At 38.4% G+C, this 72,089-nt stretch overlaps 2 protein-coding genes across 3 annotated transcripts; both read right to left on the bottom strand.

Moving 5' to 3' along the window:
* Nucleotides 1-12,452: 12,452 nt before the first annotated feature.
* zc2hc1a.S (zinc finger, C2HC-type containing 1A S homeolog) lies at nt 12,453-46,879 on the bottom strand. Of its 2 annotated transcripts, XM_018268777.2 has the most exons (10): nt 46,675-46,879; nt 43,523-43,575; nt 37,988-38,104; nt 35,437-35,578; nt 33,336-33,484; nt 27,951-28,047; nt 25,767-25,875; nt 21,126-21,245; nt 13,437-13,538; nt 12,453-12,810 (listed from the first exon to the last, which is right to left on the bottom strand). In XM_018268777.2, exons 1-10 carry the CDS (start codon nt 46,688-46,690, stop codon nt 12,624-12,626), a joined length of 1,092 nt encoding a protein of 363 aa, XP_018124266.1. In that variant the 5' UTR covers nt 46,691-46,879; the 3' UTR covers nt 12,453-12,623.
* Nucleotides 46,880-60,440: 13,561 nt separating this feature from the next.
* pkia.S (protein kinase (cAMP-dependent, catalytic) inhibitor alpha S homeolog) lies at nt 60,441-71,786 on the bottom strand. The gene is made up of 4 exons (XM_018223817.2): nt 71,614-71,786; nt 67,530-67,672; nt 64,867-65,044; nt 60,441-61,533 (listed from the first exon to the last, which is right to left on the bottom strand). The coding sequence occupies exons 3-4, from the start codon at nt 65,015-65,017 to the stop codon at nt 61,454-61,456; spliced, it is 231 nt and encodes a 76-aa protein (XP_018079306.1). The 5' UTR covers nt 65,018-65,044; nt 67,530-67,672; nt 71,614-71,786; the 3' UTR covers nt 60,441-61,453.
* Between the last annotated feature and the right edge of the window lie 303 nt (nt 71,787-72,089).

The following is a 72,089-nucleotide window of genomic DNA, read 5'->3' as shown; positions in this document are numbered from 1 at the left end:
ATTGCTGTGTAGGCGCCATCTCAGGTCATTTTGCCTGCCCATGTGCTTTCAGAAAGAGCCAGCACTTTAGGATGTAACCGCTTTCTGACAGGCTGTTGTTTCTCTTACTCAATGTAACTGAATGTGTTGCAGTGGGACCTGGATTTTGCTATTTACTATTGAGATCTACCAGGCAGCTGTTATCTTGTGTTAAGAAGCTGTTATCTGGTTACCTTCCCATTGTTAGGCTGCTGGGGAGGGGGGGAGGGGTGATACCACTCTAACTTGCAGTACAGCAGTAAAGAGTGACTGATGTAATCAGAGCACAAGTCACATGACTGGGGGCAGCTGGGAAACGGACAATATGTCTAGCCCCATGTTAGATTTCAAAATTAAATATAAATTGCTCTTTTGAGAAACAGATTCAGTGCAGAATTCTGCTGAAGCAGCACTATTAAAAGAGTTTGAATTTTACAGTGATATTCTGAGACAATTTGCAATTGGTTTTCATTTTTTTATTACCTGTGGTTTTTGAGTTATTCAGCAGCTCTCCAGTTTGCGGCTCCAGCAATATGGTTGCTAGAGCCCAAACTACCCTAGCAACCATGAATTGATTTGAATAAGAGACTGGAATTTGAATAGGAGAGGGTCTGGATAGAAAGATTAGTAATAAAAAGTAGCGGTAACAATACATTTGTAGACTCACAGAGTATTTGTTTTTTTTACAGGGGTCAGTGACCCCCATTTGAAAGCTGGAAAGAGTCCAAAGAAGAAGGCAAATAATTCAAAAACTATAGAAGATAAATAATAAAGACCAAAAGAAAAGTTGCTTAGAAATGACCATTTTATAACAAGTGGTGAACCACCTTTAACTGATGCGTTTTGAAAATGCCCTATTTTAACTGGAACAGCCATCTGAACTTTTAGGACCAAGTCTCTAAGGAGCAATGGGGAGCTGGGTTCCTTCCTGGTTTTTCCCAGCCAGCAGCAACCCAACTGCCTATCACTTCTTTGTGAGTCAGGCCATGCCTCTGTAGTGACAATAGATGTGACATTCTATAAAGCAAATAGTGTGATCCTGAAGAAGTCAGATCTGAGCGTGACATACCAGGAATTTATAAAGACTGTCAGTATCCCCCTAATACAGGGCTTGGGTTGGGTGAATCTGTATTTGTAAAGAACGACTATTTACTTTTCTAAACCTGCATAAAAGTCAGAACTACCGAAGGGTTTTATTTGTTCTCTGTAAACTTGTTGAACTTGTTTTGTTCATTTCAGATAACAAGGTTATGTCAATCCTTAAAGGGGAAATATACATCTGCGTTCAGCAACAAACACAATAAATAGGATTAATAAAGGATTATATTCAGCCTGTTGTTTTGATGGGGTGGTGCGGGTGCTATGGATACTTTGTCAGAATGATTGTTTTCGACAAAAGAAGTGCGTTAGCATGTATAACAACAATTTCCTTGAAACCCATCACAATATATATAATTTAGAATGAGAACACAGCTTGTCCAATGGCCGTCCATGTACTGAAGTTCTCATGAATGTAGAATGGGAATTGTGCTGGACAACCAGATGGACACACGAGTCTGTAGGGGCTATAATAAATGGCACCCTGATAGATTCCTGGTTGTTAGTCGACAAGTCAGGGTCTAAAGACTTTATATGCTCAAGCAACAGGATTTAAATGGGATCTGACTCCTTTGCTGGAGGAGTAGCATTGAGAATCCTCCACAAGGGCAAGAAGAAGACATTTCACTGCACTGCCACCATCTGATGATCCTGCAGGCTGGTCTTCATTTGGTCTGGGAGTATTGGCTGTTGTGATGGCGGCAATGGTGTAAACTCCTCCACAGCCAGGGAAGTGACACAAATACTTCCACTACATTTACAAGCAGGTACACAATTCTTATGAGGGCCCTAAGAACATAAGAACACATGTACAGCAAACAGAGGCATAGTTGTAGCTTTATGCTGAATATAGATAGGTATTTCTCCTTTAAGGACAGATTCTCTTATTTTTTTGTTGTTACATTTACAGTATCTGATGTTGCACTGTGAATTCGCGGATTATTTATTCCATGTATCTTTTACATTGTGTGTATAAAAACGATGATAAGCTTTTTACTGAATTGTGCTCTACACATAGACACAGATCCAATATTCTGCAGTATAGTTCTACCACTTCTAATATCTCTCCGGAATGATTGTTCTGTAAGCATACAATTTCTATGGCTGCTACTTGCTTTGTACAATTTACAATAAAACATGAAAAATGAAACATTCCGACTATACTCAAGATTTGTGTTATTCATTCCAGCACAGGAGGATGGCAAACCCAATGAAGCAACATTGAGCTGCTATACAATAAGGATGCAGCCCAACCTTGTGATTTCACCAATGCCCAGGTTTTTTTTTTTTTTGCAGGATTTAGATTTTTCCACATTATATCCTATAACTTATATCCTATAACTTATATCCTATAACTTTAGACCACTGTTCAACTAAAGTTGGCAATTTGCTATTTTATTATATGCAAATTGTATCTGCATTTCACTGTAAGGTGGCCACATTATAAGCATCTGCTTAGGGTTCCCGTGGTGCATCTTCTGCACATGCGCGCTGCATGTGCAGGCATCGACAGTTTTAACGGTAGGAGGGGGCCCCGGGACTGCCAGGAGGGTCCTTGTTTTGCAGCCCCAATGGGCTCCTTAGGATCTAGTCTGACCTCAACTACTCTCCTTGTTGGATCCAGAAAGCTGCTCACTAAATACCTGCCTCTACCTCTCACTCCTAGAGCGACTATTACACCAACTTCTGACTTTAAATAAAACTTTCCCTAACTTGGGGCCTGATACTGTCCAGACCCACTCCTGTACCCACATCCCTGCAAGGTGTGATCCAGGAAGAGAGCAATGAGCACATGTGTGCTCTCCCTTTAAAACCTTTAAACACTGCCATCTACGGGGCAAACCTTGAACTACTATGGACCCAGGAAAAGGGACATAGCTGCCTGGGTGAATCAAAGGACCACTTAGGTGTCCAAATACAGGGGAAACTGCCTGAGTAAATATATCCAAAACTTTAGAGTCTCTAGCCAACCGGAAACCATACTATACTAGGCCTAGTGAACTCTAATGACCCAGAATGTATAGCAAATGTGAATGTAATTGAACCCCTGGGTAACATAATGTGATCTCATTTAGTGTTTGGTGCAAAAAACAAATTTACACTGGGGCAACAAGCTAATTTTGTGCCTTGAGGGCTGCCATTCAGACCATAGGTTGGAGCATTATGTTTTTTGCTAAAAACACAGTACAGAAATGGTTGTCAATTAAAATTATATTAAATTGTTAACGTTCACAGTTTATTTCCTTAAGAAGAAAATGTAGAAGCACTAAGAACCTCCCCATGTGGCTTAATATAGAAGTAAAGAAGTTCATAGGCAAGAAGAGAAAGGTACTTATAGTAAAAACTTTGTGGGAAGCTGCATTTAATGCTTATAAAGAAAGAAAGGAAATGAGGAGCACATTGCGGTAGAGGCTACGTCTAACCCAACCAAGCAAAATGTTTTTAAAGCACATTAATAGTAAAAAGACAGGGGTTGACAGTGTGGCTCCTTTAAATAATGGTACCAGCATGGTTGTAAAAAATACTAAAAAGGCAAATATGCAAACTCAGTTATTTTCTTCAGTGTATACTTTAGAGAAGTCAGAGTTCCAAGTGAATGTGAATGGTGCCTGTACCATCTTACGTTTCAGCAACTACCAAAGAAACTGTGATGTTTTAAGGAACTGCTGGTACCCAATTAATTTGTGAAGTCAAGTTTTGTGTGTGAAATAAGTGTGGGTAACCATTCCTCCAACAGCAACACAAAGGCCTACATATGAGGAAAGAGTCCATGTAACGTGCTCTACCAGGAATTGCAACTGCCCGCCAGCCTGGGTAAGACCTTTTTTCTTTTTTGCTTAACCTTAAACTAATGTTTCCTCTTAAACACTGTCATTTTTACCAGGAGTTTTTACCCAAGTGTTAATTTGCCTTTAATCTGTCCAGTAATACAGTATGTTTAGCACCTATATGATTTTATATTGTATTGTTCCATACACAAAAATTGACTAAGTAGTGAATAGACATTTATGGGTTGATCTCAGTCAGTGTCTGTTCGTACTGAATTCATGCACAGTTTTTCTGGGAGAGTTAGGGGCAGATGTATTAAGGGTCGAATATCGAGGGTTAATTAACCATTGATATTCGACTGGGGAACTAAAATCCTTCGACTTCGAATATCGAAAGGATTTTGCGCGTTCGATCGAACGATTCGAAGAATTTTAATCCATCGATCGAAGGATTATCCTTTGACCAAAAAAAGATAGCCAAGCATATGGGGACCTTCCCCATAGGCTAACATTGACTTCAGTAGCTTTTAGGTGGTGAACTAGGGGGTCAAAGTTTTTTCTTAAAGAGACAGTACTTCGACTATCGAATGGTCGAATAGTCGAACGATTTTTAGTTCGAATCATTCCATTCGAAGTCGAAGGTCGAAGTAGCCCATTCGATGGTCGAAGTAGCCAAAAAAACTTCAAAATTCGAAGTATTTTTTCTTCTATTCCTTCACTCGAACTTAGTGAATGGGCCCCATAATGTTACAGTTTCTGTTAATCTTTTATCAGAGCCAATGAAACAGATTTCTAATTCCCAGTGTCTAACTGAAGCACAAAAGTCCCACCAGAGTGCTATTGCTTCATTGTGAGAAAAATACTAGTCTGCCCATCCTAAAGAGATTTATTGTTCATATTTGTTTTAGGAATTTGTTAGGTTTTGCTCTCCCTGTACATTGCAAATTCTTCCTGAGACACTCACCTTGGATTCTTTTACTTAAGTATTACAATACATTTTGTATGTGTCTTCTCCTTGACCCCGCCATAGACAATTGTTCCTGTCATTCACAAAATAATCTGGAAAAGGTAGTAATGAGTTAATGCTCTGTGCTCCAGAAATGGGGAAGGGGAAGGGGGAAGGGCCCACCCCATCCAGACCAAGGCAAACTGGGACACCGAGTTCCCAAGTCATATAAGACAGGACACATAACACTTTTTTTCTGTTGTACCTCTAGGGTATTTTGCCCAGTCCGACCCTGGGGTTTGTAGAGATAGTGAGGCCTATATAGGTTACATTTATGCTGTTTAAAGATATACTTTTTGGAGACTTACGATGATTTTTGGGAATATTCCTATTTAATGGGTGATCATAAACCTTGCTGTATTTATGTGCAATGTACATTCGGAATAGGTGTTTTGGGTTGGAGAGACAAACTAAAGTGGGTGTCATTAGCTTTACAGATACAAATATAGACGTGTGACAGTGGAAAGCACTACAGCACTTCATTGGCAACAGGTAACAGTTACTTAATAGGTTCAAAAAACCCTTTTCGTTCAATCATTGTTTTGGTCCTTTGGTTCATGACATTCATGATATTATATTGGTGTCCAGGGCAGCCATAATAGGACCCTAAAACTCACTTAAACTAGCCTTAAACACTGGACCTGGCTAACTTTGCCCAAACATTTGAGGACCTAGTCCCAATGTGGGTGTAACATATACTCAACCCTTATTGATCTGGCCATTGGGATGCCAACTATGTTGATAAAAGTGTATAATGAAGCAGTAGCATTTTTACTGAACCAGTTGTAGAGTGTAGAACTAGCTAGACCACGGATGACTAAAGATCCCTGTACTCTGTATTCAGAAGCCTTTTATAATACCTCATTTTGCCAGAGCAATTCTGCCTATTCTGTCTCTTTTGCTAAAGTATCTTGGTGCATTTCCTTTTATCACTGATCATTAGTTTTATTTTAAGTTTGGTATTTGATTCTAATTACCTTTCATTTTGTACTCTGCTTACCTTGCCTGCAGGATCATGTCTTTGCTGCCCCTCTAACCCCTTGGAGCCATCACGTACTGTCAGAGATTGACATTTCAAATTGTAACAGGTCCCTCTTACCTGGGGTTGCCACCTTTTTACTTTGAGTAAAACGGGTGTCACTGGGGGTGGGATGGATGACAGGGAGTGACGTTGGAGGGGCAGATCGGATGATGTTCTGAGTGGGACAGATGGCGGGGGGGGGGGGGGACAGAACTTCCGAAAACAGGGCTGTCTGGGTGAAATCCTGACAGGTGGCAACTGTACTCTTACCCAATCCCTAGGGTTCCCTCTGGGTAGTGGGTATCATACGTTATATTTACACCCATTGCACAGATATGTTGCTTTTAATTAACGTTATCAGATTAACTTAGTACCACCAGCCATATACTTTATTGTGAATGAACATTATGTTTCACTGTGGAAGCGGTACAGCGTATTGTACAAACAGTTTAACAACCTTAACCAGAATGGAAAGTATCAAAATGCATATATTAATCAGAACCAAAGTGCATTGCATTAAACATGTATAATATACAATAAAGACATCTGTTAAATAAATAATAAAATCCATTTTGATTTTGGCCAAGTTGTGAAATTATAAAAAATAGGGATACTGGCGACTAAACCAAAATTAAAACAACTAGTGTTTAGGCCAAAGTTACAACAAGCAAACAAATTCTTTAGCTGGTATGTGGGTAATTTAAACACACACACACACAAGATAAAAACAATGATTATATGACAGTATATGCCTTTTATAATGGGTTATGTGCACACAACAGGTCAACAAATGGCAAATTTTTAATTTTGGGAACATTGAGCAAAGATTTTGTTAAAATCAAGTCTTTTTTCATTATAAAGTGCCCTTTAGTGTGACATTAAGAAATCACTTCCAGCATTTAGAATTTTGAAAAATGGGACAAGAAGAAAAGCAACAAGTCACCTGCACGCTCCCAGCATTGCTGAACTTAGACAATGGAAACAAGAGAAGCTGTAAGGACAAATAAAATACTTTCCTTAGAATAAACATTTTCATCATTTGCCCACGCATCCAGGAATTAGTCAATCTGCTGTCACCGAAATCAAGACCACATGACCTATGATATAGGAACACTATATATTTATATGTATGTATTACTTATGGTTCCCCTAAGGTCACTAATATAAAATCAGCATATCCTTATGTAAAGATAACACAGAATGTTTCTGCCAGATGGTCTGATAGTAACTTTAGGACAAGTACCAGAGGGCAGTGTTCTCTGTGACCTCATTCTATAAGTTGTGGGACACTGTACAGTCTGGTGCCTACGGTATCGCAAAACCAAAATACACTGACTAGTACCCAGGACCATTACAAGTAGACCATTACCAGTAGCTCCAGTGAATCACAGCAGCTCAATGATGTTCATAGTCAACTCCATCAGATGGGCATCGTATGGGCAATTCTGATATTGAGATTTTGAAGAAGGTGTCTCCTGAAACAGGTGTTGGTCACTCAAATACAATACAATAAACTGGAATGGTGCAAAAGCGAATATACGCCCTACCAAAGTGTATTGGGGGTTCAATAATACAAGCAAAAATTATGAGGGGGAGAGAATATACTCACAGTTCACCCCAGTCTATGGGTGCATGTGTATAGAACAATAAACAAAGTTGAGTTTTTTTCCAAAGAGTCAGCCAAAAAAAGTAGTTAAAATTCAAAAGCATTTATTGTATTGACTTACCTGGAACCATGGCTGCACATGTGCAGTAGAACTAAAAGCCGAAATATAACTAAAAAGTCAGCTAATTCGTTCAACTGCGCATGCGTTTGCCCTGGGAAATTTGAAGCAAGAAGAAGCCGGGAGAGGCTCGTTCCGTGGTGCTCACTGGTATAACCCCAGTTTTGTGCGGATAGGGCCCGGCCCGGAGTTTTAGGTAAGTAAATACAATCACTTGGGGGTGCCAAACATTTGGCACCCCCACGTGCAAGATGACTTTCTATCTCCTTTAAAGGTACTTGCATCAAAGAGTACTTCTTATATTTCCGTATAGTTGAGCTAAGCCCCGCTCAGTCCTTCCAGCATCCAGATTGAATCGATCAGACCTGCACATACTGATGCGGGGGACCCTAGAATCACCCAAGCTGTATATAGAGAAGAAGCACACTGATTTGTACTGGCTTAAGCCTTTGTCACATTTTATTGCAGAAGTTGTAGCACAAGTTTTTGGGACCAACCCCTTCTTCCGCTGCAATATGGTATTGTACCTGAGGAAGGGGTTGGTCCCACGAAAAGTTACAACTTCTGCAACAAAATGTGACAAAGGCTTAAGCCAGCGTCTTCCCTACATACAGCTTGGATGTTATTTGACTTGGAGCCAGTTAGGGAATTGAATGCATTCTATAAACAAGTAAGTGGTGTGCGGCAGATAACAGTTTCACTGCTGGACCCTAGAGTCACCACCACCTCAGAACCAGGTGGTAGCTCCAGGGTTCCAATTGACGCAGCACAATTGTACTGAAAGAACAGGTTGCATGCTGGCCACCAGCATAATTATGTCCATTAGCACAACTGTGTTAATCTGAACCCTTTGGCTGCAACTGCATCAGACACAATCCCTTCTTTTGACCACACCAACGTGGGAATTCTGGGAAAAATGCTCCATTGTGGGAAAAAAAAACCAACAAGCCTATTGTGCTTGAAAATGCACTTTTGCCATTGCACTTGCAGTTGTAAATGACCGAATTCAGATGTGTGCATAAAGAATGACATGGAAAAAAGTGAACCCTCTTTCCAATCTGATGTTCCGCATAACTAACAATGAAGTACAGTAGTGCGCAACAAATCAAATATTATTGGAAATAATTTCACAAAATGCTACTTACTGTATATAAATCTCACATAAGTAATGTCCCTGCTAATAATAAAAGAAATCAAATATATATACATACATATAAACCCTGTTTCTCAAAATGTTTTCTAACTTCTAAAAAATTTCATTTCGAATTTGTCAGACTTTAAAAAAAAAATAAAAAAAGGAAAAAGTTACAGCATTGGCACCTGAGAAAAAACATGAATAAAAAGAGTTTTCCTGTGCCATTGGGAGGAATAGGCAGGAAAGGGAGAAAAAGCTTAAAGTAAATAAAGTTGGGGTTAATCACGCAAGTACACAAAATGTTCAAGGTTTGGTTTATGACAGTGCAGTTATATCAGTGCAGAAGTGATATTGACCTTTTTTTTACTGATAACTCACCGTATATTCCCGTAAAGTCTAATTTCAACAACATGGCTGGCTCAGTTCCGTGCATTCTCAGAGTGTTATTATACCTTAGTGCTGTTACCATGCAGATAAACAAAGCTGACATTTTAAGGCAGAGTTGTTATGTGAGGCATGCCCTTTCCCTGATCTCAATTAGAAGCAAATACAGTCATATGAAAAAAGTTTGGGAACCCCTCTCAGCCTGCAAAATAATTTACTCCATTTTTAACAAAAAAGATAACAGTGGTATGTCTTTCATTTCCCAGGAATATCTGAGTACTGTGGTTTCTTAACAAAGATTTTTTGTGAAGCCGTATTCAGTTGTATGTAATTAAATCAAATTTTGCTAATTTGAATGCATGTAACTGCTCATTACTGATTACTGGCAACACCAAATTAGTTGGATTAGCTTGTTAAGCCTTGAACTTCATAGGCAGGTGTGTCCAATCATGAGAAAAGGTATTTAAGGTGGCCAATTGCAAGTTGTGCTTCTGTTTGACTCTCCTCTGAAGAGTGACAGCATGGGATCCTCAAAGAACTGAAAACAAAGATTGTTCAGTATCATGGTTAAGGGGAAAGCTACAAAAAGCTATCTCAGAGGTTTAAACTGTCCGTTTCAACTGTAAGGAATGTAATCAGGAAATGGAAGGTCACAGGCACAGTTGCTGTAAAATCCAGGTCTGGCAGGCCGAGAAAAATACAGGAGCGTCATATGTGGAGGATTGTGAGAAAGGTTACAGACAACCCAAAGATCACCTCCAAAGACCTGCAAGAACATTTTGCTGCAGATGGTGTATCTGTACATCGTTCTACAATTTAGTGCAATTTGCACAAAGAACATCTGTATGGCAGGGTGATGAGAAAGAAGCCTTTCCGCACTCACGTCACAAACAGAGTCGCTTGTTGTATGCAAAAGCTCATTTAGACAAGCCACAGTTATTTTGGAACATAGTGCTTTGACGATGAGGAGACAAAAATGTAGTTATTTGGTCATAACAAAAAGCGCTTTACATGGTGGAAGAAGAACACTGCATTCCAAGAACAACTCCTGCTACCTACTGTCAAATTAGGTTCCATCATGCTGTGGGGCTGTGTGGCTAATTCAGGGACTGGGGCCCTTGTTAAAGTCGAGGGTCGAATGAATTCAACCCAATATCAACAAATTCTTCAGGATAATGTTCAAGCATCAGTCACAAAGTTGAAGTTACGCAGGGGTTGAATATTCCAACAAAATAATGACCCTAAACACACTTTGAAATCTACAAAGGCATTTATGCAGAGGGAGAAGTACAATATTCTGGAATGGCCAACGGAGTCCCCCGATTCGATTCGAAAATCTATGGGATGATTTGAAGCAGGCTGTCCATGCTCGGCAGCCATCAAATTTAACTGAACTGGAGAGATTTTGTATGGACTAATGGTCAAAAATACCACCATCCAGAAACTCATCAAAGGCTATAGGAGGTGTCTAGAGGTTGTTACATTTGCAAAAGGAGGCTCAACTGAGTATTGATGAAATATCTCTGTTGGGGTGCCCAAATTTATGCACCTGTCTAATTTTGTTATGATGCTCATTATATTTTCTGTTAATCCAATAAACTTTATGTCACTGCTGAAATACTACTGTTTCCATAAGGCATGTTTCATATTAAAAGGAAGTTGCTACTTTGAAAGCTCAGCCAATGATAAACAAAAGTTTAGATTATTAAGAGGGGTTCCCAAACTTTTTCATATGACTGAATATTCTCATCTGGCTCAATTTACTCTCACGTATAACAGGCATATGCAACCCGGGGCTCTTCAGCTGCTATACAACTGATCTACTACTATAAAGCCCAGTACTATAGTCAATTAAGGGATGATGTGCACCTGTGTATTCAGCAAATAAAGCTTGTGCTGGCTCACCGTTCTGCAATGATTACATGGAGCTACCTGAACACCTGTGTCATAGATTCTATATTTCTAAGCTACATGTTATTCAGTGCTGGACTGCAAACTGCCAACTCACAATCCCACAATGGGTAAAAAGCATGTATATTTTTGTTATTTCTTTCCGTACACTGTGCTGAAGAGTGAAACTGAAAGCACTTTTATTTTACATGAGATCTTATCTCCTCTGTTTTACAGTGTAATGTGTATTTTATCAGCTATAGCAGAAAAACTCTGTATTATGAATAAATGCTTATCTGAGGGGCAGGGAGCAGACAGTTTGATTTACACAGTATTGTTCTTGAATTCAACACGGACACATTCCAGGCTTTAATAGGCTGGATGACAAATATAAAAGAATGGACCAGCCTATCACGTTTTCCCCCCCAAGCTGGATGCCACTCCTGAGACGTTGGGTCTCAAAAAAGCTGGGAAAAGCTGTGCCCCTGGCTAAACATAGAGAGCAGTGGTGAGTTGGGTGGCATTTTTCAAAAGTAAATTGGTGCAGAATCCTTTTAAACCATACTGACCCGTCACTGTCATAATTCCAGGGTGTGGGATGGGTAGGTTAAAAAAAAACAGCCCATGACCCACAGCATGAATGTATATAGCATCTATCTACCCATATAAATATAAGGAATATATATATATATATATATATATATATATATATATATATATATATATATATATATATAAGTTCAGAAAGTACCTGCACTTTAACCCTCTCAGTTCGTAGTGGGTGCCCGGTCAAACGGTATTATGCAACTTTTCAAGATGGACCAGCACTCCAGTTTGTTCAATCAAACGTGAATATTTATTTGAATAGGACACGAGAGTGACTATTCAAATAAATATTCACGTTTGATTGAACAAACTGGAGTGCTGGTCCATCTTGAAAAGTTATATATATATATATATATATATATATATATATATATATATATATATATATATATATATATATATATATATATATATATATATATATATATATATATATATATATATATATATATATATATATAATACACAAAAGCCATGAATATCCTGTAAATTATATCCTTATAAACGGTGAGTAGTGATGTCATCAGTTATAAACGGTGAGTAGTGATGTCATTTCTGTCACATGACTCACTAAAATTTGTGTATTATAATAAATAAAGTACCCCCAGTTGTAAAATATGAGGGTATTAGAAGTTACCTCGGAGTTCCATGACCTGTATAAAAACACTCGGCCTTCGGCCTCGTGTTTTTATATGGTCATGAAACTCCTCGGTAACTAATAATATCCTTATATTTTACAAGAGGGGGTACTTTATTCACTATATATATATATACACATAAATTAAAAGATAGTCAGAAGACATTGAAAATACAAGCCCTATTTATTTGCCTCATGCTGAACAAAGGTGGATATTGTCCCTAAGTTGAGGCTTGATGTGCACCAGAGCTGAGCGAACTCTTATAACTTCCTCTGATAATAGATTTATGTCGTGATAATGTGCAGTTATCAATATGCAGAGTTATTTGACCATTCTCAGAGAACCATTCTTCTTACTCCACACTCACAGCAGAACTTTGCCCACTCCACTGGGTACTTGGTGCCACACTCGTGGCAGAACTTTGTCAACTGGCCTGACATATTGTTGTCAGCTGCTCTGATGTGGCCATCATTTAAAGGCTTTGAGTAGTCACTGGAGTCATACCCCATTGCCGCTTCAGGCCTGAGGAAATAAAGAAGTCACTTAGCATCATTATATTATTATTATTTATATTCAGAGACAAAACAAGGGATTGTACAGAAATTTTGTTGTTTACAGTTTTTTAGTTTATGGGTTTTCCCCTTTTTTTAGAGATAGTTGAGTGACTCCCAATAATGGAACAACAACAACCCTGCTGGCAGCCCTACAAGGTAAAGCAATAAGCTGAACTCAACACATTAATCTGAATGCAAACTCTGCAAAAAAACCTTTTTTAATATGTCCATGTGCTTTGGCCACCAGCAACACACACCAGCCAACACATTGCCTGTGGCCAGACCAAGCAGGACCTGGAAGGTGAAGATGAGAAAGGAGATGGCTAGAGCTTAGGTACAGAGCAACTGAATACACTACTAGAAGTTTTCACAAGGCTATATTTTCTGAAAAAAAGTTATCCGTTCCCTTTAGCCCCTTACCTTTCAATGAAACAGCAGAGTAAATGGTGCTTTGTGAAAAGTTATTTTTACTGGGTGGCCTTTAACCCAGAAATCTAGCTACTATCTCATTGGCAGCCTTCCAGTTTGATTGCCAATTAACATACTGTAGCACCTATGTAATGCATTTATACTTTTATAATAAAATAAAACTACCTTGCATTGTTTTCAGCATTGTAAGTTTTCCTTTTGTTGAATGAAGTGCCTGATGAAGGATTTTTAACCAAACTCGGAGGTGTTCTAGCTTTCAGTGCTCCTCTAAAATGAAACAAAGTGTCATTTATATATCAGTACAGTACACACTGAGAATGCATATCATGAAACAGATACATCAATGCACTGAACAAATCTTAAATAGAAAGTAAAGTTGCATTCTACTTCCTGTTTGTCTGAATGGGTGCCACCACCCGGGGCTGGTGCTCCTGTTTGCTGAAAACCACACATGCACATAGTGCCAGCCAGTTATATTGAGGAGACAGAAGAAAATGGCAACATGGTGCTCCTACAGTAGTACTCGAGGCCAGTGCAAGTGCCCCCCTCTATGCTAAACAATAAGGTTGTGCCTAACAATTTGCCATCCCCAGTGATTATACCTCTCTTGCCCCTATATGTAATAAAAGGCACTACTTTTGCCCAGGGGCAGTAACACATAGCAACCGATAAGATATTTGCTTTTAAACAGTTGACCGGTAAATTCTACCTGCTGATTGGCAGCTATGGGTTACTGCTCCTGGGCAAACTTAATGCCTTTTATTACATACCCCCTGCTCTTTTAAACAGCAACCTTATATCTGTAAACATCAACTATTATAGAAAAAGACAACCATTAAGTTTTAATGCTTTCTTAATGTGTTCTGACAGCTGTCTGGTGCAAAACAGTGGCAGGCAAAATGCTGCAGTCGTCACTTGTAAAAGGCAAATGTTATTAATATTGAAAGGTTAAATAAAAATAAAAGCAAATATTAGATTGTTGTGGGTAACTGCATTGGTACAAGGTAACATCAATGTTTGTAAAACAGGTGAAGGAACTATGAAGAGAAGTAGACCTAAATAGAATTGTTCAGTGTACAGAATAGATAGACTGTGCAAAATAAAAAATCTTTTTAATATAGTTAGTTAGCCAAAAATGTAATGTATAAAGGCTGGAGTGGCTGGATGTCTAACATAATAGCCAGAACACTACTTCCTGCTTTTCAGCTCTCTTGGTTTCCACTGATTGTTCCCCAGTCAGTAACCAATCAGAGACTTGAGGGGGGGCACATGGGTCATATCTGTTGCTTTTGAATCTGAGCCGAATGCTGAGGATCAATTACAAACTCACTGAACAGTTATGTCCCATGTGGCCCCCTTCAAGTTGCTGACTAATTCAGAGTTAGAGAGCTGAAAAGCAAGTAGCTGTTTCTGTTCTGTTAGACACCAGTCACTCCAGCCTTTATACATAAAATTTTTGGCTAACTAACTATATTAGAAACATTTTTTATTTTGCACAGTCTGTCTATTTACCCAGTTTTTATTTTTACACTGAACTGTTCCTAAGTGATCCTAGAGACCTGATTCAAGTCTGGACTGGAATTCAAAACAGGCCCTGGCACTTCAAGTACACAGAGGCCCAACCAGCCCCCAACCAGCATCCCTTCCTATTGTCAGAACAGTTTGCCAGTCTGGGCCTGTCCTGATTTGAGACCCAATGATAAATTGTTGTGACAAATCACTTCTGTTGCCCCAGTGCTTATAATGGCTGTGTTGATTGCTGTAAAGTGTTTGGAGTCCTATGGGAGAAAAAGTGCTCCATAAATAAACTAGGGATCATGTTGAACAATAGGGAATAGGCCAACATGCCACAGAGTTCCTTCAGTACACAATTGTTTTTCACTTCTGTATCAGATCATAATCGGCTGTTGGGACGATTTTGTTGAAACTATATGATCCTTTGCACCCCATCAATGTGACGATAAGTAGGTGGTTTTGTTGTGCTTAAACTGGTTTCTGACCGGCCATCTTAAAAAATCAATGACCTTGCTTTTAAATTTGCTGTAAGGAAGCAATAGTGTATTTGTGAACTGTAAACCATGGCAGGAGGGTATGTCCAGGCAAGGAGATATATTTTCCTATGGCATTACAAATACATACAATCGGGGAAGAAAAGATAAGAGATACAATATATCAGAGCAGCTCTATTCAGCTTTGCCAGATACCATACAGATGATGTAGACATCCATGTCCATTTCACACTAAGTGCAGATTTATTAAGGTTTGAATGGTAAATTTGAATTTTCCAATTTTTGTGTCAAAATTTACAAATTTGAATTTAAAAGCACCAACTCAAGTGTAAATTCGAATGTGAGATTTATCTCACCTTGACCATGGAAACAGTTCTAATTCAAATATTCGCCACCTAAGACCTGCTGAGTTAATGTACAAGTCAATGGAAGAGGACCATCTGAATATGTTAATAGCCTTCCTGACAGTCAAGTTTTTTTTTCAGAGGAAAACTAGATTCAAATTTGATTCCAATTTTCGGTTTGGGACTATTCAATCGAATATTAGACATTTAAGCTTTTCCATAAATAACCTCCCATCCGAGTTGTGAGTACATTAGAATTTGTTAGAGTAAAAAAAAAAATTCACATAAATTCTTAATTCAACCTTTGATAAATAACCCCCTAGGTTTTCCAAGATACTGCCATCAGTCTCCACTAAACATTGTGAGACTACAGGAATAATGGGCATGATGAATCTAATCCCACTAATAACAAATTTTCCTTTAATTTGGATCTTCATACCTTTAGTCTATTAGAAAATCATGAAAACATTAATTAAACCAATAGGCTAGTTTTGCTTCCAATAAGGATTAATTATATTTTAGTTGGGATCAAGTACAAGCAACTGTTTTATTACAACAGAGAAAAAGGAAATTGTTTTTAAACTTTAAATTTGGATTATTTGGATAATATGGAGTCTATGGGAGATGACAATTCTTGAATTCAGAGCTTTCTGGATAATGGGTTTTCGGATAACAGATCCCGTACCTGTACATGCAGTTCAGAGCTAAGCACTCACAATGGCCTAACAAAGTTTTTTTGTTGCTCCTGAGAAGTATTCATATTAAGACCCTTTAAAAATAGGAAAATGAATTTCCTATTTCATTGTCTAGAAAAAATAAATTCAAGCATGTTATAAAAATTAATGTTTGTGCCTAATTATAAACAATTGACAATTGTTTTAATGTCATTTGTTCTCTAAACCTAAAAATGTTGTACCGGTCATAAACATGCTATAAAAGTAATAAAGTTTCACTAAATAAAACTATATTGTTATTGCATTATAACTCACTTTTACATTTATTTGTACAGCTTTGTCGTTTTTCTACCGCACTACAGTTTCAGATTGTATATGTTATTGAAATAGTTTACTTTTGTTATGAAAAATTTGAAATCTTTTGTTCATTCTGAATTAACGAATTCAAAAAAAACAAAAAAAAAAAACAATATTCTCTTTATGAAAAAGACAGCATGGCTTTAAGGCAAGATGTAGGAGAATAAAAGGAAAACTGAAGAGAAAACATGCTCAGAATCAGATCCTTTATTTGGCAATATTTGGAAATATTTTGACAATATTTGCTCCACTGTGCCAGTGTCTAGTATATACAAACAGTATCTGTTTAGTATACGGATCACTGGCCTTTATCCAAAAACCAGGGTAGAGTTATGGCCTGTTGAAGGCTGAACAAGCATGCATCTCATAAGCTTTACCCCAGTACAGTTACAAAATGATATATATCCTACCTGTATCTTGGCTTTCTAAATAGTGATGCAAAATTATTCAGATTTTTCAAATTCTTTACATCTGGAACATTGTTTTTGAGACATATTTTTCTTTACTAGTTAACCTAGCCGATGAAGGTATATTGTCCATCATTTTACTGATTTATTCATTTGTGTAGCCATATTTAGGCTTTGAGGATTGTGTTGTTGCTTGCAAAGTTATAGTATTTATAGGTTATAATATGGAAACTGGCTGGGTGAGCAGCATGGGGTCCTAGGTTCAATTCCATCCACAGCACTGTTTTGTTCATGGGTTCTCTATGTTCTCTCAGTTTCCTCCCACACTCCAAAACATATATTCAATTTAATTAGCTCCTAATTATATAATTGCCCACAGAGTGTGTGAATGTAATAGGGACCTTAAATACACAGGTGCAGGGATGTCGCACCTCCCATGCTTGATAAAGATTGGAGTGCCACTCGAAACGTTGCTGTACTGCCATGCAAATATTTGCAAATATTAAAGGCGGTTTTATTGAAAAAATTTGGAGTGCTGTTAATGGATATATACAGGGCCGCCATCAGGGGGGGACAGGGGGGACATGCGTACCGGGCCCGGGCATGAAGGGGGGCCTGGCAGCGCTGCATTTTTTGAAGATCCGGGCCCCCCTTATGAGCGCCTGAGCCGTACGTCTTGCCTCTTGTGTTGCCGAATGCGGAAGTGCCGAAAAGCCGAAGCCGATGCGCAGAAAAGACCCGAAGTCACGGAAAAAGCCAGAGTCCCGAAGTCACGAAGTGCCGAAAAGACCCGAAGTCACGAAAACAGCTGAAGCCGAAGTCCTGAAGCAGCGCAAAGACCCGAAGTCACGAAAACAGCCGAAATTGAAGTCCTGAAGCGATGAAAAGACCCGAAGTCACGAAAGGAGGCGAAGTTGAAGTACTGAAGCCATGAGTTCAATCCTACTGAACACCAGTTTGTGTGGTTTTTTTTTTTTAATACCCTGGCCACCAATGTATTATTTTAATATTCTATAGGCCCCTGCCACCAATCTTTTTTTTAAAACATTTTTTTTGGGGCCCCAATTTTTTTTTTAACTCGTAAGGGGCCCCTTGCCACCATTGTTTTTTTTTGTTTTTTTTAAAAAAAAAAACAAAATTAAATTTTTTTTGGCGGCCCCATTTTTTTTTAACTTGTAAGGGGGCCCCTGCCACCAGTTTTTTTTTTTTTCAAAAAAAATTTTTTTTTTTTTCACATTTTTTTTGGGGCCCCAATTTGTTTTTAACTTATAAGGGGGCCCCTGCCACCAATGGTTTTTTAGCGCTGATGTCTGTGTGGTCTTTTAACTGCGATGTGGAGTGGGCGGGATATGGAGTGGAGCTTGGTCGTCAGTGTGGGCGGGGCCCAGGGGGCACTAAAAATTTTGTTGTACGGGGCCCCGTGATTTCTAATGGCGGCCCTGGATATATATGTCGCACCTCCCATCCAGATGTAGAAGATCATAATTGACCAGGTGTTCCAAGGACTGGGGCAGACAGAGTCGGGCAAAAAAATAAGACAGGTATGGGATCCAGTTCCAAATTACAGAAAGGACTTTTTCCATAGACTCCATTTTATCCAAATTATCCAGATTTTTAAAAATGATTTCCTTTTTCTCTGTAATAATAAAACACTTGATCCCAACTAAGATATAATGGGGCAAATTTACTAAAGGGTGAACTGGCTAACGCTAGCCAAAATTCGCCAGCGTGATGCCATTTTGCCACTTCGCCGATTTATTAACGGGTGCTGGCATAAATTCGCTAGCGAAGTGGACCTACTCTAGCACTACTTCGCACCCTTACGCCAGGCAAAGGGACGTAACTACGTTAATTCATTAAGTTGAGGATTTTGTGAACGTTACCTCTTGCGGCAGACATTTGATAACATATGGCACCTAAACTATACTGTGGGCACACGTGTAGGGCATTAGAACCCATTTATTAAGGTTCCATGGCCTTGTGCAGTGTAATGTAGTTGCTGCTGCATATACGGCCATTGTACTTTAACTGCACGCCGTGTGCAAATGTGCCATGGCAAGCATAACTTCGAAATCGCTGATCGTAATATCGCTAGCGCAACTTGTGCGCAACTTCAGATATTCGTGAATTTGCGCAGCCTTGGCAAATCTATGCCTGGCGAAGTGAGCCAACGCTGGCGCAACTTCGGAGGTAAGTGAATTTGCCCCAATGAATACTTATTGGTAGCAGAGCCAGCCTATTTGGTTTGTTTAATGTTCACATGATTTTCTAGTAAACTTAAAGTACAAAGATCCAAATTACGGAAAGGTCAGTTATCTGGAAAGACCTACTATTGACCTTAATACAGTGGAGCTTGAAAGTTTGTGAACCCTTCTGAATTTACAATATTACGGCATTACCTAAAACTAGGCATGCCTTCGGTTTGATGCTGTGGATTGATCTGTTTTTTACGCAAGTCCTAAAACTCGACAAACTGCCATATTTATGAGATGAGTCTACATTACTTGTTCATTTTGATGATGAAAATAAATTAACATACGTCTATTTGTGTGTGGCAAAAGTATGTGAGCCTCTAAGATTCACAGTTCATTTGAAAGGGAAACTAGTCTTAAAGGAACAGTAACATCAAAAAAATAAATGTTTTAAAGTAATACAAATATAATGCAGTGTTGCCCTGCACTGGTAAAACTGGTGTGTTTGCTTCAGTTTATATAAACAAGCTGCTGTGTAGCAATGGGGCAGCCAAAGGATCCATTTTCACATTAGGATAATAAGACAGCTTTAGGCTAGGGCCACACGGGACGATTCAGGGAGATTGGTCGCCTGGTGACTAATCGCCGCGTCTTTGAGGCGACTAATCTCCCTGAATGGCTTGCTGGTATCTCGCACCTGCTAGCGCTAAAGTCGCCTGCGCCTATTCACACGCGGCGATACGTTTTTCAAAGTCGCTCGAAATTGCCTCACATGGGAGATTAGATGCGGCGATTACTCGCCAGGCGACTAATCTCCCTGAAATCTTCCCGTGTGGCCTAGCCCTTATGGTGAAGACACACAGAGCTACTAGTAGCAGCGACTTTTTAGGGCAGTGACACACCAGAGATTAATCACTATGATAATTTGCTGCTTCTCTGGCAACTAATCTCCTGCACTCTCCAATAAAAAGCTTTCCCATAGGCAATAATGTGAACCACTGGTGGTAAAACATGTCGCTCCAGTTTCCCAAAATCGCTTGAAGAATCTCTTGTAGCGATTTTGGGAGACTGGAGCGACACGTGTTTTACCACCAGCGATTCACATTATTACCTATGGGAAAGCTTTTTACTGGCGATTAGTTGCCCAGAGAAGCAGCGATTTATCGCCAGAGATTAATCTCCTGGTGTGTCACTGCCCTTATAGCTACAAAAGGACAAAAAATATCCTGCCATAGACAATACTGAGAATTGCCTCTGCTAAAACACACATAGTGTCTTATCAAAGCCAAATTAACACTACTGTCTATTTTGTAGTATGTGTATAAGGTGTGTATTCACCTTTAAAAATACACCGTTTTTGTTAAATCAACACAATTCATAATGAGTAATGGCAGGTCTTAAAAGGTCTTCTATACCAATTAAATGCAATGCTAAATGTCTAGTATTAGTACCCTAGTCATAGTTTATAAAGCAAAACAGTTTTTCAGTGGTGTTTAGTACAACACTCTGGATTTTTTATCAAAATCCAAATTTTTCTGAGAGTTTTAATAAAAAAAAAGTCAGACTAGAATCAACTAGAATCCATGATTGGACCTTATTTATTATAAAAAAAAAAAGCATGATTTTATCGGATCTGGGACAAACATGAAAAAATTGAGAAAATCTAAATTGTCTTTTTCTGGATTTTTCCCGAAAATGTTTTCATATTTTTGCCTGAAACGTACGAAATAGTCAGATTTTTAGGCTAATTACAGTGCAGACTACAGAAACTTCCAAATAGGATAGAGACCTCTCCCATTGACTTATATACACAGGCTTGGCCGTATACACATCAGAGTGTTACTTTAGTAGCTGTGCTTCTTTATACTTACTTGTCGATAGGCTGCAAATCATTAACTCTTGGAATGTAACTGTCAGTTTTATTGTCACTTTCCTGCATTCTCAGTAAATCTCTTCCAGTCCGAAGAGGTGGACCTATTGTGCCAAATTTACTAGTGGAGAAAAGAATTGAACTAGTTTTAGATATCTTGGTTATTTCTGTGGTAGATTGTGCACTGCTGCAGTAAGCAAAACTGGCATGCATACTCCTGGCAAGCTGTAGTACTCGCATGCACCAAAAATGGCAACATGTAGAGCAGCTCTAGCAATTATATCTTGACAGTCTGCTTCTACAAAATAATATTTAACCTCTAGAGATTAATTTTGTGAAAAATGCCAATAGACTCAAATGTATTGATGGAAAACAGTGTTTTGGAAAAAGTTTTGCAAAAAAAAATTACACTGACTTCAAAGCATTTTGTGAATTCTCAACATATCAGGAATTTTCAAAGAGAAATGAGACAGATGCACCCATCACTATATACCTTTATACCATTATAATTACAGACTTGGTTATCTTTTGATGATGTGAAGCAGTACTGCTTATGGAGACCACCCTTAAAGGAGAACTAAAGCTTAACTAAAGAAGTAGCTAGAAATGTTTTGGGCTTCTGCACCAGCCAAGGCAACCACAGCCTTTAAAAGGGAAGATATGTGCCTCCAAAGATGCCCCAGTAGCTCCCCATCTTCTTTTTTACTGCACATGCTCTTTGATGCTATGATGGCGCCATCTTCTGTATCCTCTGGTTCCTAGTGGAAGTGAGCGCCAGCACGGAGCTTTTTCGAGCATGCGCAGTTGGGACCATTCTGGTATTCGTGCCTACTGCTCATGCAAGTCCTGGTTTGACCCCCCTGATGCTGGCACTGTTATTGGGTGTTGGTCATAAGGAGCACAACCAGGTGCTGTGGCATTCAGTTTGACTTTATAATGACTTTAAATAACACTGGCGACAAGATTTCCAATGGCAGCACAACAAACAACCAAATAACAGTTGGGCATACCTAAATGCCTGTGGGTTCTGCAACTCTTTGTCTCCACACCATAATGCTTTCCCATTAGAGATGAATGAGTCAGAATTAATTTGTGACAGACCATAACCCGCTGCTTTCCAACCTGTGCCCAACCAAAAGTCCTTTCTCATTTTATGACCTGTAGACACCCTCACTCCTTTTAATGACATCATGGATGGGAGAGATCTGCCTCTAGTAATGACTTATTGTTTAAGCACTTCTGATTGGGGGGGGGGTGGTCTCTTATGGAATAACCGGAAACATAAAGTACTAACAAGAATAATAGTAACTAGTCAATAAACAGATACAAGCAGACCAAAAGAGGGCGAAGCAGATTGTGAGCTATTAAAAAACAGAACATGTGGGAGTGATTTGATTATTGCTACTTAGTAGCCACAGTGAAAATGTAGGTTATCCACAAGGGTTGGTTCTGATAAGCACTGCTAAGAATTACATTAATGAAACAATTGGATGTATAAGAAAATTATAAAAATGTGTATCTCTTTAGTTGCCCTTTAATGACTCACAGCTCAGTGTTTTGTGTTTTTATCTTCTTTCTCTATGGACAGTCACAACATTTACTGTTATAACTGCTGCCAAAGCACTGCATGACTGATTAACAGATATACTCTATAAACACAATGTTAATTTCAGGCAAATTCTTGAGCGTAAAGGGGAACTTCAGTTTTTTTAGCATGATGTAGGGACCCATAAGGTTAACAATCCTTATGGCTTTACATATCCTACACTTTCTATACTTCAGTTACTAGAAACACACTTATAAGATCTCATTTACATATCCATGTTATTAGCCTATTTGGCCTTCCTCTGCTAACCCAGTCGGATGTGTGATGGGAAGCCTGGGATCAACAAGGCCCAGTAAAGAATTCTGCCCTAGAGCGACAACCCTTCTAGTGAAAGTTGAGGGACAAGGACCGTGTGAAGAAGGTAAAGTCAGTTACAGGAGCAGCTTTTGTAATAGTATGTTCTGGAGATGTAAGGTAGTTGGGAATAGCTGGAAAGAGCAGCATGTGCTCCAACAAGGACCTTTAGCTGGAGGTAGCCTTCCCCTAGGCTCTGCTAACCTAAAGTGAAGGGACCACAGTACTGAAGAGGGATTCAGGAGATGTTCTACTCCCTGATTCATTTCTGCTGTAGGGTATCCAGACCACATTCGCCAGAAACTAGTAAACAGTAGTCAGTATTGAGCATTAACATGCATTCAAATGAGCATAATTACAAGGGTACCCACATTTTTGCACAGACAGTTTTTCATGTCTGATTTCATACAACTGAATACTGCTTCACTAAAAATCTTTGTTCAGAGAACACCCCAGTACTCAGATGTTCCTGAGAAATTAAGACATACCACTGTTATCTTTTTTGTTGAAAGCGGAGCAAATTATTATGCAGGCTGAGAGGGGTTCCCAAAGTTTTTCATATGAATATATATGAATATATATATATATATATATAGTATATATACACACTAATATGCAGCTCATCCCCAAATTTCAATTAAAACCAATTGGGCGCATGTAGGTCTGGCTTGTATCACATACTAAGCACATAACCCCAACACTCCATTATATAGACGTATGTGTTTAGTATATATTACCCACATTCTTCCATGTAGGTGCAGCATGTGTGCTCAGATACATAACAATCAAATACTGAATGTGGTACTTTTATAAGAAAGACTAAAATAAAAGTGCTGCATGGGCAAACACATCAGGGACATGTTGTAATTAGATTTTTTCTCCTGAAATAAATACAATTAAAAACCCAAAACATACTACAATTCTAAATAGATCATCGAAATTAATTTTCATTTACACAAACCCTTAGCATGCCTACCACATACCCAATGCACAAAATACACTAGCCAACCAATAAAACATGCCAGCAAACCTATAAACTGTAATTTGTAGCAGTGTCCCTCAAACTGACTTCCTAAAAGTTCCCACTAGCGTTTTTCCAATATTCTTTCCTGATCACAACCTTGCCCTCCAATTTTCTAGATTTCCCTTTCCAATTCCTACCGGGTCTTCTAACCAAAAACATTTTCCAGCATCCCTCCAAACCGTACTTGGTGCTAAACCCTTCAAAATACAGAAAGGTACCAGCCAGTCCACATTACATGTGTTTGAATACTAGGGATGCACCGAATCCACTATTCCTCCTGAATCCTTCGCAAAAGATTCGGCTGAGTACCGAACCAAATCCTAATTTGCATATGCGGAAGCTCTTACTATTGCTTGCCTGATAGTTTGCAGTTGGTTCACATTAAAGGATAAACAAACCCCTTATTAAAAAAAACCCTACCCCGGTGCAGATACAGGGATCGGAGTTCATGGCAGCCACCTTCCAGGTCTTCAGTAATCTGAGAATGAGACCGGCGGAGCAGCGCATGCGCAGTTGGAGCAATTTCCTGGTGGACAGAAATGGAAGGAAATTGCCGAAGCGCCGGAAGAAGACACGAAGACCCGAAAGATGGCTACCTTAATCTCCGATCCCTGAATCTGCACCAAGGGCTAAGTAAAAAGTTTGGGGCATTTGCCCGGGGTAGCAGCAAGGCTGGGGAGGAGGAGGGGTCTATGTAGGATGGGGGGTAGGGTTTTTTTTTTAAATAAGGGGTTTGTTTCTCCCCCTCTCTCTCCCCCCCACGAAGATTACTGGAGAAGAAGAGGATGGCTGTCGTGAACTCCCAGGCCAGAATCTGCATGTAGGGGTGAGTAAAAAATTAGGGGGGGGGACAGGTAGGCTGGGAGAGGGCTTTTTTTATTACAGGTTGAATTCTCCTTTAAGGCCGTTCTGATACAAACAGCAAAAGCTAATGTGTAGCCAAGTCTAACCCCTAGTCTGCTGCTCTGAATGCAACTGTAAAGACAATATATATCTGCATCCTTGCTATGGGGGCTAAAATGTTATTAGACAGAAAAAGGGTGCAGGACTGAATCCAGAATAGCTCCAGGACAGCTTTGCTTTATATTCTGTAGCTTCCCAGCTACTAACAGTGCAAACTAAACAAGGTATTGTGAGACCACCATATAGGAATTGCCTACTCTTTGCATCAGGGCAAATAAATGCTGAAAAATGCCGGTAGGTTGTTATAGTTAAATATGAGGTCAGAATTGCTTTGTACATTAGTGGGCAGATTAATCAAGGGTCGAATAGTAAATTCTAATTTGAATTTTCGAGTGTCAAAATTTACACATTAAAGTTTTAATCCCCCTATTCAAGTGTCAATTTGAATGTGAGTTTTATCACACCTCGATCATGGAAGTCCTAATTCGAATATTCACCTAAAACCTGACGATTTAATTTATAAGTCAATTGCAGAGGTCCATTGATCAATTTGGAGATATTAGTAGCCATCCTGGCATTCAAGTTTTTTTTCGGGAGAAAAACTAAATTTGTACGAATCGAATACAAATCGAATACAAATCGAATACGATTAGAATTTTCGGGTCGGAGCCATTCGATCAAATATTAGACCTTCAATTTTTTTCTTAAATAACCTCCCAGTCGAATTGTGAGTATATTCGAATATATTCACATAAATTCAACCCTTGATAAATGTGCCTCCCAATGTTAAAAGATAGGCTGTTTGCTGAACTTACCCAGCTTGAGGGCTTGTAACCGTTGTAGAATTTTTATGTGCCGGAGACTGTGTTTGGTATTTATTTCCAGGGGCTCCACTGTTTGCTACCGATTTTCCTGAAGGTATACCTGAATATAGGAGAACATTAAAGAGCATATTGTAATATGTAGTCTGCTGGAGTGGAAAAATACATTTCCCTAATATTAATAGACTGAAATCTGATAGCTAACTAAGTTGTGTTATCAACTCCATCATAATGTTGATTACACAAATGTAACATAAACAGGAAAAATAAAAATCTCCTCAATATCTTCTAAAGCAAGGCAGTCGGACCAATCAAAAGTCCAACAGATAATTCAACATCACAACAATTTATAGATGTCAGGAAGTTCCAAAGGAACATATTGCTTCCTCTAATTGGGAATAAATGCAGTCTGCAATTAGTGCAGCAACGCCATGATTTGGGCTATTGATGCCAATATATATATTGTAGGATATGGGTGTCAAAAGGGCCCAATATTGTGTGCATTTTACCAGCATTAGGCTGGTGAAGTATAAACTCCAGGGAAAAGTCTGTGTGGCTGCAGCAAGTAATGCCGTTTAATTCTATTCTGACTTAGGAAAAGCTGGATAGTGGGTCCCTGGAGTGAATGGAAAAGAGCAGGGTGGTCTTCCATTCCTTGCTTCATGTAAGGGGTTTTAGCTGCCAAGCTAGAGGCAGCTAATTAGCTACAGGTTTGATGTGGAGCAACACCTCAGGGCTTCTTCGCTTGGATATCACCTGGAGCTGGAGAAGGGTGAGGGGCCACGTGAGGACCTTCTTGAGTTAAGGAAGGTGCCTGTGTGTAGCTGGGAAGGAGAGTGATTCCCTGCTGACCTGTGTTCGAGAGAGAGCTCTAAAGGACTGGAGAGGAAAAGAGAAACCCCTCCCAGGAGACAAGTGTGTCTTGAGTGTGCCCCAGAGAGGATTCTGGTATTTGCGGTCCACCAAAAGCCAGTGAGGGCTAAGGAAACCGTGAGTTGAAGTTAACACCAGTGAGGGTGTGAATTGGGACTGTTAATGCTTACGTGAAGCGAATTTTATCCCCTATGTGAAGCCAGTGTTTGTGCCAAATAAAAGTCAGCAAAGCTGCATTTAAACTTAAAGGCTGTATCAGTCTCTATTCTCTGTGCTGAAAACTGTGCCGGGCCTTGGGTTTCGCTACCTGAAGCTCACAATATATATATATCTGGGTGCTGGTAAAAATATCACTATATTCACATCACACAAACCGCACTCCACACGCTCGCGTCCTGAAGACGGCTCGCGTGTGAGAGCCGAAATGTTGAAATAAAGGCATTTGATTTTTGCACCTGACAAGTCCTTGGAGTGCGGTTTGTGTGATGTGAATATATATATATATATATATATATATATATATATATATATATATATATATATATATATATATATATATATATATATATATATATATATATATATATATATAGGTGCACAGTCAATAATCAATCATGTATAAAAAAAGCAGGACACATACTCTCTGTTAGTTGTGATGTTTGTGATTTATTTCACACAAAATGGCATCTTTATCCGACGTTTCGGTCTCACATGAAGACATCCTTGAGAAAGGTCTCCATGTGAGATCGCAACGTCGGATAAAGATCCCATTTTGTGTGAAATAAATCACAACTAACAGATAGTGCGGGTCCTGTTTTTTCATATACATATGAAATACTCACTGAGGTTAACACGATAAGTTTTGCATTAAATGGGGGTCAGTTTTTTGTAATTGTAGATTTAGGAATATGATGTAGGCCTGTTGTTCATAAGGAATAGTAAAGAGATGGTTTCACAGTGCACATCAAAGCATTCAGTCATTTCATTGGACTCTCAGCATCATTGACAGATTCTGGATTTATGGATTTATGGCCATTAAATGATCAGTCAATGTTTTTCACACAACCCTAAAAAAATAAACAGCACCTGCGAGCGCTGTAAAATGAGTTGATATATTCCTAATCGATCTACAGTCAGTAAGTGCATTACACTGGTATCTCAGTGAATTGCCAAGGTATCATTAGAACTACTATCAATCATAATAACCCATCAAAACAAGGGTAAGTAAAATTTAAATACAAAGATGCCAACAAAGAATGAATTCAGGGTGAACTCTCTTTTCTAAACTGAACAATTAAGTTGTACCTGAGGTGGGTTTTCCAAAATTAGGTGGTTGTGGCAGACGTGAAGCCGGAGATGAAACAGCTGCGGGTGAATCAGTCTTAAGACTTGGTGGCTTATACTGCAAAAATAATTGACAATAAATATTATTATAAATAATATAATAATAATAGTATATAATGTATAATTTGTTGGGTAGTTTTCCCAAAAGGAATAGGGATCAAGTATTACTGAAATGGGAGAAAAAGGGTATTACTCAAACTAGACAATTAATAGATCCAAACACAGGAGAAACATATATATTTCCAGCTGAAAAGGGGTATTAACTTATTGAGAAATGAGTATGTTTCCCTATCCAATCATAACTTTTATGAATCTTTACTAAGTTTGTTTGAAGACTCTAATTTAAATAAGATTTCCTTAATTTCTCAATTGCTTTTGTCTCGTCAGAACTATAATCCCTTTCGAAAATTTGGCGGGAAAATAGTCTTTATTTCTAAAAACAGAAATTACTCCAAATAAGCTTATAAAGAATATGAAACAATATAGAACAAGAGTAAGATTCTACATTTTGGATATAGTACACTATTTTTGAATTATCTTGAATCTAGTAAGGTATCTTATAGTCTGAAATGCAAAAAATATAACAGACATTTTTCACTTTATATGGTTATTCCCATTTATTAAATTACTGTGGGAATAAATTCAAGAATTTATAAGCAAGACAACTTATTTTGATTTTAAACTTTCCCCACAATTTGCACTTCTTGACCTCATTGATTATCTCCAGGAGTCTGGTGAAAATTCTATCCCTGAAATTTCTGATTAAATGGTTTATTTCTGTTTTTTTAGTAATGGCAGCAACTAGGAAGGCCATCTTTTTGTATTGGATTAAGGATACTGCTCCAGTTTTAAATGATGTTCTTAAAAATCCCCATTGCCTTTGCTATTAGATATAAATTAGGAAACTGTTCTTCAAGAAAGCTATTTAAAGTAAAGTGGTCGATTTATTTAGAAACAGAAACAACAAAAAGGCAATTTATTTATAAGTTTATAGGAGAAAATCCTTGAGGTCTGGAAAATCCTTTGCTACCTGTTTTGAACTTCATTGTACCATTCACATGTTATATTGGAGAAAATGTTTGCTGTGTTTTTAAATTTGTCGAGCAAAAAAGATGACGTAGATATCTGGTCACTTGGTAATTAATAGCTGTTAATGTTAAATCTATTTATTTGTATGATTCACATAGAATCTTGGCAAATATTGTTTGTTTGAAACTTTACTGCTGGATTTTTTAAAAATTCAATAAAGAGAATTTGAAAAAAAAGTATATTTTGTTGCTACAAAACAGGCTTCATTTGTTAGAATCCTAAACCCTAATCTGCATATTCAAATCTTCAAAAAAAATCCCCATAAGCTAACATAGCACTTTGGCAGGTTTAAGATGGCGAAGTATTGAAGTCAAAGTTTTTTTTAAAGAGACAGTACTTCGATTATCGAATGGTTGAATAGTCGAACGATTTTACGTCAAATCGAAGGTCGAAGTCATAGTAGCCTATTCGATGGTCGAAGTATCTAAAAATTACTTTGAATTTCACATTTTTTAACTTTGAAAATTCCCTCGATTTCACTTCAACCCTTGATAATCTAAGGGGGTTTTTCTTTAAGACCGAATGTCAAAAACATTTTACTATAAAATCCGAATTTTAAGTAAAAAAAAAAACCTCAAATTTTTCGGGATTTATTGTAACCCGAGGATGGAAAAAGTCAGAATCCGAAAATCAGTATCTCAGACCTGCCGAAGTCGCATATAAGTCAATGGGAAGAGTCCAGAAGATATTCTGATCTGGGTTTCGTGCAATAATCGTGGTTTTCAGGCAAAAATCAAAACAAATCTGAGTTTTCAGGCGAAAAATCCGAAAGATTAGTACGATTCGTATTTTGCACACGTTTTTTCCTGCAAAGGAAATTTTTCGGAAAATGTATTGATAAATACGGGTATTAAGTGTGCGGATTTGGTCAGAGTAGATTGCAGAAAATGAGATATTTTCTGATTTATGAACATTAAATCCTTGAGTTAGGGCAAAACAATTACAGTGATTGGAGGGTGCTCAATCCAGCTGCCAAATGTAAAGAAATAGGAATTGTCAGGTGCAAGAGTATAAAACCATCTCCCCCAAATAAGGGATGGAATTGCATAACACTGTAAACCATAAACTCTGCACACTGATCAAATAATACCAAACTGAGGTGGTAGAAAAACAGCAATTCTTTTTACTCAAATATCACTCCAACGTTTTTGGCAGAAGAATTATCAAGGGGGATTATTTTAACTGGGGCAAAAGTCAGAAAACACAAGTGAGTACTTTAACACTGTTTTCTAGCATGGAAAACTGGCAAACTGTTTTGAAATTGTTTTTTTTTAAAAAAAAAAGGAGCCAGAAAACACAAGCATATGAGTTAATGAACTCACTAGAATTTTCTGGGTTTGTTTTTTCTGAACCCACAGATCAAATATTTATGAATCATTTTGTCACAGTCGGCACCCTAAATTCAGAACCAATGCTAAGCACCCTGTTCTCAGCTCTTAACAGCCACCTTTCACCTCGGGAGGAGCCCTCGGCTAATCGGATGCCGCCAGGTCTTAATAAGAGAGGTGCTAAGCGAGGGGTTCTGAACAAGCAAAGGGACATGACTGTAAAGCAAAGTCTTTTGGGCACCTCATGTAAACATGAGGCGTAGTCTCAGGCCGGGTCGGGGCAGGCAGAGTACAAACGGAGTCAGGCAGGCAAAGGTCAAACCGGAAGATCAATCAGAAAGGGGTACAGAAACAGCAGAGTCAATAATCAGGCAAGGGTCAGGATTCAGAAGTGAGGATCGTCAGTAGCAGACAGGGGTCACAACAGAGAATCAGATACAAAAGTTTAAACAGCACAGAAGCACCAGGAAACTCAGGAACAAGATCCTATAACGGGCAAGGCAAATTATTGTCTGTGGCTTTAAATACTTTTGAACTTTGCGCCACTGCGAGCTGGCGTCATCAGGTCAGCACACATGCGCCAATAAAGTAGGAAGTCCTGTGACGCGCGCGCCCTAAGACACAGAACTTTTAGAGGAGTGACGGCGTGGCGGGCGTCCTCACTGAGGAGGCTAAAGGCGACCCTGCAGACCTCCTCCCACTAGACCACCTGGGTAAGTTATCACTAATTTCCTAAGGATTCTGAAGGAATCTGAATCCTGGGGAAAAAAACAGTAGGATTCAGACAAAACCTAGAAACAATGCAGGATTATGTGGAGGTGTGGGAAGAAGCCCTATTTTATACAAGAGGTTTTCAGTCTGTAGTGCTGTAGAGAGCCATGAATAGCATTTGATCTAGGGTTGCCACCTGTCCGGATTTCACCCGGACAGCCTGGTTAGGAAATCCGAACAGGCCATTGACATTAATGACATGGCGATCAGCCAATTGCTGATCGCCACATCATCAGTCCCGCCCCTGATGTAATCTGCCCCATCCCTTACTCCACTGGTCAGCCCCCAGATCACCCGCCTTACGCCATCATTCGTCCGCCCACCAATATCATCCGCCCACCCCCTTGCCCGATCGGAAAAGGTGACAACCCTAATTTGATCCCAGTTTATCTTCCTGTATAACAGCTAAACCCCTTGTATTCTACACAGTTATCTGTAATCTGCTGTGTAAACATGTGCCTTTTTACCCAATTCATCTTGAATGGCCACTCCCATGGCTATACAGTGGCTTCTTTATATAAACTAGAGGAGTGTCATTTGCCAATGCATGGTAGCAGAACTATTTAAATAATAGTAATATTTAAATAATAGAAATCATTCAGTTTTTGGCGTTACTGTTCATTCAAATGTCTATTTTATAGGGTTTAGAAAATGCAAGAAGTGTAAAAACTGACATTTGTCTATCCGGTTCTGGAAATCCTATCTTTTCATTATATACAACATAACTACCAATTCAATGTTTGCTGCACAGAGCTGGACCTTTAGCACTCTGGAAGAGCTTTGCAGGATGCAAAATGTGCCAGCGACTGCTATCAGCTTTCATTGGTGTTTGTGATGGCATTGCACTTTGATATGATTAGCCTATGAAAGCACCTTAGATGACCTGCATGCTTTATATGACAAGTTCAAAATAGGAAATCCCTTGAAAACAGGCCTAAACCAGAATCAAGGAAAATAATCACAATATAAATCCATGATGTGCTACCTTGGCAGAACCATCTGATGTGAATCTATAGCAGTGTTCCTAAAATTGTGGGGCTGGTCCCTCTGTGGGGATAAGGAGGAGTGACTGTGGGGACCAATCTGAAATAGAACGATTTGTGAAGAATGTGTATTAGCTCTCCTTCTTGATGTTTAATTATGTTAAGATTTTCAAATATTTTAGGAACTGAATGACTGGTACACCACATATTTTCTTATATATGTCAACTTGACACGAGCTAAGGGTGCGCTTGAATTTTGACCTCCAAGGGGAGCTTGAACTGGAAAAAATGTGATAACCACTGATCTAGAGGAAGGTAAAAATAATCCCCAGCAGTAAACTGCCACCTCACAAAATAAAAGTACAAAATATACTTATTGACTGCAAAATGGATTAGAAGATCATTCAATACTGAATAATAATAATTACTTCATCATCATTTATTTATATAGCGCTGTCAAGATACGCAGTGCTTTAATTACTTATGACTATATGTACTTTCTTTCTTAGATTCTCTAGAGAGAGAATATAATTCTGAGTATACAGATTTCCCTTTGAACACCCATAACTTGGATGGATTCTGTTTTCAAGATAGCCTTGGTCAATATTACCCTGGTCTTGAGGGCAGAGCCACCTTTTTGGCTGTAAGAGCAGTTCTTTGTTTTTTTTGTACCGTGAACCAATAAATCTATGGTCTCCCACTGGCAACTCCTGTACTGCGTTCTCAAAGTTTGTGCTTTCTTTGTGAGTTCAGAATCTATGGAACTACTGTCAAATAAACATAAATTTCTGTAATTGAATTTCCCAGACACTCCCAGACCATTTTGGCACATACTTCAAATCATAACGTATGCAGACTGTGGCCAGACTTTACATCCATCCCATAATTTAGTTGTGCCCAAAACACCATCAGACATTTGGGCCTAAGGTCTAACCAAGTTTAATCCTTTAGTTCCTCTCACTTATAGTGTGAATTTCAGTTCTTTCTTACCTTCCTTTCATGTGTGGTTTTTATTTGTTATGCCCATGTTTTTGATAGCATCTGCATGTTATTGATAGCAGATTCGAGCTTCTGCTTCTCCAGAAAATCCCTAGTATTCTTTCCTGAACCAATAACGGGTAAGTATAACACCCCCTTTAAAAGTCAATATCGCACATCCCTAAATTCATTATTACCTGGGGACGTACTGTTGGTTTTCTTTTGGGATCTGTACCTCCTTTAATTTTTTGTCCCATGCGAGCCGATTGCTCCTTACAGAAGTTTATGTGCCGATCAGCAGCATTCTCATTAAATCTCCTCTGACAATAAGGACATTGAACATAATCTACATTTAAAAATGAAACAGTAAACACAGGCTTGATTAAATGCTTAGTCACGGATTAGTTTAGGAAATTACTGCAATACTATAGGATAGCTCTATAAGTGCCTTTGTATGACATAATTTGTTTCTTATAATTAGGCCTTCAAAAATATAGAGTATGGGGGCACTACACTTTTCTAAAAATGTATTTTATTTAAATGATGCATGTGGCATTTTGCTGCTGCTTTTTAACTTTTCAGATTAAAGACGACAACAAATAACTTTGGTTACTCATGGTTTCCCACTAGAATGCAATTCTTGCTGAGACAAGTGAACAATCTGTTTTTAAGACTATGGGGAAGCCACTCACAATAGCTTTTCTTAACTCACATTCACTTAAAGGGGACCCGTCACCCAAAAAAATTATGAAAAATTCTATTTTATCACATAAGTCAAGAGAAATTAACTTTAATTGCACTACATAATTTTTTTTAATCTTGTTTCCTTCAGTCTGGGAATTCATAATTATAGCCATTTTGTGGACACTGTTATTAAGACAAGCCTTGCAACATCTCAAAATCTTGTTTGTGCACCAAAATGGGGGACCTGATGTCCATCCCCATGCACCAGCTACACAATTAATTGGTAAAGAGAGAGGGGGAATGTGGGGAGAGCAGTATCATCTAGGAAATGCTGAATAGAAAGTGAAAGTAATTGTCTGTCCCGCTTAATTTGAAAAGGACTTTTATTATACAGATTTTTGTGTCTGGGTGATAGGTCCACTTTAAACAGAAAGCAATACTCTTTATTTAACCCCCTTCTGAAAAATAGCAGTAGTCTATAGACAACAGTAAGTGGCATAAAACAATCAGGATAACCTAAAGCAATTTATGGCTTAAGCTCGGATTGATTTGGATAATGCAAGTAATGTAGAGGACAAACCCCTTCTACGCAGGGATACAGCAAAGGAACCACATATTATATCTCTTAGAGGCAGATTTATCAAGGTTCGAATTTCGAGTTCATGGGAGTTTTTTTTTTAAAACTACCATAAACTCCCATGAACTCGAAATTCCACCAACTGAAATTTATTAAAAAATTCTAATTTTTCAAAGTCGAATGAATACTATGGACTTGAAAACTGTAATCGAAATCGAATCTAAATCAATTTGAGGTTTTCAAACTCGATTTGAGTTTTTTCTGCGCAAAAAAACTCTAATGTCAAGAAGGCTGCAAACAACTCCAAATTGATCCCAGGACGTCTTCCATAGGCTAAAACAGCAATCTGGCAGATGGCAAATAGTCAAATACTAGTTCTTAAAGTGCCAGGGTATGCTAAATCTCAAAAATCAAATTCGATTTTTTTTTCTTTTTTAAAAACTCGAATCAAATTAACATTTCCGTAGTCGAATTTGACAGTTTTGGCCATAAAAATTCGAATTTTCACTTCGACCCTTGATAAGTCTGCCCCTTAATGTAGTGATAGTAACTGTGTGATAGCCTTGGGATCTGAGGACCTGTTTGTTAAACTTCAAACTAATAATGTGTATTTTTTTTCCAAGATAGAATGGCGTGCTTAATCCATAAAAAGCAGATAGAAAACAAGAACACTACTTTACATGCCAGCAATAGTGAGCAATTTTCTAATTCAAATTTGCTATTAGGGAATGATATGATATCACTTGTGGATCTGCACATGGCATCTGCTAATATATTTTGCAGATAAAACAAGGAGATGTGGCTACACAGACAAAAGAGCAGTTTTATGGACTATATCAGAACTGGGGGTGCATAACATACTGGCACCCCCAAGGCAATTTAGCCTTCCTTGACCTCAAATTCCATGGCTAGATGAGCAGCACCAAACAATTTTTGCACTCTATTTTGTGAGCTACAATGAATCTCCATCATAAACTGACAATACAGCTCAGATATTTGCATCAAAAGGATCTACTGATGGATTAATAAAGTCATACCGGGATCATACGAAGGTGGGGGTGGAGGTGGAAGCTCACCGCCTTCTTTTAGAATCTGAGATATTCCTTTAGCAGATCTTATCGTGGCAATAAACTCTTCATGTTTCCTCTTCCAGTTGGACTGTTTTTTTGGAGGTTCCGGCTTTAAGAAAGAATGCAGAATTCAGCAAACTCAAAGGGAAGTTTTAGAACTGTTTGAGGAATGAAGGCACCATGGTGCGCAATTAACTCGACTTTAATATTGCATTTGAGGAATAATTTTTTATTTAAAAAAAAGTGATGTATATATGATGTACCGAGCCTCAGATATCTGTGTTAGAGTTAATATTCTTTAGGAAAGTATGCAGTTTCTGAAATAGATCAATACTAAATATATCTCCTTTGCTTGGCATCCAATTAATAAACAGAGGCATGTACCTGAATATAGGAAGATGATTAAATCACAGGAAAATCATAGCAGATTATCACTGCTTTATTTATTTGTAGTTGGGGGGAAAAGATACCAAACAATACCATCTTGAAAAAGCAGCTCTTCGAGAACTTTACAAGTGACCTATGAATTTACCACTGGAGGGCAGCACATAACATTATAAAGAGCGGGTATGAGCATCTGAGAGACACTCTCTCTCAGCTGGACCCTCGCCGATGCTGTGTGGAGAAAGAGAGTGGTGTTTGTGAAATTACACCTCTCTGACGCACAACAATTATTTATCATATGTAACCTGAGTTCCATTCCAAACCGTGGTCCCCTCACTTTAAAACCGTGGACCCCTCACTTTAAGGCCAGTAATAATCAGCTATCAACCCTAAATTTGAGTGTAGTGTTGCTGTATTTAGCTAAATCTGCATAACTTACACTTCTAGAGTGCGCTATGCTAGTTCTATCACAGTCTGGTTCTTTTGCAGGGTTCCTGTTTCTAGACTTTAACTTTAGGGCCTTGTTTTCTCAGGCTCCCCATCGACATCCACCGTGTTCAGAAGGCGAAGGCACAAAGAAAGAGATCTAGTTTTCCTGTCACTATATTAAACATGAAATGATCATACATAGTCCTGTACCTACTGGACTATGCCCAACCTTGTGCACTTTTCATCTCCAAGTTGTGCCTGTATGTTAGTCACCCACCCACTAAGACTGTAAGCTCTACTACTTTTATTAGGCAGAATTGTTTGTTTTTCATTATTTGGGTAGAGCTCCCCTTAAAATGTACAGGAATGAGATCCGTTATCCAGAAACCCTTTATCCAGCAAGTTTTGAATTATGTAAATACATAGACGTAATCAAATAATCCAAATGTTTAAAAATGGTTTATTTTTTCTCTGTATCAATAAAACCCCAAATATGATCTAAACTAAGATATAATTAATCCTTATTGGAAGCATAACCAGCCTATTGGGTTTATTTAAAATTTAAATGATTTTCTAGTGGACTTAAGGTATGAAGATCCAAATGACAGAAACCCAGGTTCAGAGTAGTCTGCATAACAGGTCCCATACCTGTACTAGTAGCCAGTAGAACATTTCTTGGATATACAGAAATAATGCAAGATGGCCACATGGATAAAAGAACATAAAAGAAGACCCAAGACCATTCAGAACTGAGCAATTTGAGTAGGTGTAATGAGAGGGGTTTTATCAATTATGGCTCATGGTACTACTTTGGAACAAATTAAGACTTTGATAGAAATATAACACAAAGAACTGTTCTACTGTTGAACCCAATATGGTATATTGAACCCAATATAGTATACAAGACCTATAATTGTGTATAACAAAGCTTTGTGTCATAGTATACAAGACAGTTTTATAACCTTTAATCCTGTATAACGGAGCTTTGCACAAGACAAACTATTGAACCCAATTAGTCAATGACCTAATACTTGTATTTGCCCCTAATATGTTTATGACTTTTTGAAATTCTCATAGAGCCTTCATTTATTGTAGCCAGGGGTAGAATATGTACTACTAGTTGACTAGATAGGATCTCTGCTTCGGATGTACTTGTTAGTAGTCTAGCCAGATCCCGATAAACGCATGGGAAGCAAGATCTGATATTAATAGATGAGCTCATTCTTTTTGAGCATATAAAACTGGGGGTCTCCATTTTGTTTGTTCAATATCTCTCCTGTGGAGTAGTGCGCATACTGCCCAGGGCCCTTGATTCCCGCTTGAGACCTCTCTGCTGACTGATCAGGGATCTCCCAGTCTCTTGGTGCAGATGTCCATGCTGACGCAAATGGTGATGTATTGCTGATTGATGTATTGCTGATTGATGCATACTGGATTAGATGCAGAATCATGCATACGCTATTATATTGTTGAGTTGAGGTATTCGTGTATGTTCATTGTTACCTGATTGAGGCACTGTTATATTGCTGATTGATGCACTCCTGATTGTTTTGTCTTTGTCATCGTAATAGTTTTACTAGTCTCTTTTACTATGTCATACTAAAAGTTTATTTAAAGGTGAACAACCTGTTTACTGATTATTTGTTTTGCTAATTACTACAGCAACCCAATCACTCTTTCATACAAGAAATACAACTTCACTTACCCTTGGCTTTACTGGTTTTACTGTATTAATATCTGTTCCCTCTGCTCTTTGCCTGCTCGATTCAAATGTTTTCCTCTTTTTCACAGATGTTTTTTGGCATATTGGCACATGTTTTTTCTGGTAAAAGAATGTAAAAAGCGCAAATGAATTAATTTTAATTAACAGAATGTAGAATTTACACTTATCACTTGTGGTGGAGAGAACACCATTTTTTATTATAATAGAAAAATAAAATAGAAGCTGTACAAAGGGGGACATTGCACAACAAGATCTGTGTCCCTTAAGGTACCAAGCCCAGCTCTAGTCAAACCAACCAGTTTCATTCAACTGACAGGGCTTTTTTTCCAACACTACTCAGGGATAGTGTCCTGCAGAGTGATGGGTACCCACTGTTACTTGCATGGCAGGTATGAGTACATTGACCTGCAAGTCAGGTTTGGAAAGGTATTCTGCTCTATTATTGTATCTTAATGCCAACCCTTCAACTACCCTCCTCAAATGGTGTAGGCAGAATATGTAAAATCATTATTAGCAGAAAAACCTTTTGAAACAATATAAAGTACAGGTATAGCTCAAAAAAGTTGTAAACAATGTAAGACCTAGCACTATCCTCATCTCTCAACCATTTACAGTAACTACACAGAATCACCTCTGTGAATTTCTTCAGATGTCACCTCTTTGAAGAGTTACAATGTACCATTGTGATTGGATTAGTGGAAGAGTTTATATGCCGAGAATTTACCACACCAGTCAGTTGAACTGCTGCTCGGATGAGTAGTGAAACGTCTTCATTGATTACTCAGCAAGTCCAGTTGTTTTTAGTTTTTTTTTTAGATTTACCTATACTAGACATTTATGCATAATACATTTCCCTGATTTTCCATTTTCCTGGATTTTACACCATTTTTTTCTGGCCCCCTGAAAACCGTAAAATGGGAGTTCTGCTGTACTTACCTTTACATTAAGACACTCTCTTATTGAGTTACAAACTGTTATTAAAATCACTCCATAGTTGTGGGACCCTAATCTCTGCACAGCTGTTGAAAGGAGTATTTTAAAATGACAATTAAATGAAGTAAAAGAACACTAAGGGGCCCGTTTACTAACAATCAGATTCTTTTTCCTATATTTCTAAAAAGCTCTAAAAATTACCAAAGTGAAAAAAAACAGAAAAAACTTTAATACCAAACTTGGTAAAAGTTGTTGATGTGCTATAGAATCAATGGAAGCTGCGCTGATCTGGTTGCACTGTTTTAAATGAAATCAGACTTATAGAGTTTATCTGATTTTTTTTTTGCTAGGTATTTTGCGGAAAACGAACATTTTTAGATGTTTTCAGATTCTTTAGTGCATCGTTCAATGCTTTTTTTGGTGCTCACTTTTTATATTCAAATCTTTTAATAAATTAAATGACAATCATGGTTTTAGCATTTGTGAGTTTAGTTGTGGTTTCAGCAACTTCTAAAACTGCTGAAATTTGAATAAATAAGCCTCTGCAAATTTGTGCCTCTTAGTGCAAGAATAAGCACTTGTGTCTAGGGATGCACCAAATCCACTATTTTGGATTCGGTCGAACCCCCGAATCCTTTGCAAAAGATTCAGCCGAATAACAAACCGAATGCTAATTTCCCTCCCGTCCCTAATTTGCATATGCAAATTAGGATTCCGATTCGGTTCAGCCTGGCAGAAGGATTTTGCCGAATCCGAATCCTGCTGAAAAAGGCTTAATCCTGGCCGAAAAAACAAACTGTCCCCCTTAAATGACTATGAAGATTTTCATTCATTCAGTTGCATGATACCTTGGTAATCCAATCACAGTAACCCCACGGAATTACACCTCTGTGAGTTTCAGATATCGCCTCTCTGAAGAGTTACAATTGCCATTGTGATTGGATTAGTGGAAGAGTTTATATGCTGAGGACTTTCCGCACCAGTCAGTTGAACTGAAGCAGCTGCTCAGATGAGTAGTGAAACGTATTCAATGATTACTCAGCAAGTCCAGTTGTTAGAATTACTTATATTAGATGTCCTCCTTAAATGTAATAACTAGCTAGCGCCACATCTGGTGACAAAAACGAAATGCATTCCATAATTTGATATCAGTCTTTAACATCAGATAGGTAGGGTTTTGTTCATGAACTACTCATGTATTGCCACCACATTTCTATTGGGTTTAAGTCGGCACTCTTACAAGGCCAGTCCAAAACTTCAACATTGAGATTTAGACTTGTCTTTGTGTATTGAACCATTGTCTTGTTGCATAATCTTAAGTATACTTCACCTTTATCTCACAAACAGATGACTGTACATTCACCTGAATAATTTCTGGATTGTTCAAGGTTTCTTTTACAATAGCAAGTTGTCCAGGTCCTGAGGCAGCAAAACATACCCCAACACCATACCACCATTACCAGTTGACAGTTGGTATTCTGCTCCTGCTGTACAATTCTGTATTTGCTTTATGTCTGACATAACAGGACTGAATTGTCTCAAGAGTATTACAATTAACGTGTAACTGAACTGTAGAACATTATCCATTTGTTTTATTTTGTAAACATGAGACAATAATTGTTGCTATTTTTGGATAGTAGTGCGACTCTCCTATAAATCCTTTTTTTGCCAGTGTCTTTCTTATTATGGAGTCATGGACACTGACATTTATTAGGCTAGAGAGGCCTGCAGTTTTTATTTTGGAAGATTCACCACTGTTCCAAAGCATTTGGAGATGTTGGCTCTCGCTGTGGTTGGATGTAGTCCCAGAGCCTTAAACGTGGATTAGTAACCATTCCCAGTCTAATATATTTCATCAACTTTTTTTTTTGTCTATTTTGGAATTTCCTTTGATTATGGCATAGTGTTCTTGTAGAAACTTTGTGGTGACTAGTTCACTTTCATGGCAAGCATAAACATATTGATAGGGAAGTTTCCATTCAATGGGGATGTCTGTGTTCAGTTTGTTGTATCTAATAATTACTTACATTTGGTCATTTGTTAATGGAGTAACTAAGGATGAAGTTGCTTTTTTGACATGGATGGATAACTTGGATGGATAATTTGGTTCTTTAAAATGCATGTGAAGTTTAAAATAGAATAAGGCTAGAAATGCTGTATTTTGTATACTAAATATAAACATGAACTTACTGCACCACAAGCCTAATCAAACAAATAATTTATGCTTTCAAAGTTGGCTCACCATCTTGTAACATTGTTAAATATCTTTGCAAGACTAAGACTGTGCACATGCTCAGTGTGGTCTGGGCTGCTTAGGGATCGTCATAAACAAAGCTGCTTGAGTTCTGCATGGCTGGGAAGTAAGGCGGGGGCTCCCCCTGCTGTTCATAAGTATGATTGTTTCCCTGCTCAGCAGTTAGGGACCATTTGACAATTCCTATCCACAGCTGTAAATGAAGGGAGAATTTCACTGCATACAGTCAGGTTTCTTATAAAAACAGTACACATTTTTTAATTAAAGTATATTGGAGATAGGTTTCTTTTTCATTAAAGAACGTACAAATGGGATTTTATTTTTTTGCCTTTACATGCCCTTTAAATAAATGCAATAAACCTTTATGTGTCTACTAAAGTTCTCTTTATATAATGAACTGTGGCCAAAGAATCTTGACTTTTCACACTGGCACGGTGTTTATTATGGGTCTATGTAAAGAAGGCCTACACAAACTTACTCTTCTCTACCCTGCTCCTTTGGGTGGTTTTAATGAATTTTTCAGTATAATCATCAAAAAAGTTCAGTATTTTTCCCTCCTTATCATGCACCAAATCTCACATACACTAAAACAACTGACATGGCCAGCCTTTAAATCTAAAAATAAAACGACAGCTTTAATAAAATATGCTTTAGACTTGCTTGAGTTATAAATAATTAAGCAAACCCTCTACGATTCCTGGGATATTAATCATGATTTTGCAAAGTGAGATATGAAAGTAGGCCCATCTGTTACCTCATCCACACATGACCCAGATAGACCCCAAGCCAGTTAATCTTGGCTCAGCCTGTTACACAAACCATATCTAAAATTTATTTAAAGAAACTGGAGACGGTAACGGATGTGGATTTTGGATTTGTATGAAATCTTTCAAATCATGTAGCATAATCCCCATGCAATAGAAATGTTACGGAAAAGCGATATAATTAACGTCATGCCATTTCCTGTTTTCTAAGTATTATTATGATTTATGGCCCTGTCATTTTTGAAGTCTTTTAAGTACTTTTAACTATTTACCTTCCTCCTATGCCTCTTTTCATATTGCAAAATGCTGTCTAGTCGTTTGGAGTCATTGACGCCAAAAAGAAAAAAAAATTGCTCCATGAGCCTACAATTTATTGTTACTTTCTACTTATTCCCTCTCCTATTCACCTTCCAGTCTGTCATTTACACCTTGAAATCATTCTAGGTTGCTAGGGTACAATAGCAACCGGATAGCTGCTAAAATTAAAAACTGGAGAGCGCAAACAAAAGCTAAATAATTTCAAAAAATAAAAAAAGAAAGACCAGTTGCAAAGTGTCTCAGAATAGAACAATCTACATCATACATACACTACATTTGGAGGCCCATTTATCAAAAGTCGAATTCATGTGAATTTCTTTACTCTAATAAATTCGAATATAGTCAATTCGATCGGGAGGTTATTTAAGAAAAAATTTAAATGTCTAAAACTTGAACTAATTTTACAGACTCGAAAACTCTAATCAAGTTCGATTCGAATTAGACTAAACTTGAGTCGAGTTTTTTCTCCGAAAAAAACTTGAATGTCAGGAAGGCTATTAACATCTTCAAATGGGTCACTGGATCTCTCCAATTGACTTATACATGAAACAGGTTTTAGGTGGCGACTAGTCAAATTCAAATTATTCCCAGGGTAAAGGTTTGTTAAATCTTGAATTTAGATTTTTAATCAAGTTTGGATTATTTCCAATTCGAATTGGTGAGTTTTGACCAAAAAAAACTATTAGAAAATTCGAATTTCCTATTTGACCCTTGATAAATCTGCCCCATAAAATTCACCTTTCTATTTATGATTACCCAATGGCACCTACTACTAGAAAATTATATTATTATGAAAATGGTTTATTTACATGAATCAGGGTTTTACATATTGCATACTGATTTATGCAATATCTTTTTACAGAGACCTACATTGTTTGGGGGTATAGTTTTCCTTTAATTGTTCTCTATCTAATTTAAGCAAAATACTCACTAGGGTCAGTTTCATTATAAAACTATTCACCTGTCTGTATGATTTTGGAGGAAACCCAGGAGACACAGTGAGAACATATAATACTCATACAGGTGCAGACAGTATTCAGGTTAAAATGGAATTGAAGACCCCAGAACTGTAGGGTAGCACAGTTATTCATGGTTACCCTTTCAACGAGTATGCATCGAGCATCCAAGAAAGATTTCGGACATTTGTGTCACACAACACAGACTTTGTCCTTCCTAATGCCAGCAGCAATGGGAAAACCCTATTGTAAGCCTGAAGTACATTTGTACAGACTACACAAACTCACTCACCAGTGTCGCTGGAAAAAAGGTTCTACCACAAATTTTGCATGGTCTGAGTTCTTCTACAATAAAAAAAGAAAGAAAAGTAAGTACAAATAATTCAAGAAAACCCATTAGATAGTGTCCGTGTTATGGCAAGGTTGTTAGGGGAAGGTTGCTGTGTAGGAAGCAGCAAAGCAATATGACACAATCCTACTTGTCTGTGTGATTTTGAATAAGAAACCATGAGACCTACTTCTCAAACAGAACCTTTGTACAAATGTATAACCAATAACCCCCCTAGTAATCAGCAGTCAGAGCTTATTTGAAAATATTGGCTGCTTGATGAAAGGCTCAAAGAGCAGAGTTTGATGGACTATATAAACACTGGTGTCACTCAGCCTTATAATCACTCCCAATACTTCTACTTAAAGGGGTGGTTCACCTTTAAGTTAACTTTTAGTATGTTATAGTAGAGTAAGTTGCCGATTCTAAGCAACTTTTCGATTGGTCTTCATTATTTGTTTTTTTACAGTTTTTAAGTTATTTGCTTTTTTCTGCTGACTCCTTCCAGCTTTTGAATGGGGGTCAATGACCCCATCTAAAGACAAATGCTTTGTAAGGCTACAAATGTTATTGCTACTTTTAAATATTCATCTTTCTATTCAGACCCACTCCTATTCATATTCCAGTCTGTTATTCAATGCCTGTTGCTATGGTAATTTAGAACCAGATTGCTGAAACTGCAAACTGGAGAGCTGCTGAATAAAAAGCTAAGTAACACAAAAACCACAAATAATTAAAAAAAACTAAATCAATTCCAAATTTTCTCAGAATATCACTCTCTATATTATACTAAAAGTAAACCCAAAGGAAAATGATCCCTTTAAAGGGGTCGCTCACCTTTAAGTTCACTTTTAGTATGATATAGGGAGCTATATTCTGAGACAATTTGCAATTGGTTTTCATTCATTATTTGTGGTTTTTGAGTTATTTAGCTTTTAATTCAGCAGCTCTCCAGTTTGCATTGTCAGCAATCTGGTTGCTAGGGGTCCAAATTACCCTAGAAACCATGCATTGATTTGAATGAGAACATGGAATAATAATAGGGGAGGTTTGAAACAGAAAGATGAGTAATAAAAAGTAGCAATAATAATAAATGTGTAGCTTTAAAGAGAATTTGTTTTTAGAGGGGGTCAGTGACCGCCTTTGGAATGCTAGAAAGAGGCAGGAGAAGAAAGCAAATAATTCATGAACTATAAAAAATAAATAATGAAGACCAATTGAAAAGTTGCTTAGATTTGACCATTCTAGAACATACTAAAAGTTAACCTGAAGGTGAATCACCCCTTTAATGTGCAGTTGTAAATATGCATTGGAGTCTTCACCTTGTGTAGGGAATGGGATGTTGTATCACTGAGGTGCCCCCATTCCACAATGTATAAGGAGTCAGAAGAATGTGTAAATATGCGTGTGTGTGTATGTGGATTGGGAAACACAGAACCTGCAAACCACACAAGTCAAGGTTGATGCAGAAGTCAAAGCAAAACCCCCATTACCCCAACATATAGTAGATGTGTGGCCTTAGATAATAAAGTTTTTTTTTTTTAGAACCCCGACTACTGAGCTATTAGTAGGTGGGCTGCATATCCTTAGGGTAGAACTACAAGGGCAGCCGTTTTGACATCCGATACCTTTCGCGACACAAGGAAGCACAGGCGCCACCTCGGATGCGCCGAATCTAAGGTAAGTAATGGGAATGTTGTATGTTGTCTCAGAATGCATCGTCTTCATCCGACAGTCATGTCTTGTCAGATGCACACTGCGACAACGTCCGACATTCCTATTACTTACCTTAGATTTGCCGCATCCGACGTGACGCCTGCGCTTCCTCGCGTGTGAACAGAAGGATTAGTGGATATGGATTAGTGATGTGCAGGTCAGGGTTTCCCTGACCCGCACCCGTCCCTAACCCGCCCTGCTAATACCCCCGCCCGCACCCGCTTCCGGGGTCCTTTTATAGACCCGTGCCGAGCAGACGCGACACTATAAAACCGGAACCCGGAAGTCGGATACCAGCATTTGAAGGTGGCAGGCGGGGAGAGCAGGAGAAGAGCCGAACCCGCCCGACCCACGGGTAAAAAATGTTAAAACACCCATGTAGTTCTACCCTTATTCTACTACCCTACAGCCAATAAAGCTATGGCACTATTTTGTATGAAAATATGTGATGGGAGGGATACTGTACTTTTAAGCCTGTTACACAACCATCCATTCAGAGCAGAGCTGATGACCGCTGACTGGCAGTTGAAAACAAACTCTGGAGTGAATGGAAATCAGAAATATGATGCTGATATCAGTCCATGAGTTCCTTCACCGTCTAGTAAATGAGCCTGTGTGTGGACAGCTTGATAGCAACTCCATATGTATATTATAGATAGAAGTAACCGAGGAGTTCCATGACCTGTATAAAAGCACTCGGCCTTCAGCCTCATCCTTTTATATGGTCATGGAACTCCTCTGTGACTTATAATATCCTTATATTTTACAATAGGGGGTACTTTATTCACTATATAAACAGTGCTTAGTGATGTCATCAGTTAATGTCCTTTCTGTCACATGACTTACTAAAACTTGTGGATTATAATAAGTAATGTACCCCCTGTTGTAAAAGGAAGTCAACATGACTTGGGTATAAGCATTTTGCCTTTATATGGCCATGGAACTTATAATATCCTTTTATTTTACAATAGGGGGTACTTTAATCACAATATAATCCACAGTAGTGCCATTTATAGAAAGCCAGGGAACCAGAGAAATGCAAGTTGGATTAGTCCAAGAGGATGTCATCCTATAACCCTCCATATGCTGTTGTACTACAACTCCCAGCACCCCTTCAGCTGTTGGTTGGCTGCTGAGAGTTGTACATAAGCGACAGGTGAAAGCCTGCAGCAGTTATCGCACAAAGGCTGCTGTACAAGCAGAGGGCCCCAATGCTGATCAGGGTGGTAACAGCGAGTTATATACAGCGGAATGACTGCATTTACACAGCTGGAGGGGAGGGGCGACTGCACAGATAAAGCCTGTCAGCGCCTACAATAAACTAGTACAGAATAATCCTGCGCAGGAGAAATGTTTGTTTTGATCAGGTGACCGTGTCCCGGCAACAATCCTATCCTTACCTTCTGTTTCCTCCATGTCTGCTTCCTCCCCGTATGTGTCTCTTTGCCCTACTGCCGCTGTCAAGGCAACTAGCAAACACACCCTTCCATCTCCAAGCGACTGATTGGCTGGAACGCGTAGCGGCACAACTAGCTTTAGGCCGGGGGGCTGGGCGTGGCAAACGAGATAGGGAGGCGGGGAAGCAGTGTGACGGTTGTCAGTCAATGAAATAGGCGTGGCTGGGTAGTACAGCTATCTTGGCGCTTGCAATGTTTCTCCAGGTGTAGGAAGACAAACAATACGCCTGCAATGAAACAGCTTGTACTGGAACACCCATTGGGTGATTTCTTTTCCTGCAGGATAGTCACTGGATGTGTGTGACGTAACATTAGTTATTTCCCAGGATTCCAGCTGTTCTGCCCACCGATAAGAGCGGGGCTTATAATGCCCACTCTTGTATTCTAGTCTGTACCCCGTTACTTCTGCTCACCTGCCTCACAATGGGCTCCTCCAGGGTAGCTGGGCTAATTGCTCTGTACAGTACTTCATTACACACGTGCTAGTTTAATACACGACCAGACGTTTATTTGAAATTATATTTTATAATCTTCACCTCATTCTCTGCAAATTATTCAGAATGGGGTAGTGGATATAAAGAGTGAAAACAAAATTGTTAAAGAGTGAACTACAGCGTTTCAGAGAGATTCTACCCAACCTGACCCGGTGTCTGACTAGAATTGAAAAAAGGCCCTGTCGTTCCAAGTACACAAAACCCAAACAGCCCCCCAGCAACCCACTAAATAATGTCTGTGGCGTCTTACAGCAGCCTGGCTGCCATTCGCCAGAATCCAAACACGCCTGTCCATACGGAACGCATTTTAGGGCATCATCAGGAGAACACATGCGTTCGCTCTCCTAACAAAGAAGTATGCAGACTCGCCTCTTATTATATTCACTTATCCCAAGAGGCTGCAGTCACACCTCCGTGCTGCCCACAAATGCTGTTGCAATCTCCCCCCTCGTGGCTCATTCATCATCCCTCCTCAGCCCTCAATACAAAATCTGCCGCATATGCAAATTAGGATTCAGTTCAGTATTCGGCCGAATCCTTCGTGAAGGATTTGGGGGTTCGCCCGAATCCAAAATAGTGGATTCAGTGCATCCTTACTTTTTAATAAAAAAAGTGCAGATTTAAATATTCATTCACATAGCAATGACCCACTACCCTGGGGAACTTATTGCAGTCCAATCCTGGTACCTCCCTGCCAGGCAAAGTCCCACACTCCACTCTTGGCTGATAAATAGTCTCCGTCCCTTTTCCCAAAAGAGCATTATTTTCCCCAGGTAGCGATACCTGCCCAAATACCTCTCAGTCTGGAGATTTGCTCCAACGTGGCAGGCACAGCAACAAAGCCTGTTCACAAACAGGAAACACGCTGGATCCCTTCTTTTTCTACCCTCCCTCAGACAGACGCACCCGGGAGTTTACACAGATGGGTAGACTCATCCAGAGCTGGAACATGCATCACAGCGATGATATCCTCAGAAGCTCCAAGCTCTCCTAGCCAAGCACATAATTTGCTTTATCCTCCTCTGCTGAATTATAGCTCCCAGCACTCTCCATACTGCAAGCATGTAAAAGTCCAGTTTTGCATTTAGGAGCTCCACACCCTCCTGGTCTAGCTCCAAGACTTGGAGCTCCCGCACCCCAGCCATCCAGGGGTTCCTCCAGCTTTTGCCCCCTATATTCTGCAGCCAGATTCTTATTCCACTCTGTTCTCAGTGAAATAAAATGAGCAAAGGCTCATGGCCAGACTGCACAGGGACAAGGCTCCTGCCCCTCCCGTCACTCTAAGTTGAACCTGTAGCTCACAGGCAGGGGATTTCCAAACCTGTGGTTTCACATTTTAAGGAACAGAGGGGAATTAACCCTCTGTATCCCTACACCTTTATACACTTTTTTTCATTTTATTGATTTATTTACACATTGTAGGGTGATGGGGGGAGTGCACCAGTGGTAAACTGGTAACCAGTTAAAGTCCAGGGAAAACTGTGTATTGCTGCAGCAAGCAAGGCTATGTTTATTTGCCAGCTTAGGAAAAACTGGATAATGGGTCCCTGGAGTGAATGGAGGAGAGCAGGGTGGGTCCTCCATTCCATACTCCATTCAGGAATTTGCTATCTGATTAGGCTGCAGATAAAAGAGGTTTGGGATCCATATAAATGCTGAAGGGAGGTGTGGTGCTGCCAGCAGTCAGTGAATGAGTATCCCTGGAGTGGAGAGTAGAGAACTTAAGGAGAAGCCTGAATATACCTGAGTGCAACAGTCACTCTCAAATGGTGAGAACCCCAGAGGGGGATGAAAAGTTTAATTGCACAATGCCAAAACCCTATTAACTGTATTCCTATGAATTTATGTTGGGAAAAGCCTTTTGAAAAAAACCTGTGTTTGGCTGAAAACGTGGTGCTCCTGATCATCTGCTAAACCTGGGTAACATTGCTAATTCCCCCAAAATTACGTGTACAAGCAGCCAGCTTGTCACTGTGTGTGTGTATTTCAACTGCGTCGCACACAAATCCGTAAAACGTAACATTTATTGAGAGTACTTCAATGTATATCAATAGAAAAGATCCTCAGCACACTCACATATGTATGAAGTCCCTTCTGGTGCTCAGCAACCATCGGGAATGCCATCATGTCCCCAAATAATACATAAATTTTTTTATGTATGTGTGGTTGTGTAATTATGACCACAACATTTTAAATAATAATCATGTTACATCATATAAAAATCATGTTAACATAACTATTTAGTTGAATTTAGAAAATAATTATTACTTGCTTAAGTTTACAGTGATATCGAATGGATTTTCCTATATGCTAGTAATATGTGATGTCAAGATATTATTTAAAATCCTAAATTCTTTTTTATTAGCCAAATAAAATCTTTAGGTTCCTCTACTTATTTATCTTAGATTTTGGGTCTACTTCTAATTTCCATGTTTTCTGTTGATCAACTGGACCACCATTATTTAGTGGTTTGTGGAGAGTATTTTCAGCTAACATATCATACTTACCATAATTTCTCTTTTGTGGACTCCAAAGAAACAGTATACACCATGTGTTTATCCCCGCCCTCAAATTGATTAGGACAGGCCCACACCTCCTCCTCCATATTAAAAATCTATATTAAGCACTCCCCCCAACCAAGCCCATTGTCTAGTTTCCATGCCTAATAAAAAGAGGTTGGGCATGGTGTATGCTGTTTCTTTGAAGTTCTAGAAATCGAAGTTATGGTAAGTATGATAACATTTTCCTCATTTCTGGATTCCTCAAAACAGCATACACCATACCACCAAAGCTAGTATGGGGGGGGGGAATTAAAAAGAAAAAACACAATGTTGAATGCTGAAGACTTTACTGAGACACAGAGTTCAGAACAGAAAGTGCACATTCTACCTCTTGAATTCTGCAGACTTGTAGAAACTAATGAATGTCTCAGTACTGGGCAAAATAGCAGTGGATTGGTGATGTCACATCGAGGAAGAGGAGGGGTTTTTCACTCATACCTCCTCCAGTCACTATATAATATGTTTTTGTATGTGGTAACATAAGGGTCTTAAGGGGCCCGAAACGTTGCCTGTTTGATACGTGTTTTTGGGCTAAATAAATCCCTTTTTTTCATCATTACAACTGATTTGGTGTGCTGCTGGTAATTTGACTTTTTCAATTTCTTTTTCAATGCACGCAGTCACCCATTTACTATGCGTCATTCTAGAAGAGTGCTGTACTTTACAAGAACAGAAATGATGAATAGATGATCTGTCTTCTACCAGATGCTATTTTTTGGACAAAAAATTCCAGAATTCACTGGATCCACTTTCAAAATTTGGGGCTGTTGCTGCATCATTTCCTTTTGGTATAATAATGTCTTGGGATAAGTTAAAATTGGACACAGACTTTAGCAGAAAGACCAGATCAGGTCTTAAAATTATGAAACAGTTCTGTATGAATTGATAGAACCTGAAGTTCACAGATTCGTCAAGCCGAAACAATAGCTAACATGAAGTTAACTTTCCAGCAAAAAACAGCTATTTGATCTGAAGGAGAGAATGGAGGTTTGGACAACATCCTAGGAACTTTAGTCAAGTCCCATCTAAAGTATTTAATTTTGGGCCTCAATTTTGTTATTGCCACACAAAACCTTTGGATGAGAAAGCCTAATACCGGAAATTGCAGAAATAGCAGATATCTGCACTTTTAGGGCTCTTGGGCTAAGGCCCATGTCAAGCCCTATTTGTAAAAACACCAAGAGCTCCACAATTTTAGGTTCAGATTGGTTAAACTAACCTTAGCCCTTCTTGACACCAAATCTATCCCACATGATGGAATAGGTGCTTCTAGTGGATGACTTTCTAGCAGCCTAGGTTGATATGACCCAATCCAAACAACCCAAACTGCTTAGCCTTGACCTTTTAATTTCCAAGTCACTAGGTTGAATACCTAAAGTTCTGGATGGACTAGTGCTCCCTGCTGATGGAAGTTGGGAAATTGGTTCAATGAAATTGGAGGAAACACTGACAACCCCGTACTCAGGTGCATTAAACACACAGTGAACCTCATGCTTTAAGTGCCCCTTACATCATGTGACCATTCACCAATTTCATTAACCCCTTAACATCTTGATACAAAAAATCCTTATTCCATAGCCATACAGTCTCAATTAATTTTAGGTGCATAATTCAATACAAAAATAATTCATCTTATTTAAAAACCAGCAATGCTTTTTATAACTGAATAATGTAAAAAATGTCTTTGATATTCGATCAATTTGTATGATGTATTAATTGTATTAACTGGTTTTTAACTAAGATGAATTATTTATTTATGTATTACAGGTATTGAATTATGCACCTAAAATGAATTGAGACTGTATGGCTATATGGAATAAGGATTTTATGCATCAAGATGTTAAGGGGTTAATGAAATTGGTGAATGGTCACATGATGTAAGGGGCACTTAAAGCATGAGGTTCATTGTGTGTGCAATGCACCTGAGGAAGGGGTTTTCTCCCCGAAAGCTTGTGTGTGAATTTCCGCTGAAATAAAATGTTTTAAAGGCAAAGCCTGAGGATGGTGTGCTTCATATCCTGTTATTCAAGATAAGGAATTTGGCTGACTTGGAGTCAGCTTGGGAGTGGATGCACCCTGAAAAAGTAAGTGGTGTGCTGAAGAAAACATTGTTTTTGGACACTGACAACCCCAACAGAATTGGGAACCAAACTCTGCGAGGCCAAAATGGAATAATCAAGATTATTCTTGCCTGCTCCACTGAAATTATTTTCAGCAGTGGTAGGATTAAGGGAATAGGAGAGAAGGCATAACCGAAGCTGAATTGCCAAAGTGCTCTTAACACATCCACCGATTCTGAGCCCATCATTGGAAACCTTGTCATAAACCTGGGAACCTTCTTGTTGGAAGAGGTTGCAAAAAGATCTTTTTCTGGATAACCTTAAAGTCTGGCAACGAACTTGAAAGCCTTCATCTGCAGCTCCCACTCTCCAGGATGAACCTGGGCCTGGCTCAGAAAATCTGCACAAACATTTGACTACCTGGCAAATAGAGAGCAGACAGATTGGTTAGATTCTGTTTTGCCCATTCCATGATCAGGGGCATTTTGTCGAGGAGAGGACTCTTGCTATGTCCCTGCTTCTTCACATATTGGACTGCTGTAACATTGTCTATTTTAGACCAAATATTCTTATAATCTTTCTGGCCGATAACTTTGAAGACCTTAGGAACTCCTTCATCTCCTGGACAATCACTTAACCTCCTCTGCAATGTAAGAGAAAGAGTCATCTGCCTCAAATCTATAATAGCCCCCAAGAACTTTATCACCTGTGCAGGTCTTACGTTGCTCTTCTCCCTGTTGATGAGCAAACCATGAGCCTGGAGACTCGAAATCAACTTTCTCGACCTGTAACTGAATCATTTAGGGATGAAGCTTGTACAGGTTGCCCAATCAGAATCTTCGTAAACGTTCTTGAAGAAGTCGACAGCCCAAGGGGCAGGGTAGTTAACTGAAAATGTTGCAAACAGGAATCTTTGACCTTTTAGTTATATAGGAACATTATAATATGTGTCCCTGAGGTCTATTGTGACCAACCAATCATTCTGGAGGATGCTTGAACATATGAGTTTGAGAGAATCTATATTGAAGTAACAAATATCCAGATAGCGATTCACTATTCTGACATTCAGGATAGCCCAATACTTTCCTGATGGCTTCAGGACCTGGAACTGAGGGGAATATCTTCTTAACCCCCTTTCTTCTCTGGGAACCTTGGTGATTACTCCTTGAAGAAGTAATGTCTCCAGAGACTCCCACAATGCTTGTCGCTCTTCTAATTCTACTGCAATTTGACTGTGCACATGCTCAGTGCTGTCTGGGCTGCTTAGGGATCGTCATAAACAAAGCTGCTTCAGTTCTGCATGGCTGGGATGTAAGGCTCCCCCTGCTGTTTATAAGTATGATTGTTTCCCTGATCAGCAGTTAGGGACCATCTGACAATTCCTATCCACAGCAGTAAATGAAGGGACAATTTCACTGTATGCAGTCAGGTTTCTTATAAAAACAGTACACATTTTTTAATTAAAGTATATTGGAAATAGGTTTCTTTTTCATTAAAGAAAGTAAAAATGGGATTTTATTTTTTTGCCTTTACATGGCCTTCGGTGTGGGAGCCTGTCCTAATCAACTTGAGGGATTTACCCATGGTGTATGCTGTTTCGAGGAGTCTAAGAATGTTTGGTGCAAATAAACAGTGCGAGATTACACAAATACAGTATGTGTAATAGTACATCAGGAGTCACTTAGGTATCCATTTACAAATATTCATATTTTTTCATTTTACTGAATTGTGTTTTTTCATATTACTCTAAACCATGAAAATATGTGTGGAGGTCATATAAATGTCAGTGGGAGCTGTCTTTTAGTGGTTTTCAGGTTTTTTTCTAGTAATTGCACTAAATAATTAAGAGGTTTTCATTGTCTTATTCTGATTATTCTACTTTTTTCATTCAGGCTTTTTATATTCACATACTGTAAAAATTACTTAGCATTTGTGGTTTTAGAGAAAATAATAATAACTAAAATGAGAAGGTTGATAAATGGGCCTCCCTGACTCATTCCAAATAGAAGTTTTCTTATAAATTTCCTTACTGAAACTATAAATTAGATTACTCTTTTGTACTGTATATAATCTCACCTGCCCACCTCTTACACTAATCTCTATTGCTACAGTTCCCTTGAACCCTGGCTATGAATCATACATCAGGATTTGCAGAAATTATAGGAACTGCATGTATGTGGATCTTTTAGGCCCTAAATAAATTGGCCTAAAAAATTAGTGCAGTTCCTATCTGGTGCAAATCCATTACCTTTCCATATCCTGAATATCAATGGTGTAGAATCTAGTTATTTTGCATACATAGCTCATGGCCAAGAGTATCGTACTGAAAGTTTGAGTGTTAATGAGCAATTTAAATAAAATCTTGACTTGAATAAGAAATTAGTAGCTTTGGTAAGTCTTACGACATTTAACTGCATTTAGAGATCTCAAATTCCCCTACCTAACGTAAATGCCACAATGTAGCAGTTGCCATAAATTGGATTTGTTCCCAGTTTAAGCATTGCAGGATTAGTGCCTTCACCTGCTCTACTCTTGTGGTTTTTGAACAGCTGCAGGTTTTTTATAGTAAGAGATAGTATTTATAAGCATCTTAAATGGATTTGCAAAGATATTTTTTTGGCTTTTCTTCATATCTAAGGTGTTTTAACCATCATCTTTGCCATAAAGAGACCACATCTATTCCTAAAATTTCTCTAGTGATTTGTAATGACCATGGTATAAATAATGTCAGAAAATTGTAACTTGAATTAATTCAACAGACTGCTATTGAAGATCTTCTAATAACAAAGCATTTGATGCTGGAAACTTGATAACCTTGATAACAAAGAGATACAGAAAGCAATTAAAATACAGGGATGTACTGTATATGTTGTGGAATTTAATTACTCAATCCTCCACAAAAAGATATGACTAAATCATTAACCAACTCTGATCAGTAATCTGCATTTAAATTTGAGCAAAAACAACAACACAAAATGCACTGCATACTGTCAAATTACATCACAAAATTAAGGGTTAAGATTTGGTTTAATGTAATGCTTTCATTGTTCTTTCCCAAAGTGTGCTAGTCATTACTCTCGGGTGTAAACATTAAAATCACTGCTATCTATTACAGGTATGGGACCTGTTATTCAGAATGCTCGGGACCTGGGACTTTCTGGATCTTTCCGTAATTTGGATCTTCATACCTTAATGGCTCTTACAGATGAGCGTTTTTACCTGCGCTCCCCTGCATTCCGTTTTTCTGCGTTCAGCAGCAGGGGAGCGCAGGAATAGACGCATTACATTTTTTCCAATAGTGCTGTACGGCGTTGAACGCAGGAAAAATGCAGCATGTTGCGTCTCAACCTGCGTTTGGCGCCTACACGCGCCTGTGTGAATACAGCCCCATTGGAAAAAATGTAATGCGTCTATTCCTGCGCTCCCCTGCGGCTGAACGCAGAAAAACAGAACGCAGGGGAGCGCAGGTAAAAACGCTCGTCTGTAAGAGCCCTAACTCTACTAGAAAATCATGTGAACATTAAATAAGCCCAACAGGCTGGTTCTGTATCCAATATAGATTAATTATATCTTAGTTTGCATCTTGTACAAGGTACTGTTTTATTATTACAGAGAAAAAGCAAATACTTTAAAAAAAAATTGGATTATTTGGATGAAATTGAGCCTTTTCTTAATTTGGAGCTTCCGAATATCGGATTTCTACATAACAAATCCCATACCTGTATAGTCAATAGTGCTTTGGACTAAAGGCATTTTATTTTTGCCAGGGTACAGGTAAACTAAAAGAGTAATTCTGCCTTTAATTTATAGACCAATCTGCACCTTGTTTTGTTCTGGAATGATCTGAATTGCAAAGGAAATAGTTGGTTCATCACTTGAAACACTGAAAGCAGTTAGTCCTAATGCTTAGTCACTCCACAGAATTCTCATATCTCATATCCATGTCAGTACTCAAGTCACGGTGCAAGACAGATTATTAAAGCTGCATCAAGCAGTAAATTCCATGCTACTCATCGCATTGACTATATTGCATTTGCCTTTACTTTTTTGCCCAGACAGGGAATCTAACACTGCAATAACTGTGACATTTGTAATTTGATTATGGATAATAATACTGGGAAGCAGTACAGAATATGTTTGCTTAATTACTCCTGCTTTAAAATATACATAGGCAAGGAAAAAAGACTTTATAACAAAATTATATAAAAATAGTTATGGGCAGATTTGTCCTATTTTGCTGCACTGAAAAATTTGAGAAACTGGCGAAAAATTTGCTAAACCGAAAAAATGAAAATAATGCATTAAAGTTAATGGGCATTTTTTGCATGCTTTTTTGCGACTTTTTTTCTGCACAAAATCCACTGAAGTCAGTTGGTGTTTTAGCCAGAGATGGGTAAAAGAAACGGATCCGCACACACACCGATTAATGCAGTCGGGGAATATCCCCTTTTATTCAGCCACCAAACATCAACGTTTCGGGGGGGAACACCCACCCTTCATCAGGAGTGCGGTAGGAGAATTACATTGTTAGCCAGAGATGGGCCAGGCCGGCCAGGCAACCTGGCCGGTCGCAGCGCCAGTCAGCTTGCATGCGCGGAAACGCAAGTAGACTCGCATATACAACAGACAGTCGGGGAGAGGGGATCGGACATGGGGTAGCTGACAGAGGAGGTACGTGCCTGGCGCCCCCAGCTTCTGTGCCTTACACAGGTGTCTACTCTGCCTACCCCTAGTTCTGGTCCTGGTTTTAGCTGCATTTCTTCCATTCAAAATACATTGATGTCAATGTGTGTTTTTTTTTTCTCATTACGTATTTGTAAGAAAACAAATTCTCTAATGGCAAAATGCTGCATTTTGCTGCAAATCCATACCTGGTGAAAAATCGCTACTCAAAAACATTAAAGGCAATGTAAAGGCAAAAAAATAAAATGTAATTTTTACTTTCTTTAATTAAAAAGAAATCTATGTCCAATATACTTTAATTAAAAAATGTCCACCATTTTCAATAAGAAACCTGAATATATACAGTGAAATTCCCCCTTTGTTTTACTTGCTCTGACTGCTGAGCCCCTAGCTGTTCTTCAGGGAAACGATCATACTTTCAAATGGCAGGGGGGAGCTCCCCTCAGTTTACTTCCCGGAACTCAAGCAGCGTTGTTTGTTTTCATGTAAAGCAGCCGGTAACTGTGTAGAGATTAGTATCCGCAGACCCAGTGCAGTCTCTATATTCTGATTATTAATCAGTCCTCTATATTCTGATTATTAATCAGTCTTGCTGTATTGGCTTCTATGGCAGATATTATTATATTTATTATATTCTGTTTCAGAAAACCATTATATATGTGATTATATATTGTTAGGTATTATTACTGAATGTTTAATACTACTTCGATGAGGTAAATACAGGAGAAAATAACTGTTGGACTTATACTGGATGATTTTTTGGACAGACATAATATCAAAGGCTATTGTGATACTAAATTCTATAGTTAGTATAGATATGGGTATATAGAATTTAATTAAAAGTAGGGAGGGGTGTGTGTATGGATGCTGGGTTTTCATTTGGAGGGGTTGAACTTGATGGACTTTGTCTTTTTTTCAACCCAATTTAACTAACTAACTAAAGCTCCCCATAGACGCGACGATTCTTCTTGCCGAACGACCGATTTTAGGGAAGCCCGACCAATCCTTCGAAATTATCGTGCGGTTAGTGGGATTCGAACGATCGTACATCTTACGATTTTTTGGCCGAAATCTGTCAGGAAATTGATCGGCCAAGTCAAAAAATTTTTGTCGGTCCCAGTGCAATGTATTATGTTTGCAGGGCCAAGCAGGCAGCTCCCCTTTGTTTTCCTGGCAAATTGGTCTTTTTAGTTGATGGTAAATTCGTACGATCGTACGATTGTTCCAAGAAGATCGTGATCTCACGGATCTGATCTTTTAAAAATCTCAACATCTATGGCCAGCTTTACTATGGAAAAACTGAATGCAGTTTGTGCGTGGTATGTTTGCATAGTGTAATTTATTATGATAAAGGAGCCCTGAAAGATTGATAAAGCATTATGTTTGCAGGGAGTCAATACTCCCTTTGAATCCATAGGGCTGGGGATTGTACGGGTTATTAAGCAAGGCCTCGCATCACCAATTTCAATATTTCATGTCAAGGTCAACTTGGTTTATGCAACCTACCAACTACTTGTTGTGTGGTAACAGAAAAAGCCATTGGCTGAGAACTACATAATTTTATGGATTTTGTCTGTGCCCAACAGCTTTGCTATAAATGTGATCCTTTTATTAGCGTTTTTCATGGTTTTTACATGGTTTTTAAGTCTTGAATTTTTAGTTTTAGCGAAATTTTAAAAAACCCGAAAAAATTTGATTCATGGAAAAAATAGATATTTGAATGTTAGTAAATAAGCACCATACACTTTTTCTTTGTATGTTCTTGCTTCCACACATTTTATCTCTTTGGTTGGCATTCTAACATACCCTGGTGGTCTAGAGGGCCTGCAGGGAAGCCCGCCGTGCCTCTGGTGGGGACGCCCGCCACATGGTTCATCTGCCCCTTGCATGCGCGTGAGCATTGCTCATTGTTAGGTCTAACTTGTTAGTATCTGGGTGCGATTTCTATCTTGATTGATTCCGGTTTTGATCCTTGCTTGCCTGACTATTCTGAAATCTGCCAATCCTGACCCATGTCTGCCTGACTTGTGCTCTGATAAACTTCAATCACTCTTTACTGCTGTGCTGCAAGTTGGAGTGATATCACCCCCTCCCTTTTCCCCCCAGCAGCCAAACAAAAGAACAATGGGAAGGTAACCAGATAACAGCTCCCTAACACAAGATAACAGCTGCCTGGTAGATCTAAGAACAACACTTAATAGTAAAAACCCATGTCTCACTGAGACACATTCAGTTACATTGAGAAGGAAAAACAGTAGCCTGCCAGAAAGCATTTCTCTCCTAAAGTGCAAGCACAGGTCACATGACCAGGGGCAGCTGGGAAATTGACAAAATGTCTAGCCCTATGTCAGATTTCAAAATTGAATATAAAAAAATCTGTTTGCTCTTTTGAGAAATGGATTACATTGCAGAATTCTGCTGGAGTAGCACTATGAACTGATGTGTTTTGAAAAAAAACATGTTTTCCAATGACAGGATACCTTTAAGCTTTTTGAAAAGTAAACATAATTTCAAGCAACTTTTCATGATTTGTAATGGTTTGGAAGAGTTCCCTAAGCCTAGCCCACTGCTCGTCTGCTATTCTGTCTGACTACTTTGCTGAGCTGGCTGACTACTGTTACTTTGTATCAGCAGCCATCTGTCCTCAGCCTTCATCCTCCAAACCCCACAATTCCCTGCACATGTGATTTCAATAAGGAACAGAACATCATAGTGCAATGCATTGTGGGTTATGTAGTTCCTGCATGTTGTCTGTAAGCTGTGGAGAAGTTGTTACAATTTGTAACATCAGTGTTTAGTCCCGCCTTCCCTGCCAGGATTTCAAATGATGCAGAAAGAGAAGAACTGTTAAACAGCTGGATTTCAGCAGAGAAAATGGCATTTATTCATACTTTTTGAAGAAACAGGTAACTGTGATGGGTATATTAGGGGGTTCTCTGTTATGTGGATACATGTTTATCAAATGTTTATCAAATTTTGGTTTTAAAGTCAGAATTCCCCGGTTACAATGATGTGTTTAGTATCACATACCTGTAGCAGCCTTTTATTCTTTCAAATAGGTATATTTATCAAGATGCATATTATATTTGAAAAAAAAAATCATTTATGTAGGTGATTTATATATTTTCTGCCATGCCCTGGTTCTTTCACTTTGCAAAGTCAGCCCCCCCCCACATTGCAGCAATTTACCAGATGATTTCTCTGTAATTGCAGACACCAGGAGGACATACGCCTGTAAAGGGCCTTCCTCACCTCTTTGTACCTGTATTGATTGTGATGTTTGTTACTCCATATATTCTATGTATGTAATTCATGTGATGTAGTTGTATAATCACAGTTACTTTACAGTGCTACACAATATGTTGGCGCTATATAAATACATGTTAATAATAATAATAATAATTGTGGCCAATGCCACCATTTTTGGTATCCTGAGTGAAAATTACGCTTTCTCCTGATGTTGTGTTACACCTGCACCTATTGACATAGGCCCTGTGGGAACCCTGGAGCTACCTCTTGGTTCCAGGATTCCCACAATGACCTTTCTCAAGAGGCGCAAATTGGAGGAGGCAGTGGCTCAGGAAGAACCTGTATGGAGGTGCAAGGAACTCATGTTGGTGCAACTACCTGATGATACAACTGAGGGCTTGTAACTGTGGTGAAGTATATGGCCCTGTGGTTTCTACCTACACATAAACAAACTATCCTGTAGCCTTACTTCCAATAGATGGGTATATAGGCAATATTTTCTGACTCAATAATAAATCAAGGTGGTCATACAGTTTCCATGTAAACTCACCACACACACCGTCTTCCTTTTTGCTGAAAAATGTGTCTGTGAATATATGATATTGAGTAAAAAAACTGGTACAGGGGACACTGGATGTGTGAAAATCAGTAACCATAGTCTATTTAATCTATTCAGTTTATTGATTATCATAACTAAGAAGCAATCACACTATGCATCAGTAAAATGTACAAACATTAAAAATGCACTATTACAATTGTAACAAATACAGTGTTATAAGTAGATACTAAGTTTGGAAGGAATGTGTGCTCTGATTAAGAAAAAAAATACACACGTATCCTAAGTGCATTCATGGTATCCAACAGTGATTAACAATTTAGTAGTGCATTGCTCTTTCATTTTTTCATTTCTTTCATTTTACCAATTATGGAAGTATGATGTCTGTGAAAAAATCAACTTCACAGTATTTGTAGCTTTTTTTTACATTTTGAAATTAAATAACGTACAGAACAATGAGTGAAATCACTAACAAGATAAGTGCTAAAAGCTCATCAACTTCATATATGTAATACATTGGGTAATCGTGATCTAGTAAGTGCTTTGACAGAACTGACATTTTTTTTTCAGCTGTGATTAGATTGTCAAATAAATGAGTGTCAGGGAAAAGTAAATCCAAGCCCTTCTAGTTTGTGTCAAGTATTTCAAGTGTGCACATTAATACAAGGGCGCCATAAGAGGTTAAGCTTGTACCATACAAAACTTTTGTAAACAACAGATCGATTGAACACACAAATACATTGGTTTAGTTAACGGATTTTTTGTTTTTCCTTTTGAGGGCTTCTGTCTGAAGCTGTAAAGATCATGGAAGGCTTTACAACAGAACTGAATTAAATCCTTGGATAGTTTCAGAACCACTCACTATATGAATATCCATGGCTCTCGAATGGTGCCTAGCTAACTTTCACATTATAAAATGTCCAAACTTTGTCAGCCATTGTTTATGATCAATTTAGCACGTATTCCTGGATTAGCTTTGCTTGACTGTAATCGTTTTGCTATGCTCCAGTAAATGGTCACATACATCTTGAAATCCGTCATTTTAATATAATCAATCTTTTATTGCTTTGTGGTTGGTTAGTTTTCGTGATAATTCCCAATGTGCATTAGCTTGAAGTGTTAGCTTTCTGGCTTTGGTGGCTGACACTTTTCTTCTGGAGTTTTATGACTTGGATTTTCCTGTTCATTTTTATCGCCTTCTGTTTGGGAAACCACAGATAAAATGTTAGATATTATATATTTATTGAAAAGGTACATACACAAAATAATATATATACTGATGTAAAACACACAGAAGGTCCATCTTCTCTACCCGGTGATGAATGGCTTGTCGGTTTTTCTTCTTGAAGACTAAAAAGACCCTACTACTTATTAATACATATGTTCTAAGAATACAAAACTCTTTTAAACAGTAACTAAAATCCATCTTTGTGTTTTGGAAAGTCAAGGTCATTTACAAAGGGCTAGGATCAAGTGGAGAGACACCATCACATGCTTCACTGTGCAGAAACTAACATTAGGGAAAGTTTGCTATGAAAAGCTCGCTGAGACGAATGAATGCTTGTGAAACAACGCCAGCATTCGGCTGTAGAGACGCAACTTTGCATTTTAGTGAATTAGCGTATTGGTAGCGAATTTGCACATGGCAAAGTAGTGTGAAGTGTGAAGAAGCCTTTGCGGGTGAAAATTCGCCCTTTAGTGAATTTGCCCTCATGTTGTTAATTAAGTAGGAAAGAATTAGAGGCAAAGTGAAGCAAAATACTCTTTTGTCCCCAACAAATATTTGAGAAATGTAGGATATATCAATGTAATTTACTGTCTTTTGAGAAATGAGTTTGGCTTAGATTTCTATCCTGACAGGATAAAAGTAAAAATCTATTCATTTGTGGACTGTAACTTGGCAGTGGACACCAAAGAGTTAAACCCTTCTGGCATGTGGAGAACATGAAATAATCTAGCTAATAAACGCTCTTTCTTTTCTACCCATTCTATGACTGTACAAGGCAAGAAGACTCATCACAATAGGGTAGTAAAAAAACCGTGCACATTGGCATGTAATAGCCTACAAAAATAAAATCTTAGTGAAAGTTTTCCTTTTTTTTTTTAAAAAAAAAAATTGATCTAACAAAATGTTTTCCTGTCTACTATTCCTTTAAATTACTTATATGGTTATCTTAGGAAAAATACAACTAAAACAGAAGATTAAATCAAAAGAAACGTAGCGTTTTGTAAATACAGATAGTGTGCTTTTCGACATCTACGGAATTGAGTATGTTCTGCTTGTCTAACTATGTCTGACACACAATGACTAGATACTTGATTTCCTACTGTAGCTGCATTCCTCGAATCCTAACAACACCTTCTTCAGTTACAGTATATCCTCTGTGGGCCTATTTCATATTTGAAAATAAATAAGCTGCTGCAAGTGGAATGACCAGGGTATGCTGAATGTATCCACATAATCTACCTTGCTTCCCTGAATTTCCCAACTAACAGCTTTTATGTCTCTTTTGTTTAGTTCAGCCAATCATCTAAAATATTATTTCCTTGTACACAAATTGCTCAAAGGTTTCATGCCTGGTCTCACACACACACAATCTCTTCTGCAAGTATCATTGGCCTGCGATTCTTGGTTCCTCCATGTTTGACAAAGTATCTGACCATAGTTCATCACTGCTTGAAATTAAGAAGACCCAACTGCACTGCCTTCAAAGTCTTCCAGTTTTTATTCTATTTCTTCAGGTAGATTAATGGAAAAAATACCCCCCCTCAGCTTGCATCCATAGCACATCAATTGATTGTGGTGTTAGCAGTGATATTCATCTTCTGAAGCTGTGAGTTTGTAACTACCATTTTATCTTTTCCAGAAGGGTCAGCGGATATAAATGGTCTGGATAATTATTGCAGAAAAGTTCTCAAGTGTTCTGAGATGGCTATTGCCTCACATAAAAGGACTTGCTGTCAGATTGAAGAGAAACTACATAGGTGAAACCCAAACTGAATATCCTGAGCTCTGTTTGCTGAAAACTGAAAATGTGAAATGTGAAAATGCATTACCTATAGAAACCTCTAAACATGAGTTTGCCTCCCAATATATTATCCAGCCATGAGTTTGAAGAGTACTTAGTCATGTAGCATTATTTTGTTCTATTCCTTTTAATAAGTTTGCTTTTATCAGTATGTTACCTAGGTATGCAAAACATCCTTTTCCTTGCATCCTCAAGTAAGTCAGAAACAATGCTAGGATTTTACTAGCTGATCCCAACCAACCAGTCTTCTGCAAAGACAAGTGAGCAGATTGATACAGAAATATCTTATTCAGGATGACTTAAAGCACCGGTTGGTTTCCTTATTAAGGTATTAATTCGCCCTTTTTTTGTCTTTTAGCTTGGAAATATGCTAATCAGTTATTTGTTTAACCTTTTTACACATTTTTTCATGGTCAAAAGGACTGTCACCTTTAGCAAAGGTTTCTTTCGTAAGTGGAATCCTAGGTAATATTTCTACATATCAAAATTTGTTGGCTCTGACTATGAAGTTCACCTTTGCCTACCCATAATAGTGGTAGTTCTCACAACACTAGAATATTGGAGTCAACCTTGTTTGACATTGTGTTTTGAAATTGGGATACATCTTTCTCATTTGTATAGAAAGAAAAAATCTTATCAGGTACTTCCCATTCTTACTTAATTGTAGACTGAATCACTTCATATACTGGTAACATCTAATTTTTCTTTTTTTAGATGTTTTGAAAATAAAGTCTAGCTGGGATGTTGAATTTAGTTGTAGTATTTAGATTTAGTGGGTTATTTATTAAAACTATAATTTTTTTTTTCTCTAAAAACGTGATTTTTTTTTTTTACTAAAAAACTTTAATTTTTAGAGAATAAAAACGTCAATATTTATTATGCCACGAGGCTGCTAAATGTCCAAATACAAAAATACTTCATCTAAAAACCTGTCAAATACATGTAAAAGTTAATGGCATTTGTCCCTTTAACCATTTAAAAATGTTTTTAACTTTCACAAATTTTGGGAGTTTTGGGGTGTTTGAAGCTGGTTTTAGCTAAAAAAAAATTGAGGTATTGAAGTCTATAAACTTGAAAAAATTGTGCCCTTTCTTCTATGGACTTATCACAGGATTCTTCAATCCATTTGGTGAAGATATCAAATAGCCTTACACAAAACAAAAGAAGTACTGTAGCATCAGACACATATCCAGCAATGCATCTGGCAACAGATGTGCCCCTATGGGGTTAGTTATTTGCAATGGATTAAAGGCAACACAATGTTGAATAATCTAAATTCATCCTAGAGCTTCATTAGGGAGAGAGCATTATAACCCAAACTGGATTGCAAGGTAAATCATTTTCCTAGGCCAACATAGAAAAAAAGGATGGAGAGTAATGTGGAAGTGCCTCCTAATTATCTGGGTCATTAACTTCCAATCATGTAACTGTTGTTATGTGGAGGAAGAGATATAATGGGGACTACTGCTAGGAATAATTCATGCAAAACAAACTTTCATTTACCTGATGTGCTTATATCAAGCTCTGATAACTTCAGAGCCAGCTCACTTGTATTTCCACTTGTAGAGGAGACAAGTATATCATGCAGAGCATTTCTTCTTCCTGTTCTCCCCGAGGCTATGAAATCTGCATAGGTAGATTCCACATCAGTCATTGCTACCAAGTTTCCTCATGGCAATGCCTAAATAGACACATTAACAGTGGGATCAGAATATTTAAGCATTTTGCTGCACGACATACATATTCTGGTAAGACTATACAAGTATTGGACCTATTATCCAGAATGCTCAGGATCTGGGGCTTTACAATAAAAGGGATCTTTCCGTAATTTACACCAACACATATTAAGTCTGCTAAAAATCACTTAAACATTAAATTAATGTTTTGTCACCAATATTGATTAATTAAAGTATATCTAAGTTAGGATTGACTGCAAGATACGGTTTTATTATTATAGAGAAATAGGAAATGCTTTGAGTTATTTGCTTAAAATAGAGTCTATGGGAGATGGCCTTCCCTAATGTGGAGATTTCTGGATAATGGGTTTCCAGATAAGATATCCTATACCAGTGAGATTCCCAAATAGCACAACATATACAACTTTTTAAAAAGCTTCATGAGAATAGTAAGAGAATAGGAATGGCTACATTACAGTCTTTCAACCATTAGTTTCACATATTGTGTAATTAAAACTAGAAAGTAATGTAATATGAGTAAAAACAATAGCATGGAGGGAGCACTTAGGGCTTACCTGTTTAAAAGTATACACATGATTAGTTGCTATGGGCAGCAAGATCTGGTACACATTAAGGGGCCGATTCATCAAGGGTCGAATATCGAGGGTTAATTAACCCTCGATATTCGACTAGGAACTAAAATCCTTTAGCGCAAATGCTACGATCGAACGATCGAAGGATTATTCCTTCGATCGAACGATTAAATCCTTCGAATCGAACGATTCGAAGGATTTAAATTCAACGATCGAAGGAATATCCTTCGATCAAAAAAACTTAGGCAAGCCTATGGGGGCCTTCCCCATAGGCTAACATTGACTTCGGTAGCTTTTAGCTGCCGAAGTAGGGGGTCGAAGTTTTTTTTAAAGAGGCAGTACTTCGACTATCGAATGGTCGAATAGTCGAACGATTTTTAGTTCGAATCCTTCGATTCGAAGTCGTAGTCGAAGGTCGAAGTAGCCCATTCGATGGTCGAAGTAGCCCAAAAAATACTTCGAAATTCGAAGTTTTTTTACTTCGAATCCTTCACTCGAGCTTGATGAATCGGCCCCTATGTGTTTGATTAGTGTCCCTATTTAGTTGATACTATAATTACACGTGGCCATATAATTCAGTAGTCAGCATTCAGCCTACAGAATTACCAGGGTAAGTTTTTAGGCATTCCTAAAACTTACCCTGGCTTGGGCAGAACTTTGGACATAGCGGCACTTCTCCCCCAAACAAACACATACACTGCACATAGAGTCACAGAGCTATTGTTAATCTGTGAGAGTTCACCTTTACACAAGCATAGTGCCTTTTCAGTCCATCTGCCCCTCAATAGCATTTAAGACTAACTTAGCCCCACTTTCTGCCACCGTAAACTCAATATTCTAGGTTCTCAAAGACAATTAAGTGAATCAAATGCACTGACAAATCTTGTGCTGAAAGACTGAAAAAAATTCAGAACTCAATGCTCCCTAACACCCAACTGCCCGATATTGACTCCGAGTCCAGAATCAAAGGAAGAGCAAAAGTGACCAGAAACGAAATCTACTCCCTTAGAAACAAAGGATTATACAAGACAAAAAGTGTGTAATACCCTTTCAATGTCACTCCTGCTGGATCTACTTGCTCCTGTTTACCTCTGGTAAGGTCTTTGAGGAAGAGCAAAAGTTGTTGTGGGAGAAGGAATGATGGAAGAGAAAGAGAAGTATTGTGGGGAAAAGAGCAGAAAATTTGGTCTACAAGGGTTGGCAGGAGAAGAAGATAAGAGTAGATGGGCTATTTAGGTGGGTGAAGCAGCAAATATGCTAGGAAACAGCAGTATAAGATAATGGAGAAAAGGTAGAACATAACTGATGGTGAAACTAGCAGAAGTAGAAGCAGATGGAAGAAAGGAAGACAAATATTTAAAAAATAAAACAATAGGAAATTAAATAAAAGAAGAAGAAGCAAGTAAAGTAAACCAAAAGGAAAGGAATCATGTCTGATTGTATTATAACATCTAAAACATCTAGAACATAGGGTCACTATAGCTGGTTATATATATTGCCATTAACCAAATTGCCAGTCCTGAATGCAAATTGTTGGTAGTCTACTTTTAAGAGACATTTTCAAACATTTCCTTGAATATTGGTCATCTATACTGTAAAAAAAGCAATTTTAAACAAATATGTATAAACATATATTTAAACATAAAAACCTGGATCAAATAGGTAAGAGTAGATATTTTTATTCACCCTTGAGTTTTATTATTCCACCATATCATTGTGGTGACATTGTTAAGCAGTCTTTATGATTTTATAATAACCGTTAATGTGCAGTGGTCTCTAGACCCATGGGCTAAAAATAGCATTGAGCTAGCATTTTCAGTTTGTACCAAATGCCACTTTCAAATTTCAGTATCAGCAGCAAGATCAACAAACCACTTGCCATGCCAATACCACTAACCTTTTGATTTGTTCCACAGAAATCTTCTCCGAAGAGGCCTTTTGTATTTACATATCAAGGCTGGTAGTTTGCAACATTCATTGCATTTGATCTATTTCTGGTTTGCTGTGTCATTACTTTGCCAAGGACTGTGACAGCTGTCCCTAGAATTGAAAGTTTGCCCAATTACGAGCAGCAAGAAAGAGATTCAGTTTACAGGCAGACAAATCAGTTCAAAACAAATGTGTCCATTTAATACCATACATTACAGAACTGGTAAGCTCAACTTTTTCAGCCGGGAAAGTAAACCAGAAGACCAAGCTTCTGAATTCTAGTAGACAAGAATCTGTTCATTTCCATTTGTAGTAACAGAAATATAAAGAGACAAATGGCTTCGCTTACCCTAAAATTGGTAGACATGCAAAAGAAATGTTATTATGCATAACAGATCTTGCCAGACTAACTTAATTTCTTTTTATGAGAAGGTGAGCAGGGACCTAGATTCTGGGATGGCAGTGGATGTGATTTACTTGGACTTTGCTTAAGCATTTGATACAGTGCCACACAGAAGGTTACTGGTTAAACTAAGGAATGTTGGCCTGGAACATAGTATTTGTACCTGGATAGAGAACTGGCTAAAAGAGAGACTACAAAGAGTGGTGGTAAATGGAACATTTACTAATTGGACCAGTTTCGTTAGTGGAGTACCGCAGTGCTCTGTACTAGGTCATTTGCTTTTTAACTTGTTTATTAATGACCTGGAGGTGGGCATAGAAAGTACTGTTTCTATTTTTGCAGATGATACTAAATTGTGCAGAACTATAAGTTCAATGCAGGATGCTGCCATTTTGGACAAAGTTGGACATTATCTAGTTCTGGGCAGTGTCATTCTGTGGTCACTAAAGCAAATAAAGTTCTGTCTTGCATAAAAAGGGCATTAATTCAAGGGATGAAAACATAATTATGCCTCTTAATAGGTCCCTGGTAAGGCATCACTTGGAGAATGCAGTGCAGTTTTGGACTCCAGTCATGCATAAAAATGAGCTGGAGAGAGCACAGAGACGTGCAACTAAACTGGTTGGAGGGACAGACGACTTAAATTATAAGGGTATACTGTCGAGATTGGGGTTGTTTTTTCGGGGAAAAAAAGGTGCTTGCGAGGGGACATGATTACAGTATATTAGAGGACATTATAGACAAATATTAGGGGACTTTTTTTACCCATAAAGAGAATCACAGCACCAGAGGCCCCCCTTCAGACTAGAAGAAAAGAACTTTCATTTGAAGCATTGTAGGTGGTTCATCACAGTGAGTATAGTGAGGTTGTGGGATGCACTGCCGGGTGATGTTGTGATGGCTGATTCTGTTAATGCCTTTAAGAGTAGCTTGGATGATTTCTTAGACAGACATAATATTAAAAGCTATTGTGATACTGAATTCAATAGTTAGTATAGATATGTTTATATATAATTTATGTGCAGGTATGGAGGGGTGTGTGTATGAATGCTGGGTTTTTATTTGGAACGGTTGAACTTGATGGACTTTGTCTTTTTTCAACCTGATTTAACTATGTAACTATGTATAAAGGTCAGGCACATTGCCTGCCCAGAACCATTGCCTTTGGGTCTCTCACTTTAAGACCCAGTGGCTTCTGAGTAGCAAGGGCTCCTCCAGACGTAAAAGGCGGCTGTTAAAGGCAGAAACGTGAGCTGTGGCCTGAACCTTGGTGTCTGTTGTTGGTTTTACACCCTGGTAATATAATAAAAGGTGTAGCGTTTGTACACAGATCTAGTAAACTGTAGCAATGGTCAGTTTTAAAAGAATCCAATCACCCTGCCTGTATGTTTTTTGAGTATGGTTGAAAGGAGCCAGAGTACCCAGCGGAAATAGTGCCTATTCATTTTGAAAACATTTTTCACAAAGAAAGCATTTACTTAGCAGCAAAAAAACAAAATGTTATTATTTTCAAAATCCCTAATTGATCATCTTCATTTTCCTTTAAATATTTTACCAGAACCATAAGACAAAGATCTCTTTATATCAAGGCATGTGAGTTTGACCTACTGAATTCTATTGGAGCAGACCACACAATCTTCTCTGTAGTTCTGCTGTACAACAATTTATTCCAGCTGCTGAACCATACTGCAGTGTTTATGTTTATGAGAATACACTGTGCATTCCAAATCTGCACAACAACCCTCACCCAGCAAGTTAAACAGCACATATTTACCAAAAGAAAGTGTGCATAAAGCCAAGGCATTCAGTAACAGATAACTGTGGGTGGTTTAGTCTGTCAATGGCATTCTTCTGCATTTTAATGTTCTTATAAAAGAAGTATAACACTGATCCCAAAGCTAAAGACACATGCAGGGCTTTTTGCCCATGAGCGCCCATCCCAATACTGACTCCTCCTCCTGGTGCTTTCTTTGTATGCATTTATGCATATTTTATAATTATAGCACCACTTGTGTAAAAGACAGAGGTCAATAAAATGAGATATAAATAAATGCAACATTCAATTGTTATAAAGTTAAAGGAAAAGAATACCCACAAACTATGTAGGTCTCTAAAAAATACATTGCATAAAACAGCGATATACATTTTTAGTAGTATGTGCCATGGGGTAATCCTAAATAGAAAATTACCAACTAAGGGCAACCTCCTGGGATCCTACAATTCACAGTGCACACAGACAAACTAAAACAGACTATACATGTTAGGTCACATGATTATAGTTAGAGTTGCAGTATTTCTGGTAAGGTGATCTCTGAGGCAACACACAGAGCATCATGAAATGGTGGTTCAATGGTAGCCTCAATGTGGACTGGCAGCCTACAGGAGGCTCTGTTTGGCAGTACACCTGATTTTAATGTAACCAAAACTTACCTCCAAGCCGGTATTTAAATAATACGTATCTTCCTTGAGGCATCTGGGAGCAACATCCAAGGGCTTGGTGAGCAACAGGTTACTCACAAGCCATTGGTTGGGGTTGCCTTGCAGAAACAGATTATGCACAAGGTTCCAGAGGTTCGTACCCTGAACCCCAACTGTACAGTCACAGCATAGGATACTGGGGGTCATTTATCAACACTGGGCAAATTTGCCCATGGGCAGTAACTCCTGGCAACCAATCAGATTGCTGCATTCATTGTTCTACTTGCAGCTGGCTTCAAAAAGCTAATTACTGATTGGTTGCTATAGGTAACTGCCCATGGGCAAATTTGCCCAGTGTTGATAAATGAGCCCCAGTGTGTCTTATTGCTTCAATACTGCAGGTGCAGCAACATGGCAATAATGATAAATTAAGAGATAGAGACAGTGGAAGACATTACTGCACTTCTTATGTCCTGACCTGGACTTAATTCATCTCAGCCTGTGAGATACATTTCATATACTGTAATCCATGCTCCTTAATCAACGTTGTGTAATCCCGAATCTCTACGACTAGTCGTTTAATCCATACTACTAAATTGAAGACACCAAAATTATGCCAGTTACCCAATGAACCCTGCATTGTTTGTTTTCTCAGAAACATAATTGTTTTTGTTGTATCTCGATGGATGTGTTAAATGTATCTGTTATTTAAGAGTGGGCAGATGTTGTTGCTTAGCAACAATACATGGCCTACTTGGTACCCTCTTTATGGACCAATAGCTTCAGGAATGTTCCCACTGTACACATGCTGCAAACAGGGACATTGTATGCTTTCAATAATTAATTATCTACGAAACAGACTTCGATTTCTGCTTAGTTCTTTTTCTACAGTACACGGACCCCCCTACTGTTTCATGTCAGTTACCAGGAGCAAAGGCAAGTGACTGGTAATTTCCTATAAACCGTATCTTCCTACCCAAGAAACAATTGCTGCCTCCTATTGTGCCTTTTAAATCACTGTATGTGACATACAGAAATTGGAGCAGCACAGGGCTTGCTTAGCATAAAATAAAAAATAATGGTAATTCTACCAGTCTCTCAAGAAAAGCCTCTCTGATTTCTCACTCTCTGGATCTGCCTGTCTCACAAGCTATTTTAAACAAAATGTACATCGGCCATTTCATTTAACATCAGCAAATTATACATCAGATGCAAGAAAAATGAATCTCACCTTCTTTATCTTCTGCCACAGAAATCTCCAGCACAGCAGGGTTTCTCCGCTCAGCTCTTCTATTGCTCAGCTTCTGCAAGGGCTTGATTACATGATATTAAGAGGCAGACGCTGTCAGCGTTCCTTGGGTAGACAGCAGCTGCTGATTCTCTTTTTTTGGAGGCTTTTGTCACGCCTGTCTACAGCTCTCTTTTTTTTTCTTCATATAACTTTATTGGTATGGATTAGGAAATTGACTCAACGGTGATTGGCAAAAAAGGTCTCTGCGTGCCTGGAAAATATATGCAAATAACAATGAAGGATAAAATTGCCACTTTTACTGCTGTAATGGATTACTTGGCAAATATTCAGTGAAAAGTTGAATAGTTCTTGTAGATTTAAACTTCCAAATCCAGATAATTTATTTTAAACATGTGAAAGATACCTGCAAAATTCAAAAGGGAAAATAATTTATCCAACCATATTGAATAAATGCT

The sequence above is a fragment of the Xenopus laevis genome, chromosome 6S (genome assembly GCF_017654675.1).
Source record: "Xenopus laevis strain J_2021 chromosome 6S, Xenopus_laevis_v10.1, whole genome shotgun sequence".
NCBI lineage: Eukaryota > Metazoa > Chordata > Amphibia > Anura > Pipidae > Xenopus > Xenopus laevis.
This window is presented reverse-complemented; position numbering and strand designations above follow the sequence as displayed.

Excerpts from the sequence above, each read along its gene's own strand:
- zc2hc1a.S (XM_018268777.2), bottom strand. Across the intron at positions 35,579-37,987 it reads TAAAACCAGTAAAGCCAAGG|CCGGAACCTCCAAAAAAACA; the intron begins GTAAGTGAAGTT and ends TCTTTCTTAAAG. Across the intron at positions 13,539-21,125 it reads GATTTGCAGCCTATCGACAA|AGGAGCACTGAAAGCTAGAA; the intron begins GTAAGTATAAAG and ends GTTTCATTTTAG.
- pkia.S (XM_018223817.2), bottom strand. The coding sequence starts at position 65,017 with ATGACTGATGTGGAATCTACCTATGCAGATTTCATAGCCTCGGGGAGA. Across the intron at positions 61,534-64,866 it reads GCTTGATATAAGCACATCAG|AAGGCGATAAAAATGAACAG; the intron begins GTAAATGAAAGT and ends TTTCCCAAACAG.